A 70,591-nucleotide genomic window follows, 5' to 3' on the forward strand; every position below is an offset into this window, starting at 1 on the left:
GTCCTGTCCAGTTTGGCTGTGATGGTAAATAAGCCAAAGCAACGCTCCGTTTCCGAGTCGTCTCATCCAAGCAGTGGTGCTGTCTGTGCCGTAGGAAGATCAGTGGTGCACCCGCCTTAAAAACGCTTTTCAAAACTATTGTTAAACCTTTCCTGTCTGCGCGGCTTATAGACCAGTGCGACTTATGTATGAACAAGATCTATTTTCCTTATTAAATGTAGTGAGTGCAGCTAATATTCTGGTGCGCTCTGTAGTAAGGTAATCTTATCTAATTTAATCTCTATCTAATCTTGACCTTCTCTTCATTTTTTCAGTTCTTCTTAAAATAACCCAACCAATTGGTCTAGAAGGCTTCCTTTATATATAATATATATATATAAAAACTGAAATTAATGTTGACAAGAAGCGGTGTGCTGTTAACTGTCTGTGTTCGCTCCACACCTACAAACATAATTTATTTCCTTTATAAAAGTTGAGGGTATGTGTGTCACAATCTCACTGAATGAATTACCTTTGCATTAAAGCAAGCCAGGTAAGGTGCACACATTTTTCATGTGGGAAAGTTGTATATTTTGTAATAATTAAGCTGCATGAGTTTTCCAACTGTTGATACTTGATACTGCAAACCAAAACATTCTATTCTAAACTGCACCATCTCTGCATCACTGCAAAAATGCCAATTTCCTCTTGGTTAGCGTCAGCACATTGTCCTCAAGACAGCGAGTCAGCTCTTCTGCTTCATCCACTTTTCTGATCACTCGGCCACACTGCTGTTCCCCCATGTCAAATGTCTCCAAGTACAGACTCCTGATATGTGTATAAGGAGCGCTTTATTTACACTGATTAATGGTCCCGGGTTCTGGTGGAGTGTAAGCTGCTCACGCCCAGACAGCGGTGACAAATAAATCTATCAATCATCTGAGAGATTTTCTAATCCCCAAGCCATCAGTCAGAGTTGCAACCTAAACACTTTGTCACTGAGCAGGCAGCATGTGTTTGCTATAAAGACACATATAGTGTACAGTTACCACAGCACTTTGAGTCTGTAGGCAGCCACCATATGAGCCAATTGCACTAATACTACTGTGATTATGGAAACTACGTACATATGGCTACAGGACCCAGTCTCAGATGAGACATCCTAAACAAGTAGAAGGGTCTTTTTATATGGGAGGAGGAAAGTGACCAAGGAGTGGAGCAGTCAGCGGCATCGAGTGCCGTGAAGTGATCGTTCCTTGGCGTCCTACAGATGAATCACAAGGTAAGTTTGTATGTTAGTTCATTGGTGACAAATCTACATATTAAAAAGCATATACTTTTCTGTATAGCTTCAGAGGAAGTACAATAATGTAATCACGCTATGTTGTCATTAATGAGAGGAGGAGGATGGACCCACACATGATGTAAGTGATGAGGATGGACCTTCCTCCTGCCTCACCTGGTGGAGACTGTTGCATTTGTCATCAGCCTTTGTTGTTTGTGGGTTATTTATTTATTTATTAGTTGTTTCTGTTTTATTTTATTATGATTATTACTATTATTGTGTTTTTGACAGCATGTTTTCTAAAGCACTTTCCTGGTTGGTGGGATCCCCACCGACCATGCCACATAATGTAAAACCCCCCTCATGAATGACGTACAGCTTGGTAAAGGTTGTAAAATGAAAACCATTATTCCAAAGTGGATTTAAATTTAATGCAATAAGCAAGGATGTACTGAAAGATAGTCCCCATTTTGCTCATGCAGACTTTGTGTCAGGCTGGAACCAACAAGTGAGACAGGGAGAACACTTCCCTTGGCACCACCTTGATTTGGCTGGATCAGAGCTGCGGATGAGTTCACCTCTTGGCCAAAGGTGCAGCATTGATGATGTTGCGCCGCTAGAATGCTGGTCAAGATGCTTGTGGATTTCCATAGAGCACCACCAATCACCGTAAGTGGCTCATCAGCCTTTTGATGAAGAAAAACTAAAAAACATTCACTTGAACATCCACGGCTTGAACACTGAGATCATGGTTTCACAATCGTCTCCACCTGCTGAGAAAGACTGAGAAACGAATGACCCCTTGCTGGCGTCAGCCATTCTTTATGCCTTGGCCTGCTGAGGCAGTGAGTGTTCAGAGAGAGACTGGAAGAAACTGAGCAGACTTCCAAAACGGACTGGGTCAGTGTCGGACTGGATCTTCCATCAAGGAAACGTGTAAAGGGAAGAAGTCAAGCCATTCAGGGGCTTTAGTGGGGGATTTAAGTCCCCTTCAACAACAGCTCGTACAGCTGATCATCATGTGTAAAAATATTTTGAAAAATTAAATTAAATTAAATCAGTCATTAAATTATTAAAAAATGATGATGATTACTTGGCTGCGTTGTGTCATAAAAAAATATTAATTTTCATACGGTGGCATAAAATGTTTTATTAATTGTCATACATACTAAGCTATCCACTGTTGCCTTTCATGCTCTTCAATAACAGAATGGATCCATCAACTTTTCGCAGCACGCTGATACCTTCCCCGCCGTTGGTGGGTGCAACAGCAACTTATTGCGATATAGAGGCACAGATGGTGAGCTCACCGGTCCAAGACAACACAGGAACAAAAGAAACACTCCGTCGGCATTTAATTAAACATTTGGCTGGAAGAGTTAAATTGCACCTCATGTCATTTCCACTGCTATTTGATCTGTTACCGAAAATTTGACTTTGGATCCTGGATGATTGTCCAACAGTCATTTCCAAGACAGCGACTCGACTCGTCCCGCGGGTGGCACAGAGCAATATTTCCCCCTTCCAGGAATGCTAAGTCAGACAAATATCTAGTCGTTTTGCTGCCACCATTCCGTCGAGCAAAGGACAAAAAAAGCTAATAAGATTTTGCAGAAATTGAAAAAATGATGATTATCTATAATCACTAGCCTGCCTCTCGTGGCTCCACCACATTACACATCACCTTCACTCCTTATAAAAATATCTATCACACACGATAGAGGTCTGTCAGAAAGAAGCGGTGCGGATGATTTCAGCAGAATGCCAATGCCCTCATTACTTGTCATTGCACATTGTAACTGGAAATTGCTTCTTTCAGGTTTTGTTTGCTGAGGCAATTACAGTAAACTCACGGCGTGACACGTTGTTTGCACAGATGTAAGACATTAATAAACATGAGTTTTAATTTGAATTATTGAACTGCTTGCCGTAATTCTTACCTAGGATTTGGAATTCCTGATGGGTGGAAGTGAGACACAGAGGAGGAGTGCTACTCTCGGACATCTGAGAATCCTCTATTAGAGGTGCGTGAAGTGTTTTCAGACTTCATTTACCATGCCAGATTTGCTCTGAACAAAGATGTAAGGTATTTCTGGCATGTAAGATGAATGTGAAAATTCATGAAAAGAAACTGCTACTTTTATGCAAATCAATCAGTAAAAGACATGCCGGTCATAAGTGATGATGTGGTTCAGCTTTTATTACACAAGTCAGACACAAGTGTCCTGGGACATTGACAGCAGTGGTCACCTGCCTCAAAATCCATCGACACTACAGGGAGTAATCAGATTGAATTTCAGTTCCATAAAAACTAGTTTTTGTTTCATTATGGTTTGAGAAAATAATAATTCCCTCAAAATATAAAACTTGGCTGGCGTCTCTGTGGAGTGTGAGCTTCTTACATGTCCGCAGCACAAGTAGCAGAAGATTTCATGTTGATAATGACAATAACCTGAAGAGCTGTTGGCTAAACAACACTAATATGTAATGTGCCAGTATTGTTGTGAAGCACTGACTTTCAGGAAGTCATCGTTTATCCACAAAACCTGTTTCGACAGCAAAAACCCCTCATTTCTACGTATCTATACACAGACAAATCCACTTTCAAGTGTAAAAACTTCTTTGCAAACTTTTGGCCTTTTTTATTTGCAGCATTGCATTGCAGCAGATGGAATCCCCATTAGTGACAAGTACACCAGTGTCTTTAGTTTTCGAGCCACTGAAACCCATTCAGGTCTTTCCTAGAAGTAAACGTGAAAATCGTATAGATGAATGCAATCCTAGTCATTCTAGTTTATGTGTATCGCTTTTGGGGCAAGAATTTTCATTTTGCTGCATCCCTACTGTTGACAGGGGCTACGTTCACAAAGTGACAACCACATGAAATTCACATGAAATGGAGTGATTTCATCGACTTGCTCTTTTTGTAGTTGTAAAGGTCCTGTCCCAAGTCTCACCCTAAACACTTGGTTTTGACCCTCACACTCATTTTTGGTCCTAACACTGGGGTTTGCACGTTCACGCATAAGTGTAGCGTGTCCCAATACTCCTAAGACCAAGGCCACTCGCCGTCAATCACTTGAAATGATCCCTTTAAATTGGGGGGCTCCAGATCTGACTTGAATCTTGAACTCGAAAGTACGAAGATGAAGTACATATAGATCCCCAGGATCCCAGGATGGGGGACATGACCACAGGGACATTTTTAGTAACGAGGACTGCTCTTCCATTTGTTTACCTTCTGCTTGTCTCCTTGTAGCGAGTGTCGTCAGTGACCTAAAGGGTCGACCGTGTCCGACAAAATTAACAATACAATATTAATGAGTATGTTGTTATTTCTTCGTAACAGTCAGCCGGCTGGGATTCAGGCTAACATTAATGTCGACATATGCTACCTCTAACAGATTTACCATCGCAAAATAGCAGTGAAGCCGGGTTCGGCTCCGCCCATTTCTCATCCGTTGGTTCACCAAACGAAGTAAGATTATCAGCGCTGATGCAAGAGGTTTGCAAAACGCTGGAGGTGGCATTTCCAAAGCGTCTCCAACACTTGTAAACACACTGTTTACTTTCTCTCACATCACACGTTAGCGACCCAAATGGTCCACCGATGTGTCCGACAACCTGTATGTTCAACAGTATGTTGTTATTTCTTCTTAACAAACAACAGTGGGCTAGCATCTAGGCTAACGCTAACATAGTAATACCACAGATTCATCACCGCAACATTTGTTCCCCGCTGGTTCACCAAACCAAGTGAGATTATCAGTGCTGACGGAAGAGGTTGCAACGCTGGAGCTGACATTTCTCCATTTCTCCAACACTCGCAGGAAACAAAACTCAGCAAAGCAGCCAATGACACATTGTCCTTAAGTGTGACGTAAGGGAATACGTCAGTCTAATGTTTTGAAGTGTTGTCCCAATTGTTAGGAAAGTCAATTTACTTCACTTGGTCGTCAGAGGGCACTCAAAACCAAGTGCTAGGGTAGTGCTAGTGTTAAGGAAATGGGACACCGCCTTAGACTTTATTGCTCCCTTGTGGAAATGATTTTCCACAGCAACGTCTCCATTTGACATACAACACTAAAGGAATTGTTTTGGTAGATTTATCCTCCACATTGAGCTCAAGCAATCATTCTTAATGACAGTTGTTTTAGTACTTACTGTGTTTTCAAGCTGTTACAAAAGACAGATTTGGTTAGTTGCCATACAAAGTGTGCGTCCCACAGAAAGTTGGTATAGCGTTTCTGTCACCATGTAAACAGGGCCATTACAACACACTGTCACAGGAAACCACCACCTATAGTTTAGTCATATTTAATCATGTTTGTGCACTCAAAATATCGCAAGCATTTGGACACCAGGCGTTTGCTGGCACACAGAAACCTGCTTTTCCATCCTCACTTATAAAAAAAATAAAAATAAAAGAAGAAAGATGACATGGAAGTACAGGAATCTTTTTTTGGAGGGGTCTTTTATTCTAGCAGAATCTTAAGATGTTCAAAAGGCACTGCAGAGGGAGGGCCTGTCTACTGGACAGTATCAAAAAGACTATGTGAACTTTGATCACCTGCGTCTCATTCACTACTAAATTACTGCAGTGTGGTCCTGGGCTTCCCAACATGTGAGCTGGAAAGGACTATATTACACTGTACGTAGAGGACGATCTTTTGTTGCTTCTTTGATTGCAGTAAGCTATTGTGACTCTTAACACACACCACCAGCAATTATAGTGGTCTAAGTGGGTACAGTTAAGAGGGGAAGTACAGATCTGGACAAAGAGATGGCAGATGAAAAAAAAGACTATAGGATTGAAGAGACAAATATGAGAATATTGTGATCGTGTGTAATCAAATGTAAGTGATTATTCTGAGGCTTTCTGGAAGAAAATGTCAGCTTCAAAACCACAGCTGTTCTGCCTGTGTGGATAATAGGCGTGTGAAAGACACAGGTGAGATGTTGGCTGTGTAAATGTGTCTGTTTTGCAGCTTTTGATTCCACGATCAGTGTTTGTGAGAAACGAGAAGCCTGGAAATTCAAAGCATTTTCCAATCAATATTGACACACAGACTGAGCAGTCGGCCGTCACAGGTTGTTAAAAGTTTATTATTCCGTCTGTGAGTGTGTGCGCAGGCAAGTATTAGCATATGGCTGTTTACCCCGAAAGTTACTGTGAAGCAGCCGCCTCTCCTTGGGGACAGTGGTTTGGCAAACACCTCAGGATAAACAAGACAACTGGTGACAATATGCTAATGGCCGATTCATTATTCCCCGTCCAACGCGCGCGGCCTCGCCTCAGATCCCATCCACGTCTCCGATGTGCGCTCAAGCCGCAGCACTGCCCCGCCACCGCCTGATTAATATCTCATCAGGCGCTCCACTTTTCTAGAGAGTGGCCCATCCGTCACAGTGCTCCACAATGTTTCATTTTCTGACAGCGTCAGTCTTCCGAGGTGATGTTCTCAAAGTAGTGCAAGATAAAGTTGTTCACCTCTAAATGTTTCCAAGATGGATGCAGAACTTGTCATCCCCAGAGATGAATCATTCGAGGGACGTTGGAAGCGTGTGCTGATGAAGACACCACCTTCAGCGAGTAAGCAGCTGGAGGAGCCCCAGTGGGAGTGGTAGCTTAGCAACAAGGCTTCTTCTTAATTGAATCGGACAACAGATTGGATTTATTAACTCTGCAAATATTTACTTTGTTGCCAGTGGCCAAAACTCATTATTCTTCTATGGATTTCTTGTCCTGCTCATTAACTGTTATGAGTTAACAGTATTGCTTTGCTTTCTTGCAAAACCGTTTCCACAAGCAACTAAGCACATAGAGGGGCCTAATGATGCAACAGGAGGAGCAGAGCACTATATGGTGTTTGCATTGACTTGCCAGTCGGGATGCATTGATTCGGTGTTGTATGTGTAAACAAGTGCATGACGAGGTCATTGTTCAGCCGCCGGAGCACTATTTACCTCACTAAACTAATACCTAACTAAGCATCTGGTTTGAAGGAGTCTTCACTACGCTCCGTGGCACCAGAGGAATAACCAAGGAAATAAAAATAAATAAATAAAATAGATTTGAAGTTGTAGTTAATTCCAATAAATGAGTCTTATATCTTATGTCATCAATAAGACAATTCAGTTGTCTTTTGTCACTATATTAATATCATATTAATTCATATACTGTGCACCTTACTACCTTGTAGTGCTAATTTTGTCACCCATTGTTCAATTTGGTCTTAGTCTTGTGCCAAAGTTAATTCTTAGTCTCATCTTTTTTGTTGGTCGTGTTTTAGTCGAATGACAGTCACAACAATTTAGTCTAGTTTTAGTCAAACGAAAACCCAATGTATTTCCGTCTATTTTTAGTCAAAAGATTTTAGGAATCATTTTCATCCCAGAGATGCTCATCGTTTATTTATTCAAGTTGACTTATATTCCATGACTGTGATATTGACAATACGGATTTAGAAACAATACACTTCATGTTCTATATTTATTAGAAACACCAACAAAATTAAAAAATAATAAACTTTTCTTTTTTTTTTTAAATCATAAACAGGTTTAGATAAAATACAAACTGAAAATGCAGGGTTTCTGTCAGGATTAAAAAAACGAAAACCATCGTCATCATGTCCTTCTCCATGATGCCTTATGTGTTTTCCACTTGTTTCGATGTTCCCACTTTGTCTTTGTGTGTTTAGTCTCATGAGATGTTTCCAGGTCGCCGAAACCCTGAAATTGCAAAACTACTGTCTCCAGCATTCGTGGTAAACCTCCTGCATGCAAGACGACTGGAGGATACGTCTGCTGGCATAAACAAGTTGCACTTCATCTTGTGTGGTAAACAAAAGGGAGTACTACGAGGGAGTTTTTGTTGTATTTTTTATTTTTTTTGCAAATCATTTATTCATGTTTTTATTTGTCAACTGTAACACACATTCATGCAGTTTTCGTCAGTTTTATTATAACATTGGTGCTGTCTCATCCTCGTCATGGGAAACATGGGCGTTGACAAACGTATTTATTTCACATTACTTCTATGTGGAAAACCACTGCTCTTAAATGAATGCACTTTTAACGCCACCAGACAGAACTATTTGGTGGAAACAAGAGCAGTACCATCAAAATGTTAACCATGTTGCATTATCTGTGTTAGAACATAAAGGCATGTTTTGGTTGCGTGGGCCTAGTGACATCCTGAAACACTTTGATTTGATGTGGTGGGAGGAAACCTGAGTGCCCAATCTTGCTCCGACAAAGAAACATTCTGTATTTGCTGACATATTGTGCTGCTGTTGTTTTTATTTTAAATATGTTTAGCAGCCCACGGCTGGTTTAAGGTTTAACCCTAAATAGTCCCAATTGACAGGGGGGAGGCCATTATTGATAAGTACAGAAGCTTCATTTTATTAGTCTAAATGTGCTCAGAAGTAAATCATATCTTTTGAGTGTGAAATTACCACGAACTAATTTGCCGACAACAATCTATGATCACTTGCCAGTTTTCCACTCCAGGTCACACATTTTAACTGCATTATCTTGCCAGTCTGAATGTTTTAGGAATTAGTGTTAGCGCAATATAGCTCTTCTGAAATGTCAAATGATCACATGACCAAAAGGTGGAAAGATTTGCTCTTACGATGCTCATCCCACTTTGGCAAAGACATAGCTGAGTTGCATCATCTCATGGTTGTAACTCTTAATTCAGATGGGGCCCGGAGTTGCCGATGCAGATAGACAGATAGATCGATAGATAGATACTTTATTAATCTCCGAAGAGAAATTCCCTTTTCCAGCAGCATGACAGGTGGAAACATAAGGGCAAGTAAGAACAATAGAAAAAGAAATAGAAATAAATAATAAAAAATCTTTTCAAAAAGATGACTAGCACGCTCTAAACCAGCAATATGTGAACTGATGCTTGATTCAATTCTATGTTTTGACATTGCATTTATTCATGTTATATACAGTAATTACTTGAATAAATAAATAAAATCTGACACAAGTTACAGTATAATATAAATGAATTGCTATGAGCGATCCAGGGGGAAGAATCTGTGGGCACATTAAACATAATGCAAAGATTTCCCCACTCATATGAAGTTTTCCCAGGTTTCATGCGTCAGAGACACAATTCCTATTTCATCAGCCCATGACAATAATTTATTGCACTTTGTTAAATATATTACACACCAGCTGCTGTGTTTACAATGTAGAGTCCAGGCATGTAAGTAGCTGGGTCGCTCAGCGCTGCTCAACCAATACCTGTGGTGCCTTTCATGGTTCAGGGCTCTCTAATTTCAATGGGAAGTTGTAAATATTTCATGGAGACATCCTGAGGTTTCAGGGGGTGGATGCTTGAGATGGACTGAGCCTCGCATATGAATTTTGTTTCCAGTCATTTTAATCCCTTTTGCCACGGCTATACCCATGGTAGTCATGTCAATATCACAGCGCTCTGACGTTTTATATTATATAGCATTTGGCAGAAAAAGAGCAGGACCTGTCGCAAAATCCTGCATGCTTTGTGGATTCCTGAAGTCCTAATATGCACCACGTTGAATGACTCAAGACTCAAGAAGTTACATAAGATATATTGGTAATAGACGGAACGATGAAGATGTGCTTAAGGTGTCCACAAATACAAACGTGTAAAAAAGGAAGAGAAAAAAAAATCCCAAGCTTCAAAGATAAAGTCTTCAAAAACCGCATGTTTACACTTTGAGTTGTTGATGAATGCAGTCAGAGAAATTGGGACCTCTTGTGTGAATTGTAGATTTTATTTATTCACATAGTCATTGTTATTAATACAATTATGATTATTATTATTATGAGGAATGCCTTTTCAGCTGAATTATTACACTCCCCTCCAGTGAATAATGAAATGCATACTTGGATGATTTCGGTTGTGATAGCGGGTTTTTCCCGAACCATGTGCTGGAGGTGGGACTTGGCGATGAAGCCCAGGTGTTGGGGCTGCTCCTCCTCCAGGGCTACAATAATGTGCTGGGTTTGATCAATACTCAGCGCCCGCAGAAGAATAGATCACTAAGCTACCGCTGGACGCTGCGTCCCCCTGCTACTTCTGAATCACCATCCTCATCCTCTGGAGGACCCAAATTCTATATCAAAAAATGCGTACATACACATGCACACACAGACTTGAGGAAAGCCTGAACCTTGACCCTTGACTTTTGACTTCTGACCCGGCTGTCTGATGGCCTATCGATTACGTCTGGCCATGCTCTGGTAATTGTTGGCTGGTAATTATTTCAAGTGGGTTTGGACACATATAATTACGAGTTTGCCACTTCACAAAGAGAATCAACCAGCGCAGAACATAAATCTTCATGTATTGCAATCTTCATATATAAGCCACTCATCTTGCCAGTGAGTGGCTTGCATTTTCTGGTGTGGCCTCTTTACTTTTATTCATGATGTCTTCTGCAAACTGTAGACACTGATACCTTCACCTCTGGAGGTTTTTGTTGATGTCTGTAATGGTTTTTATCTTTGTAGCTCTCACAATGTTTCAATCGTCAACTGCTGTTATTCATCTTGGTCGACCTGTTCATGACTTAGTATACAAGTGGTTTCTTTCTTCTTCAAGACATTCCATATGGTTGTATTGTAATGGCCAATGTTTGTCCAATGGCGCTGATTGACTTTCAATCTTGTCTCAGCTTCACAATTTTTTCTTCCTCCCCCATAGACAGCTCTCTGGTATTCATGTTTGTTACACCTCTTACTATAAATGCAGTCTCTACAGGCAAAACCCAAATCTGGAACTGAGCACTACAAACATCAAGTGCTATTTATTGTTTGAAATAATTAGTGAAATAGGAAACACCTGGGCAACCTAACACACCTGTCAGTCACATGTTCCAATATTTTTTAATCACCCAAAAATTATGTATTCCTTTTCAAGTTGTGTATCAGATCCACACCTGGAAATCAAAGTGTGAAAAATATTGAATTTTTGTTTCGCATTCATGTTTCGGTGTCATACTCATACTCATACATAATGTGTAGAGGAAAAAATAAAGAAATTTGCTTCACAGTTCCTATACTTTTGGAGGAGACTGTATATACACACACACTCGGCCCGCAAAGTATTCTATTTTAGATTCTTCTTTTAGAGAAGCTATCGCACTGGTCATTCCAATGTACCTTAAAGGTAGGGATCTAGCATAAGCCAGACAAGCCTCCTGATGATTCGTCTTGAGGAGAGTGATGCTTTTGTCCCTGCCTGGTCAAGTGATTCAATAAGGGCCTGTGATTGGGGTTGTTATTGACCTCTCGGGGAGTCAAGTCTGAGGGACACATCACGCTTCCTGCCCCACCCACTGAGGTATGTTTGTTGAACTTGTTGTGCTTGTTGATGATGCTCTGGACTGTTGACACAGGGAGATCATACCGCTTTGATATGGCCTTGTAACCTTCTCCTTTACTATTGGCCTGCAAAAGACATTGACACAGTTCCTCACTGAGCTCCTTGTTCTTGGCCATCATGATCAGAAAATGGGAATAAGGAGCACATTTTCCCTCTCTTTATACTCTTCTAAAAAGATGCTATTTTGATCATTGCTTAACAATTGGTCGACAAAAAAGAGGTTATTCTATGGGAACATCTTGAGTTAATAGAAAACATGAAAGTTTTTCTGAGATTTTGCTGGGGGTATGAATAGTTCTGAACGGGGAGTTGTCTTGTGGTCTTTCATGGTTGAAGAATTATCTACCGTGTGGCCAAGATGAAATGCCACTTAAAAAAAAACTGTGAAGAGCTTTGAAACGACCATATTCATCTACTCGCAAATTATTTAGTTCTATAAATAAGCGTGCACAATACTTTATCCAGAATGTAATCTGTTCAGTTTTGTGACATCAAAAAGCTTGACATAGCATGCATGGCAGCGAAGGCAATCATGCGACAGTCGAACCAAGAAGCTTTTCAGCAGTGGCCGGAAGGCTTGGGTAACAAAGAGGAGGTAACACAGGAAGGATACGGAATTAAATCTAAACAAAGTGAGCCTTGAGAAATATCTTACAGACATTGGGAAGAAGGTCTGTAAAGTATTTTTAAAATTGTTTTACTTTAATTTAATTAAATCTTTAATTATAGTTACTGAAATGCTATTAAGCAACACTTGCTGATAGATGGAAACACATTTGTGGGTGTGACACTGAAGACTGATGTGTGACATTCATTGCATAAAATAAATGGGTTTTAAATAAATGTTTCAGCCATATGTCATTTGTGATGTCCTTCGGCCGTGCATCAAATCACAGTGTTTAAAAGAGAGGTTTAAAAGACCTGACACAGAGGTGTGAGTTCTGTTAAAAAACTGTGACTTTCTTATTGAAAAAAAAAGTATGTTCTGAAATCATTTTGTATTTACATTTTGTACAATTATTAATATTTTTGTACAAATAATAATATTAATATATTCTTCTTATTGTTGTTATGGTTATTAGTATTGTTGTTAATAATCTAAATGCATCTTTACTATGAGCCCATCACTTTACTTGTTGCTCAGCAATGAAAAACAAAAGAGAGGGTCTAGCCTGTCTGTCACTGACATATCCATAAAAGATGTCAGAATTACTTCAATAAATTGAGTTTGTTGTGAATACAAGCACCTGCCAGATTTAATATCCAATGGATGATCCAAAATAGATTTTTGATCCCGGGAAAATGAGGGGAGATGTCTGTAAGAACAAAAAAAAAAGCTGTGAATAAGAAGGAAAAAAAATCCATAACCGTCTCAAGTTGAAATCCCGCTCCTGGGTGCAGAATATATTACTGGATCCCCCTGCTCTGTCTGTTCCCCTTTTATGAGTTGTTTTCATGTAAAGAAAAACCTATAGGCTTGACCTCCGCGTCTGTTTGCCCTTGGCGATCTGCAGATTGCAAGTTTTCAATGCCTGTTCCACGGGGAGAGATCCAAGTCAAACCCTATAAATATTTCAAGAGTGTTTAGTGCGTGCTGGACCGCGCACCAACATACTCCATTCTGTCGGCGAGCGACTCCCTCCTGTTTACTCTCTTCGTCAGTAAAGCGCATCTCAGAAAAAGTCTTCTCATTCATTCCACAGGCTGATGACAGATATCAATTAGGTTTTCAGAAATAAAAATCCAAATGTTACAGAAAACAAACCCGAATTGAGGCTTTCAGAGAATCAGACGGCAATGTATTTCATATAATGTAATGCATGTCAGTGACGGTCCTCACTAAGATAGGAAGACAAACGTTTGTGTGTGTGTGTGTGTGTGTGTGTGTGTGTGTGTGTGTGTGTGTGTGTGTGTGCGTGTGCATATGTGTGTGTGGACTTGTATATCCCACTATGCGGGCACGACAACAACCCTTGTGAGGACCGTATGACTGGGGAAATTTGGCTGGACCACAAGGTTAAGCCTCAATGTGAAGATGAAGACTTCAAAATAACTGGGTCACTATAGTTGGGTTTCAGTTTGATTCAGAGTCCTGGTTAAGGTTAGCCATTTGTTTTGGATGGTTAGGTTCACAGGGAGAAGCTGGGTAAAGGGTTATGGCAATGAGTGGTTATTACAAAAAGAACAAGATATGACTGCGTGTGTGTGTATTGTATTTCCTACAATGTGTTATTCATGGCACCATTTGAATCCAAATGCATCCAAAATGAAAGCTCAAATTCAAGTTTCGACACCTCTGAGGATTTTTTTGGACCTTTACGATGAGAGCAACGGGCGGTCCCACCATTTCAGAAACTACGCTGTGATGGACTCACATTGTTAATTGGAGCCCAAGTATAGAGACACAATTTAGCCATTCGCATATTCCTATTACTTCACTGTGTTGTTTTCTGTGACACCTGCCAGCTTTGAAGATGACCGATCCTTAAAAAAAGACGTGTTGACATTTGTAGACTTTTTTTGGGAGATGGGTCAGTCCCATTAACAGCTCAACGCATGAAGGATGGAACTTGTAAACAATAGCAAAAGGCCATTCTGTGAGTGTAATTGTTATGGTGAATAAAAAAGTAAGCTATAAATAAATGAATAATCACAGCAGTTCTAACAGTAAAACAAAATGTGCTCCCTGCTACTCTGATACAACCTGACATTATTTGTTGATAGAAAAATAAGTGCTGTTGAAAATGCAGTATTTTTTTTACCAGGCCTCTCAAACTCTTTGAAGTGATAAAAAATTGCTCAGAGTGATAAAAAAAGAGACAACAGTCGCCAGCTTAACAGTTTTAATTGTTGCTTTAAACAAAGCGATTGAGGCGTTATAAGAGGATCAGTGTGACAAACAGTCCCAGCGGCCCCACGATTATACACAGCCCCCCAACAAAAGCCAGTGCAAAACCATTTTGGAAAACTGCAGTTTTCAACTGCAGCTCACGTGATGTCAATTACAGTAAAGATCTCCGCCAACATCTCAGTGAGGACAAAGAGGTTGCTTCTTCTTCTTTCTGTTATGAACATTCATTGTCAGCCTCAGTACTTCTACTGAATTCAGCTGATTTACTGAACCATAATTAAGTGAGGATTATACAAATCATATCAGTGTGTGGGTTGACGAAAGCACCTAAGAAAAAGCCACACAAAGCACCACAACAATAGAGGCCCAGTATGTTTAATACACTGAAGCTGTTGTCAAACATTGCCTAAAATGTTAAATGAACAAATTTCCAGACATGCACTTAATATTTGAAATACAACGAATTAATAAAATATTTTTTTGATCACAAATAATGGAACTTAAACCAAAAAGTAGTGCTGTCAGGTGATTAAAAACGTGTGTGATTAATTAATTCTGTAATTCATTTATCGAATTAATATTATTCTATCACACCTAAAAAAAATGCTGAGAAAACCCTTCAACTTGTGATATTATATAAATGTATTTTAGTTTTGCAGCAGCTAGGAAGACATACAGATATATATACAGTAGGAGCAGTTCAACAGTTCACCTTCCAGCACAGTTCCAGCCGACTTCCAGCACAGTTCCAGTTCCATCAACAATATTTTAATATTTTAAGTACAGACCTAGAGGTTACTAATGATCAATGAATAGTCTGGTGATCTTCAGTATCTTGGAAAAAATCAGCGTTGTTCCTCTTCGCTCTCCTCATGCAGACATCTGCCAGACCACAGCAGTGAAAACAGTTACTGTAGAGTGCAAGCATTATTCATTTAAGCAAATCTGTCTGTCAGATGATTGTTAACTTATTAAATGTGAAAACATGTGAGTTATCAATCACTCGCACACATCGAGAGTCTTTTACACGGCTGCTCTGCGCTCCCAGTTCCCAGCACCATTTTCCTGCAGCTGAGGCTGCACACCTCAATGTTTTAGGAGTTTGAGAAGTTATTTTTGAACTGTGTTGTGCGCCCAGATTGTGATCAGACCCTTTACCGCCAGGCATCTATCACGGAGTCGCACTGTACACATAAACAAGGTGCAGATCTCCAGTCGGGATCAAGTCCAAAACCTCGGGTTGAGGAGCTCTTTTGTTCTGGGCCTTTCGCTGCTGTCTGTCTCAACAAGCTCACTATTCTTATGGTGATTGTTGAATGATGTTGCTCAGATTCCAGGACTGTGAGGTGTCTCTGTGCAGGTGAATGACGAGGGAAGTCATTTGTAACTGTAACTAACTACTTTTTTATGCTAAGATGACCAACACTGGGCAGTCTAGGGACGGTTGAGCCAGGCAATCACCCATGTCGGCATGCTAAACTGGCAAATAGCCGTCTTCGTGCAGTGTAAATAAATCACAGCCCAGGTCAGTTAACTTGATGGACAGGTTGTTCAAGTACTAATTTGTCTGGATGGGTGCATGTATTGCGTGATATGAGGTCATTTACAATTCCAAAAATGTTTTGTGTTGCTCAGCCTGCCTCTGTCAAATATTAGCATAAGAATCATGAGGTCACACCAACTCGAGGACATTTTTGTTTTGGGTCACCTGAGGTCTCCTTGCTCATGAACAGATAAAAGCAGATGAGAACAGATAGGTGGTAGAGGTGGAGGTATGCATTAAAAAAGGAGAGGAATGAAGGTTAGTCTCAGTAAGACGGAATACATGTTTGTGTATAAGTGGGACCCCAGTGGACAGGTCAAGTTACAGAATGCCAATATAAAGAAGGTGGAGGATTTTAAGTACTTAGGCTCAACTGTCCAGGGCAATGGAGAGAGAAAAAGAGGTGAAGAAGCGGGTGCAGGCAGAATGGAATCATTGGAGAAAAGTTGTGAGTCAGGAGTGATGTGTGACAAAAGGGTGTCTGCAAGGATGAAAGGGAAAGGGTCCAAAAAGGTAGTCAGGTCAGCAATGTTGAATGGTTTGGAAACAGTGGCACTAAGGAAAAGACAGGAGGCAGAGCTGGAGGTAGCAAAGATGAAGATACTGAGGTTCTCTCTGGGAGTGAGCAGGATGGATAGGATCAGGAAGCAGTAGATCAGAGGGACAGCACATGTGGTCAGGAGAGATGGAGATGGAGATGGTTTGGACATGTACAGAGGAGAGATAGCCAGTATATTGGTAGGAAGATGTTGAGGTTGGAACTGCCAGGTAGAAGGTGGAGAGGAAGGCCAAAGAGGAGATTTATGGAGGTGGTGAAGGAGGACATGAGGTTTGTAGGTTTGAGAGAAGAGGACGCAGAGGGCAAGGTGAGATGACGATGGTGGCGACTACTGAAGGGAGAAGCGGAAAGAAAAAAGTTACTTTTAGATTTTGTCAAACAGATTTATGGCTAGTCTCAGTATATTGACTACACATCTGTCTCAATGAGTCTATCACATCCATCAGACCTTGTGAGTGCGTGTGACTTCATGCTGACAGTCAGACATCATGAAAACCCCAAATCTCCCTGGAAATATAATGAATTTTGTCTCAAACACAACATTGTGTCATGAATCAGTCAAATGTGTGCTGTTGAAACAAGACTCAGCAGCAAAACTTGTGGTTTTATATTATTTATTTTAAAAATGGGCAAGTAAAAAAGGCAAAGTGGACAAACAGATGGCAACTGTAAAATGTTGAGTGAAAGATGTGTTGGGTCTCAGGTATGAAAGGAGGAAGGAGTGAGGGGGAGCTCTTTGCTTGGGGCTCATTGTTGTTGTCAGTCACTACAAATCCAGTCCATTTATGCAACTGAAGGTCTATGATGTTAAAGAGGTCTGACCAGAAGAGAGACCGTGATGATCTGTGCGCAAGACACGGATAGTCGACATCTCATCAGAGCTTCATTCCTCAAACGCACTGTTGTCATTGTTAAAATGCCACGTTGACAGAAGGTGAGTGGCAGCACCAGAGCCAAGAGTTCAGAACAAACTGAACGGCTCCAGGACTCATGGGCAGTGGCAGATATTGTACGTTCCACTGGAATTAATGATTTCACCACAATCGCCAATGAACAATAAAAGCAATACATTGCCCAAGTTTCGCTAAGATTGTGATCATATTCTGAATTTTCAGCCAAACCATCCGCATCGTGACCGTGTCTTGGTACCCGCCACTGTCTCCCCTGTCAGCACGACCAGGTTCTGGACAGTGACTCCAGATCAATAGAAAAGCCTCGTTTGTGCTCGGATCATTTTGGGTGGTCGCCTCACCGCACTAAATGGTGATCGATGGAAGCAAAAATCAGAACACGGCACGCACAACACTGAGGTCAGTGCCAGGACCTTCAATGGTGAAAATGATGTATCCGCTTAAGTCCGCTTAGCTCGCACACTGTGCATTGAGAAGCCCGGTTTTGCTTCGCTACACGCGACTCTGGGATAGTTCATCCACACATGACATGACATGAAGATGTCTCACTGTTGCTCGATAACGTGGCTTAGCCCAGTATAAATATCAACCTCTTGTTTTGCACAACAGAGCATGCCGATGCATAGTGTTGTAATACTCAAGATGGGTCTTTGTCTCGAGACAGGTCTCAAGACCACTTTTTTAGGGTCTTGGTCTTAACTGCATTTTTACTTCATGTCTTTTCTCAGTCTCGGACTGGGCGGACTTGGTAGATATGAGAACTAAATCTGTCTGTAAGATGCAGTGTCATCACGGGTCCGGCTGGAATGCACTACTTGAGTTCCGCAAGCAATGGACATTAGTCATTGTGATGTTTCTTACGGGATTCTTCCGTTAAAAACATAATGAAACCCGTCATGTTCATCTCATCAGCTTTCATTTAAGCTGTGGCAGTGTGCCATAGCGCGGTAAAATAATAAAGATGAAGGAGCTCTAGCTTCATTACATCATGATTGTCATGTGTTTCATTTTGGAGCAGAAGAACAGCGATCAGAGCACCAAAACGTCGCACAGATGTCAGAGTTAGAAAAATGACTCGGCTGCAGCATCGGCAAATAGAACACAAGATATAACATGTTACACTTGACCAAACCAGATGGACCATAAACACTGCTAATGACAGTGTATTAGTTAAACTATTATTTCTGGCTGATAAATGTTTGCGGACGTTAGCCACATACGCTAGTGTAATGTCGGTTTAAACCATTTTGCTGGTTATGTCTCCACTATACTGTGATAGACACAATAAAATGAGTAACAGACACTTTTGTTAGTACCTACAAAATAAGTTCCTCACATTTGATAACACACCCAACAAAAAACGCCTTTCGAGTCCGGTACAAACAGTTTTTTGCTACAAAACATCGATTAACATGACTAGCGCGATTATTAGCATCGGCTCTAGTTGGTTTGGCCAGCTATATGTTGACTGCACGCTTCAACAGTGCAATACGACAAACAGCAGACATCAATAATTGTGTTAGAACATGAACAAAGTCATTTTAACTGGCAATCAATTCACTGAAAAATATATTATCATCATATACAAAGTATATCTATCCCTGTTTTAGCACCGCAGGTCATCCGTTTTGCAGCAAACATTTATACTACACTTATATACAAACAAGAAGCATTTACACATTTGTTTCCCTTAAAAATGATTTGGTAACACAACAGAGACAGCACTGGACACAAAATTGGCTTGCAAGTCGCCACTTCAGGATCAGACGAAAGGCCTTTTGTTGCTCTTAGTTACTGCCAGGTTGTAAATGCATCTGCTATATTGACATTTTGTCCGGGATCTCGCTCTGTCATTCCATTTGTCTGCCATGATGTAAACAAAGGAACTCGGCTCACTGCCAAGATCAATCTGCAGTCAAGTGTCGCGGTGGGGGCTGTGACGCCGCTCATAGAACACGCCTCTGCGCGGCTCGCCCAGAGAACTTTAAATTTAGAGCCTCTAACAGAGAGCTGGAGAGTCTCTGGGATTTTGACTGTTCATACATCTCAGGAAATCTGAAAATAATGTATTTATGTCTAAAAGGAATTGCTGCTTTAAGGAAACGCATTGAGGTGTGTCTAAACTTTTGCCATGTACTGTGCATACAGTATATGCCTTGGTCTTGTCTCGGTCTCGACACTCTGACACTCTCAGTAATGTCTTGGTCTAGGTTGCCATGGTCTTGACTACAACGCTAGCATGGCGTCTGCAAGAATTAACAAACAATTTCCTGTGTATGCAGACTTGGCTGTGGCTGCCTCTGCCCACTTTGTTAGAGGTTGCATCCCTGTACACCACTAGCCTTTGCCTGGTCAGATTCTGCAGTAATGGGCTGCTTAAATGCAGCAGTGACGACAGTTGCGCGCTCTTTGTCCTGGCCATCCACTTATTGCCACTGTTGTACAGCCTCAACGTGAACACACACCACACCTCCCTCCACGGGACACATTGCAGCCTGCTAGATTAACACGATTAAAAATAATAATGCACTAACTATGCATTTAATTCATTAATCACATTCAAAAGATAACTTAACAGCTCTAGAAATAACTTCATAATGCCACATGGTCAAGTACACTTTTTTTTAAAAAGACAGTTTATGAGCAGCAAAAAACATTTTATGGCGATTGTGTATCAATCACAACAACATGTGGCCTATTGGCTGGCTGTGTTGAGTCTATTGACATGTTTAGGACGGTCAATCCACTAAGTTGTGTTTTAGTGCAGCTGTAAACAGGATAAGCATTGGCATGTATCAGGGTACTAACAGGTCTGAGCTCCGTGGGGAATGTTTGGATGCAAATAGCAGCTAATGACCTAACCATTTGTTAGTTGCCGTGAAGACAGAAAACAACAAGTTGATGAAGGAATGGAAGAAAGATTGATTATCTTGGGGACAGTCCAGCAGGTCTTTTTTTAGCAGCCATATGGAAAGATTTGTGAACCTCATTCTAGTCTTTTGTCTTCTAAGCCAGGATGTTGTCTGAGGGTATCTCTACGTGGATCAGACGGTGCTGCATCAAGATGTCCGGTCAATAGATGGGACTTTATTGGGATGTCTAAATCTGTCCTGTATAAGAGAACAAACAATGAGGTGCAGAGAAAAATGTATGCCACCTGGCACTTTGAAAGAAGGACAACCATTTCCTGCTGTAATCCATTCTGCGTAATCACCTGGGACCTGCAAAAGAAGCATCCCACCACCTCCCCCTTTACGGAAAACCATTCAGCAGCAGCACAGTGATGAAGTGCAGGATGACGCGAATGCCAAGTGTCCCTTTAAGAAATGATCAACTAGCGTGTTTTCGCAGCTGTTGTTGTGCATTTCTCTCCTGCTAATTTCTGTGGGTGCTTTATAATCCTTCTAGTACCTTTTCTTGTCGTGAGAGAACATTTCTCGGCCCACATACAAACACATACTCAAGTATTTGGTCTCAACTATGGCGGTAAGACTGCTGTCAATTGTGGAGGTACAGATCGAAAGCAATTACCATTAGCTGGTAGCTATCTTGAGCTGAGTGTGCATTGTCCTCGCCGCCGACTCTCAATGCTCCCTCCATACTGGCCCTGTGCGTGCAATTTAACAGACAATCAATACCTAAAGGCAGTTAGCACAACTCCCTTCAACTGCCTCACAAGACACAGTAGTGCATGCACGAGCTGTGCGTATGTCAAAGTGCCCCAGCCTCTTGCCAAAGCAGCCAGAGAAATTGTTCCCATGAAATCTTATTGACACATTTTAACCCGTGTTTCCACCCTGAACCAAGGAGCAAAGTCAATTCTCATTAGAAAAGCAGCTGCGGCGGCTGGCGAAGGAGGTGATGGAAGGTCAGTCAGCCGAGGCCACTGGGGTCAGAGGACTACAGGTCAGGCATAGACCCAAGGTCAAGGTGACAGGAAGGTATCTGTTTGTGATGGTCTTGGTCTCAACCGTGGCTTTGGAATCGGATCAATACCATTAGAGTATCTATCTGACGCGTCACTCCTCCCTCTCCTCCTGTCTGGGCTCACTCTAGCCTCACTAGTTTTATCATCATGTATTTTAACTTCGTTTTTCTTAGCTCAGCCCTATTCATTCTTTTGTGGTTTCATTTAATCGCTTGTCGCTTCGTACCGCTCGGCTTCCACCGTCACTTATGAAGAAACCGGGTCTCATCTTGATACTGACCCGCACAGAACCCTCCGCACTCCCGCCGCTTGCCTGGAAACGGACAGGCGGAGATTACTCGGGGCCCCATATTGTTTGAACAGCATTTTATTAAGCTGAGCACTCCTTTTAATATTTACATTGGTGCATCAGAGGCTTCGGAAATGCTTTAGGCAATTACACACATGACCAAGTCGATAGCCACAGAAACAGCAGAAAAAGCCTTTATCACACCGCCAGGAGAGTTCTGCCGCACTGGCCATTGATGTCGTTTGCATTTCAATTAATATTAAAAAAAATCTGCAATTCCGGTCTCTTATTCAAAGTCAGTGTCGTAAGAAAGATTCAAAGAATGCATCCAGAAAAGACTATCGCTTGTGTGTGGTGTAATAATGGCGAGACATGCTGGTGTTTCCACAAAGCCGAGTATATAGTATCCTTGTGTAAGTCCACAGCTGAATGGCAAAAGTTCCACTTTATAAGTCCTATGAAGAGCTCAGACACACTCACAAAGCATGCAAAGACAGAAATGCGAAGAGAAGAGCTGTTGGTTTAATTCAAGGATGATAATGGATAAGAATGATCATGAAGCCATATGTTGTCACTGCGACTCAAATGTAATGTGCTTATGATAGGAAGAATCTTGTTACCACAGGGTTTTTTTAACCCACATTGTGACAAGCAACAACTGTCAGATATGAAATCTGCTCAGGTTGTGTGGTATTTACTCCAAAACAAAAATGATGCCATGCTGCCTTTGAACAAATCTGAGACTCAACGGCAGTGTACACTTAGAGTATGTGTCCCGCCTGATGACTTCTGAGTCATCTCAACATGGTGGGAGTGAATATGATGACGTATATGCTGATAGAAGGGTGGGCGGAGGGAGACTGAAGTGATTGGTGGAATTTGTGGAAAAGTCGCTGTGATTGGACAAGACTGCAGCAATTGGCAGAATTCCACTGCAAGACTAATGAAGGCGGTCTAGCTATCTATTCTCCGCGGGATTGATTGGAATTTATGTTCATTGGTGCAATCGCAACATCAGCATCTCCTGGAGGGACTGAATTGTGTATTGGCCAAATTATGGATAATACTAGTTTACCCTTCATGTCATCACAGATTTGTTACTTTCACCAGTTGCATCACTAAGAATGGTCACAGTGTTGACAGCAGTACAAAAGTGGGCTCCGCCACTATGCTGAGTTTGAATGCGGTGACATCATGTGATGATTTGACCAGTTATGTCGCTTGTCTTTCATCTTTCTTCACATCATGTCTATCACTATTTCTACTCAGGGGTTGGCACAGCAGGTTAGTTACCTCCAACTGAACCGATCATGTGCATCCTCCCTACTAACACCGATCCTGAAGCAGTCAGTAAAATAGAGAGAAAATAACATATTCTGGGTTAATTCTCTACGTTGTTTTCAAGATTACTATTGACATCCACTTACAAACATGCTTCTTCAATAACTTCTTTTTTTTTTATCTAGATGGAAACAATTGGCTTTGTTCCACTTGTTTCCTTGTGAAACCTAAAATGACCTGCTTTCCAAAGTGGCTGCCACCTCAGGAACAAAGAGGCAAACAAAGCGCCCCTGCCAATCAGGGGATTCTAATAAGTTATATGAGGTTCAAACAAGGAAACATGCTTTTCTTTGATGTGTGCCCAGAACTCTCTGTCTACCCCCTGGTGGTGTTGTCTGCACAAGCGCCCACAAGCGCAAGTGCAACAAAGCAGCCAGCATGCACGCTCCAAGGATCATAGGTTGCTTTGATAATCACTCCCATACTCTTAAAACAAATGCAATTACGAAGTTAATTGTGTTCAAAGTGGAGGCTGGCGGTGGAGGGACAAGTCAGCAATCATGACTGTGCTGACGTTGCAGCCTGTGTGGAGAATAATGGATGCACACAGGGCATATGCAGGGGGTAAGAGAGGAGCCGTGGGGGCTGATGATTGCAGAGGAGGGGGCCAAGAGGAGGAAGCGAAAGAGTGGGTCTGATGAGCAGTTGGTGGAACTGATGATGAGGTGCTGAGAGACGGACCAATGAGCAACACCCGGCTTGACCTGCCATTTATCAGAGGATAAACACAGTGTTACCTGGCCACAGAGAGCACAATGCAATTGGTCAGCAGGGGCATTGTTTATTCAGGGTCCGTAGCCTGTGTGTCCATGCTCACGCCACATCCGCTTCATCACAATTAATAATTGACCTTAAAAATGATCATTTTCAGTCCCAGGCCTCTTAGTTACCAAAAGGTTGCAAACACATGTGGTGTGAGGGTTTTTCAGATATTCATCTGTTTTCTGGCTACTTTGCTAGTGGGGATATGCCATGCTTCCGCGTGTTTTTAGTGCGGTCACACCCGACAGACATTCATAGTGGCAAAAATGATTCTGTCAGTTTCAGAATGAAGCAAATAGGACTCAGAAATGAATCTAGAATCATAGTTAATGTTAATAAAGATGCAACAAAAGAAAATTTTCTTTCAGCAACACCATTGCAGATTGCATCCACACGACAGACCCCAGGGAAGTTGCTCTCTAACTTGAGGTGAAGGCGCATTAAAACTTCGATTGGACCATCGGAAAGAAATACCATCTTTGAAAACTATTTTATTCACATCTGTGTATTCCCTCAATTGAATCTGTGACTATCTCTATCTTTTGACGCTTTGGCGATGGCAGACGGGAGCCGTTGGTTTGGTTGGAGAGGTGACAACAGATGTGTTCCCTTCCTAAGAGACCAGATTGTTTGACGCTGACAGTGGAGCATATCATGTAGCCTGAGGTGCTAACAGTAAATATTACAATACCACAAGATGCTCACTGCACATCGCTGCTGACCTGCCAGTCAATTATAGCCATTTTGCTCTGTCAATATTTATTGCTAGCACTTGAGTCAATCACACACAGAAGAAGATCCTTTGGAAGTTTCAGGAACGTTTTGGTGGCTGGTTTGTTCAATGATAAAGGTCTGAGTCAGACCTGGTTCTCTCTAGCCAGATTCATGGTACTGAACTGCATTAAGCTGTACAGTTCAGAAGCAGTGAAAGCTTCATCTAGAAATCTTCAATGCTCAAAGATATGTGCAAAAAGACACTAATATAATGCCATCTAGCCAGGAGCGCTGCGGTCAGTCATACCTGTGTCTGATCCAGCATTGACCTGCCTTGTTAACGCCATCTAAATGTAAGGATTGTATTGAAGCATTATACATTTGGGATGCAAACACAAATGGCTGTCCCTCTCCAGCGCGTTAAGGTAGACTTAAGACCTGAAGGGAGAGAAAGTACATCAAATCAACGCCATCAGTGGAAGAAAATGGCACTTTAAAAGGCCTTTCTGCAGAATAATAGGCAAACCCCGAATTCATGGGATTGCAGTCGGCGTCCTGCTGTGCTGGGTTGTCTCTGGCTCTCTCGTTCATCTCAGACGGAGCAGCAGTACCGTCCCACCCTGGGTGCCGTACAGATGGGCTCATGTGTGCAGAAATGAGCCGCGAGCAATCATTCTCCCCGTTTTCTCCCCCTCTGCATCTCTGTTTGTCGACTTGCTTTCTGTTTACCTCTGTCAGCCCCCCTCCTTCAACATGCTCCCCTCTTCCTCATCTGTGCCCCTTCATCTTTTCCACCACTCATTATCTCGCCCAACCCTTCATGCATCTCTTTCCTCCATCACTTTCTCCATCCACTCTATTCCTTCCCTCCCTCTGTTTCCACCCTCCATCCCTTTCCATATTCGCTCTACTCCCCTGCGGTGACTGAGTCCTGGGGCGGCAGAGCTTCGTCTCTGGTCTCTGCGCTGTGGCAGTAGGGGAACTCGGTGGGAGACCCGGCGAAGCTGGCTCACCAAGACGCAGGAGCCCATCTCAGGCTTGTGCTCCCGGAAAATCTACCATTCACGCTTCAGCACACAGCAAGGCGCACTGATGTAGTGAGTGGGATCGGGAGTTGTTGCAGAAGGAACCCCCCCGCCCCCAACTCTATTTTTCTTGTTGTTTTGGAGACAATTTTCAGCACAATAGCCACAACATATACGCTTTTATACGCAACCCGAAATTTGCCTCACGATTTGGATGAAAACTATAGTATGATTTGTTCATAGCCAAGATTAAAGCAAGAGTTTGCTGAGTCATGAAATAAATGTAAAAAAAATAAATAAAAATAATACAATTGAATACTGGATTTTTATTTATTTATTCATTCATTAGATTAAATGTTGTCAAAAACCATAATAATAATCATAATAATCATAATAATTGTATTATTTATGTTCCGTCACACTTTTTTTAAAGGGACAATAACATTTGGAGGACACCTGCAGTACAACCCAGTCTCACAAAAAAACGTGCAATAACAACGTTTGTCCACTTCATGAAAACGTAGTGCTTTGACGAATTTCCCTTAAAAAACGTATCCCAGGTACATTTAATTTCTCAATGGCTTAGTGAAGGGCGTTCCTCTGGTCACGTGACTGACAGCTTTTTCCCCTGTCTGAACATAAAACATGGCGGACATCCGTTCTATTTTTGCTCTAAATTGCGAGATTTTAAAACAATTAAATGCTTTTGTTGAGTTTTGATCACATTTCTAGCGACAAATGTACACTTTATTTTCATATTTTCTGATCGGTGTATGTTTATGGCGCTTCGTTTTATCGTTTTGACCCAGGTTCTTTAGTGGTGCTCACTGAAATCGTAGTATTGTGACGTTTGCCCTGCTGGCCATAAATACGCTCCAAAATGCGGGGTTTTAAATGACTTTATTGGCTTTTGATCGCACTTCTAGCAACAAATATATCCTACATTATAATAATATGTGGTCGTTTTATGTAAATAACGCTTATTTTCTTTCGTTTGGACCGAGATTCTTTTGTGATTCCCTATTAAAACGTAGTAGTGTGACGTTTGCCCTGCTGGCCATAAATACGCTCTAAAATGCGGGGTTTTAAATGACTTTATTGGAATTTGATCGCATTTCTAGCGACAAATACATCCTACATTATAATATTATGTGCTTCTTTTATGTAAATAACGCTTATTTTCTTTCGTTTGGACCGAGATTGTTTTGTGATTCCCTGTTAAATTGTAGTATTGTAACGTTTACCCTGCTGGCCATAAATACGCTCCAAATTGCGGAGTTTTTAAATAACTTTATTGGCTTTTGATCGCATTTCTAGCAACAAATATATCCTACATTGTAATATTATGTGCTCGTTTTATGTAAATGATGCTTAGTTTCTTTCATTTGGACTGAGATTGTTTTGTGATTCCCCATTAAAATGTATTATTACGGTGCTCGCGCTGAAAAACGTGGAATAACGACGTTTGTCCACTTGGCATACCGTAATGATTTTACGAATTTGCCTCAAAAATCGTTTCACTCTTACGTTTCATTTGTCAATGGCTTTATGAAGGGCGTGCCTCCGGTCACGTGACTGACAGCCTGCTCTCCTGTCTGAACACAAAACATGGTGGACATCCGTTCTATTTCGCTCTAAATTGTGAGATTTTAAAACAAAAGCTTTTGTTGACTTTTGATCGCATTTCTAGCGACAAATATATTCTATATTGGGGTTGTTATCTGCTCGCACTGAAAAACGTGCAATAACTACGTTTGTCCACTTGGCATACCGTTACAATTTGACGACTTTGCCTCAAAAATCGTTTCTCTCGTACGTGTCATTTCTCAATGGATTTGTGAATGGCGTGCCTCTGGTCACGTGACTGATAGAACACAAAGCATGGCGGACACCCGTTCTAGTTTTGCTTTAAATTCTGAGATTTTAAAACAATTAAAAGCTTTTGTTGCGTTTTGATCACATTTCTAGCGACAAATGTACGCCTTACTTTCATTTTTTTCGCTCGTTTCATGAATTTGACGCTTCGTTTTTTTCGTTTTGACCCAGATTCTCTCGTAGGTGTCAATTCAATGGTATTATTGTACATCTGGCCAGTAATTCCGCAGCCAATTGCGGGATTTTAAAATAATTAAAAGCTGTTGTAAGCAGAGTTGTAATCACATGCAATGTACTCTTTAATTTTTAAATATTATGTCATGAAATGATATAATATTTATTATCCGACTGGGGAAGGAAGTGGCGTCACGGACCGAATACGTTATTTATTTATCATTTGTATCGAATACATTTCTACGCATAATAGTATTATCGGATATTTAAAATCGTGTCAACTGCATATAAAGTCTTTTGGCAAGAAAGGAAGCTCCGTGATTTATTCGTTTTGCTGACTCATGCTTCGTTCTCCGTCACTGACGTCAGCTGAAACGCAGGCGGACCATTCCAAACCTCCCAAGCCGTAGTTTCTATTTTTCATTCTGTTTAAATATGTACACGTGTTGTGGACGCCAACGTTTCTTCGGAGACGTGAATTTATGCTTTGGATGAATAATTAAATTGTACAAACACGTCGGACTTTGACGTCATCATCAGTGGTCGACCAGAACGAAAACATAGCGGGATGTCCTGCCTGCCGCGGGATGATGGCGTCACATCCGGCATGTACATCTCTTTTTTAATATTTTAATGGGTCAGAGGAAATTGAAATAAAGGATTTCAGTTCTGTTATGACAATTTCATTCTACTTCAGGGTCAAATTATTTATTCATTATATTCATCTCCTTGTACGCATGTATGAATTGCATGACAACATCAAGATCACACTTTTGCAGATGTATTTATTATTATTAACAAATTGTTATTTTTTGGTTTCTTCCATCCGTACCCACTCAAGTTGGAATATCTTTCCACTGCAAGAGAAAGAAAAAAAAGATTTAATCACTGCAAGGTAAAGAACAATGATCCTTGGTGGTCTTCAGTTTGTAACACACAAGTGAGCAAGGTGTGGTGTTTGTGGTGAAAAATTACCATCAGATGTGCCCACTACGTCTTCAGGCAAAAATATATACTGCAATGAACATTCACTAAAATATTAAGAAAGTACAAATAAAATCATTTACAGCTGCATGTGATATTTCTGTATGTAATAGTTTTAAGGCACTGCACAATCTTGCATTGTATTGCCTTTATGAGATACATCATGTTTAGAGGCCAGGGCAGTCACTAGACTTATGTCAGCAACAGTGGACTGTGTGCATTGGATTTAAGAATGGCAACACTTTGATGTAGGGATATTAAAATAATTTTTAGTTTGTGTGGTCATAATTCTAATTTCTTTGTTTTGTGTCTAATTTCATATTTGTATTTCAAGTCTTATGGTTTTATAACATCACTTTTTACATCTTTGCAAGGCAATGTATGATGTATAATATGTAAGAACCTTTCAATCCATCTTCTGTCTTCCTTCTGGTGCTTTTTCTTGGAGGTAAGCCTGTTGAGGATAAATATAACTGTTTGTACAGAATAATTCCCACAATATTTTATTACATATAACATCCAATAGACTAACGATCAAAAACCAATGACGCATCTCGTGCAAATAAACCATGTCATAACATGCTAATCTCTGACATGTCAGACTTTGTCATAGCAACCTGAACTATAAAAAGTCTTTCACCTAAATATTATAATGTCTACAAATAATTTATGAACCAAAACAGATATTCTGGTAATTGGATTGCAGACATGTCTCAAAGATCTAATTACTACATACTCAGAGGGCCTGTGGAGGCTCTTTTGGAGGAGGTTGACGGCTGGCTGGCAGAGGTTGTGGACGGATGGATGGTGGAGGAGGTTGATGGCTGCATATCTGTCCAACCTTTGTGGAACAGATAGACAATATGATCAGAGTGAGATTTTTGTATATACACACACAGAAATTTCTAATCTTCCAGAGATACTCAGCCTTAAAAGACTGATTTACACCACATAAACTTTAAAATTATTTTCCAGAATTCAACATAAAAAAAGCTCTCAGATAAATTAAAATTGTGTATAATTCTAAAGCACAACTTTGGATCTTGTTGCTTTCAGCTGTTTTTGTCTACACTGAGGAACATTCTACAGCTACTGGCACTGTGGGAAAGATGTGTCAGAGCAGGGAAATAACAGTGAGACAACAAGGTAAAATGATCAGAAAGCTTTGCAGGGACCAACAATCCTCCACCACAGAACTGTGGTTAGACTCTGGAGCAGATGCTAATGTGGTGTATTGTTCCACTATATATAAAAACATTTATATGCAGTTATATGAGGGAAAGAGGTTGCTGGTGACTAATGAAGTCAAAAAAGGGCTAATAATGAATGATGGCCTGATCTGAATCCGGCCCATTATTACATGTGCCTGAAGATGCAAATACATTAACAAACTTACCTCTAACAACCGCCATATATAGGTCCTTCATCCGGTCCAGGCACTTGCTGGCATGGTCAGTCAGATGCCACTTGGAGTGGACCACCTGACTGGACCAAGTGCCAGGTTTCTTGCCTGGCCGAGCTAGAAACACCACAGCTCTGTGGCCCAAAGTGTGCAGTTTTTCCAGCTGAAAAAAAAAATGAAATCGCCATATGTTAAGCCATAAATTTGAAAACTACAATTACTGATGTCAAACATACCAGCATTTGTGCCTCGTCCATCACACGTGAGGCGGTGTTGTTTTTTTTTTTGGTTTTTCAACCACTCCTCTTTTTTATTTTCAAAAGTTTATTGCAGTGCTTATTAGTGGATCCCTGTGGCATCTCGAACTGGAAAAAAACAAAACGTTTGTACCATGTATGATCCACATATCATTTTTGCCACACACACGTACATATATTAGACCTAATCCCTTTCAGGTGAAAATGAAGTTTTTTAGCCATAATGTAATGTAAACAATCACTTGTAGAGTACTGCAATTACAACGGTTGTTCTTCTTTATGTTACCGCGGAGTATTGCGGTTACAGCATCCACTGTAAACCGCGAATTTGACAGTTACAAACATGGAAGCGATGGTTGCCCGAAATGATGGCAAACACTTCATATATTTCGCCATATATGACCCCTTGCGTGATAATTTCTTACCTTTCAATATTTAGAGCACGTTCGTCGCATGAAACTTCTTCCTCCCAGCATTCTACGCGCGCACACGATGGGCTTTTACCCACAATTCCTTAATTTCTGCTGTTCGTAATGTAAAATAAAAAAAATAAAAAATAAAACATCACCTTAAAACGTAACATAACTTTACATTTTCAAAACGTATAGTGTCAACACCTTAAACGAGGGAATCACACTCAAATAAATGTTTGCTTTAAATCTCGTTGTATAGGTTTTCTGTCATCAATAGCTCGTTCTCGTGCATTTTTTGCTCATGAGCAAATGAAGTATTATGTCTTTTCAAATATATTAAATATTATGAGCTTGAAACATGAATGTCTTATTCATTCATACAATAATCATCTAGTATCTCCAAATGAGTCACCTGATGGACTGATACAGCCAATGCCCTGACCCTTGGCACATCCTATGAAAGATGCAAATGTTGTCTTCTATATTGGTTGAAAACCTCAAGACTGGAAGATCAATAGATAAATTGTCAGACTTGAGTAAACTACATTTAGTGAGAAGGTGCCAGTGTGGACCATATTTCAAAGATAGGTGAGAAAGGAATTTGTGTGTCAATTGTGTATGTGCTATGCAAAGGAGATATTCCAGCTATCTTCTTTGGTGTGGCTTTCTCTTGTTTTAAAGCTTGACAAATATAACCAAATTAGAGAGACACAATATGCGATTACGTCTTCTTCTTCTCTCTCTTTGGGTTTCTCCCTTCAGTGGTGGCTCATCCTCCTCCATCTCCCCCTGTCCTCTGCTTCCTCTTCTCTCAAACCTACAAACCTCATGTCCTCCTTCACCACCTCCATCAATCTCCTCTTTGGCCTTCCTCTCCACCTTCTGTCTGGCAGTTCCAACCTCAACATCTTCCTACCAATGTACTGGCTCTCTCTCCTCTGTACATGTCCAAACCATCTCCATCTAGCCTCTCTGACTTTGTCTCCTAAACACCTGACCACATGTGCTGTCCCTCAGATCTACAGCTTCCTGATTCGATCCATCCTGCTCTCACTCCCAGAGAGAAGCTCAGCATCTTCATCTCTGCTACCTCCAGCTCTGCCTCCTGTTTTTTCCTCAGTGCCACTGTTTCCAGACCATACAACATTGGCAACACTGATAGACCATTGTTTCATGTCAGTTAGTACACATGGCTGAATCTTTCAAATTTGTCACCAAACTTGCTACTCTGTGTTTGTCTTTCATTGTTTAATGGTTTAATTGTTTTTTTGCCCCTTTCCACCATGCCCAGTTGCCTTCCCAAGTCGGGGAGAGTAGAAGAAAATTCCCATCTCAGCAATTGTCAGATCCTCCCATCAAAAGGGCGCCAACAAGCTCAACAAACATAGTGATGCCTAACAAATACATGACGCCTGTTGGCCCTTTTCATTCAGACATGAACTCAGAGATAAATGAGATGACTTCCCTTCCTATCCAGACGTAGTCAGAAAGATACGGTGGCACATCCAGATGTTAAATAATAAGATGTCTTCTCGGGTTAAAATTATTGAACTCTTCCTTTAACTCAAAAGTAGGATCTATGACTTGTGCACTCTTAGTGCCTTTGTCAGCAGTATTCAGGATGTAATCCAGGTTATGATATTTCTACCTGTTCTAAGCTAACTTCGATGAGAAGCATTTACTGATGACCTTACCCATTTAGGTGGCCAGAGGCCATGGAAACCCCGAGTTCTAACCCTAATAACATTCAGAAATAAGTAAGATAATGCATTGCAACACCTGCTCATACCATTTGACTCATTATTCCTGCAACAAAACAGCAGTCTCATTCATCGTACTGCTTTGGTTTTACTAAGTTCCTATATGTACTTGCACATGATTGAATAACATACATGAGCATTTTAGTGGCAAAAGAAAGTCAGTGAAGTGAGTGAACATAGCCTGTTAATTGACTTTATTGAGGCTGCATGAAAAGCCGTATTTCACTGCCCTACCAACAAATCTCAAATTAATAATTCATAATTTACATAAAAAGCATCAGCATCTACTTCAAAATAGTAATAGTACATAACTCAGAAAAAGAGTCAATTGCAGGACAGTTTATTTTAACATTTCACATTCATACTGCAGGCCAGGTAATTACAACAGTTTTCCTCATTTTATAATGAGGGAGGTCAAAGTTCAGAAGAGGAGCTACAATGCTAGTGTTCTTCATCTTCGGTGGAGGAGCTGCTATCATGGGGTTCTTCATCACCAGTGGACGAATCATCGAGAGACAAGGCTTGCGATCCAAAAACACGTTGGTACGTTGAGCGAGCTGCACCCTGCTGAGCTTGAATTGCTGACAGTCTTCTCTTCAGCAGACAGAGTAGCCCCTCACGTCCTCTCCCAGTCAATGCTTCTGTGCCGCCTGACAGTGATATTACAATAAATTAGACTACTAACCTAGTATATCAGCACATGTAGCAAATAGAACTGTACTTACTTTGCTGAGTGATCCCTTCTGAAAGCTGGGAGGAAATCTCTTCAATATTTCCAGCCATATTCCTCATGTACTCCCAGTGCTGCTTGACTTCACGGACAACAATGACCTCCTCTTCCTTCAGTCGTTTCAGCAGCATTACCTTGTCGAAGACCTTTTTTTTCTTTAACATATCACCATGACCTGCAAATCATCATATACATTTTTTATAAATAGTGGTGAACTACTTCCCGCAGTGTCTGTGTACTTTCAAAGGTGGGTTCTATTACACTGCATAATCTCCTCCTAATGACACCAGGCAATTTCTCCCATGGGACAGAATTATATAGAAGAGTGTCTCTTTCAGTTTTCAAAAGTAAAAAGGAAGTTGTCTCTGGAGCTTGTCTGATCCAATCACAGCAACCTCGGTCAAACCTGTAATTGTTTCATCTAAAGCCTTTACAATGTAATTAAAAATAGCCTATAGATATGAAGACAACTGAACACATCCTAGATGTACTTACATTCCCAAGGCCAGGAATAGTTTTCCTCAGCCAGGAGCTCGTTGGGAGAAGGGAGTTTGCCAGTTTCCGGCACAACAGCATTGTATTTTGTGATGGCATCTTCTAAGGATCTCTTTTCCACTGAAATCTTTTTTCTCAGCAGATGTCTTCTCTTGTTGCCATCTAGAATATTAAACAGAAAATACTGAATATGTGCTCAGCCACACATTATTATCAAAAACTTGTTTTCTTTCGTTCTGTTCTTACCAGCCTGACGATACAGCTGATATTTCCGCTGCTTAATGCTGAGATACAGTCCTTCAATGGTTTTTTCAAGTTCAGGTTCCCATCCACTGAGACAGCTAACATTGAGGGTGTGCAGGCTGGGCACCGAAACTGAGCGACTTCAGACAGCCTCTCAACTTCAAATTTTGCGTACGACCATTCCAGGAATGATTTTTGCATGGTGTCGCCACATATTTTACCACACTGTAAAAGGAAAATCAAGCATATAAATACATCTAAAACTCTTTCAATTCTGCAGGCAATTAGTCCAATGATGTACTAACCCGACCAAAGAGTTTTGTGCGCTGCTCAAGCATACCAACGAAAGCTTGACATACCGACATCCAAAGCTTTCCCACAGGAGCAGCTGACAGTTGGGAGGGACACATTGTATCGACCTAAAATATGTACATAACAAAATTTTAGAACAGAAAATAGAAAATATAATTAATACACAAGGAACTCACCATTCATTCAAATCAGTATTACTTGCTTTCCTGCAGAAAAGGTTGTATGCCCAGAGCAGCAGTCACAGCATGGATGCATTACTAGCAAAATGCACTCTGGGAAGAAAGGAGACAAACATAATTAAAAAGAGGTTTTAAAATACAGTACAGACCTCTTCCATGGAAGGAGAATTTTCCTCCCTTCTCTTCACTGATGTGAGTGGTTGGTGGCAGTGGCCTGTAGAATCCCTCTATCATGGATGATCTATTATGTAAAACCATGGAAGTGTGGATGGAAACGCTGAAAGATAGGGTCCAAGTCAAGACCCCATGTTGAAAGAAGGATTTCCCCTCTGGTCAAAGTGGCTTCTTTAACTATTTCAAGACGTCTCCCTTTAGCCAATATTTTGACATCATTGTTTTCAGTAGAGTTTTGTAACTCACACACATAATTATGTTTTGTGAGAACTTTGTGAGGACTCATTGACCCAATTGACAATTGACCATTGTCTCTCACCTTAAACAACAACAAACATCCAAAACAAATTACTAACATTAAGCAGGACTCTGAAATTAATTTAACCACTTAACCACATTACAGTAAACCACTTATACTGACTACTCAACCATGTAAACATTGTGATGTGACATTATGTCCTGTATTCAGCGAAATGTCCTCACTAGGACAGTGTCGTGTCAAATAGTTAGCCCCACAACCGTGACAAATCAATCAAATACTGAAGCAGTTGACTGACATTAGTTCTATAATAATACATAACCAATGTAATCAGCCAAAGACAGGCAATAGAGATCATAAAGATAGTGAACAAAAATCACCTGAGGACGAACTCTTTACCCGCTTCTTCCCTGTTCTCCTCCCCTTTGGGATAGGATTCCCTTCCTCGTCCTCCTCAACCCAAACAAATGTAAATTTCTCCGGTCCAGACACTTCTGAGGATTCTTTAGGTTGAGTATTCTTAAAATAAAGATAATGGAAAATGTTAGCGTCACCAAATACACAATATTACATATTGTTATAAAGTCTCAGGACAGATCATGAGAGCATTAAATGCCTACCTTGCATTCCTCCAACAGCAAATCAGCAAGAAATAAGGCATCATCGTCATCCATGATGCTCCTCAGTTGAGTGAGTTCAGCCTGAATACCAATTTATCAGTGGCCACTTGATTTTAAACAGTGGACGTGACTATGCAAATCAGCAAGAAGAAAAGAAAAGAAATGGAAACCGGATAAGTTACCCCCATATTAACAACCATCGACATGGAGAAAGGTTATCAAAAAACAAACAAAATAAATTCAAATATTAAGAAATAGAATAAATACATAACTCACGTTAAGGGTTATATTTGGTAAATCCGCCCGGACAGCAGTCAATAAGGTCCAAGTTCGTTGGTGCAGCAAGATAACAACATTATTCGTGCCTTCAGTCTCCGTTAGACACGACCCAAAAACCCGCGCAGTCCAACATAAACACCCCCCTGCCAACTAACTAACCCTGGCAACTCCCGGAGAACAAAATAAGCTTCTACAGTACCAACAGCGAACGCAGTATTGCAATTCTACAAAATCACTGACAGACTCTAAACAGACGAAAGGATGATAAACAAAAAAGAAGAGAAGTTTCTACCGAAGTCCAGCCGAATGACTTTCCGCCATGTTTTTGTTTTGGTCGACCACTGATGACGTCAAAGTCCGACGTGTTTGTATAATTTAATTATTCATCCAAAGCATAAATTCACGTCTCCAAAGAAACGTCGGCGTCCACAACACGTGTACATATTTAAACAGAATGAAAAATAGAAACTACGGCTTGGGAGGTTTGAAATGGTCCGCTTGCGTTTCAGCTGACGTCTGTGACGGAGAACGAAACGTGAGTCAGCAAAACGAATAAATGACGGAACTTCCTTTCTTGCCAAAAGACTTTATATGCAGTTGATACGATTTTAAATATCCGATAATACTATTTGGCGTAGAAATGTATTCGACACAAATGATAAATAAATAACGTATTCGGTCCGTGACGTCAGTTCCTGCCATCCACTTCCTTCCCCAGTCGGGGAATCATTTTCATGACATAATATTTAAAAATTGTTACATGTGATTACAACAATTGGCTGCGGAATTACTGGCCAGATGTACAATAATACCATTGAATTGACACCTACGAGAGAATCTGGGTCAAAACGAAAAAAAACGAAGCGTCATATACATGAAACGAGCGAAAAAAATGAAAGTAAGGCGTACATTTGTCGCTAGAAATGTGATCAAAAAGCAACAATAGCTTTTAATTGTTTTAAAATCTCACAATTTAAATCAAAACTAGAACGGGTGTCCGCCATGTTTTGGGCTCTATCAGTCACGTGACCAGAGGCACGCCATTCACAAATCCATTGAGAAATGACTCGTACGAGAGAAACGATTTTTGAGGCAAAGTATTCAAAGGATTACGGTATGCCAAGTGGACAAACGTAGTTATTGCACGTTTTTCAGTGCGAGCAGATAACCGACCCAAAATAGAATATATTTGTCGCTAGAAATGCGATCAAAAGTCAACAAAAGGTCTTGTTTTAAAATCTCACAATTTAGAGCGAAATAGAACGGATGTCGACCATGTTTCGGTCCAAACGAAAGAAAATAAGCGTTATTTGCATAAAACAAGCACATAAAATTACAACGTGGGATATATTTGTCGCTAGAAATGTGATCAAAAGCCAATAAAGTTATTTAAAAAAACCCACAATTTGGAGCGGATTTATGGCCAGCAGGGCAAACGTCACAATACTACGTTTTATTAGGAATCACAAATCAATCTCGGCCCAAACGAAAGAAAATAAGCTTTATTTACATAAAACAAGCACATAATATTATAATGTAGGATATATTTGTCGCTAGAAATGTGATCAAAAGCCAATAAAGTTATTTTAAAAAGCCGCAATTTGGAGTGGATTTATGGCCAGCAGGATAAACGTCACAATACTACGATTTAACAGGGAATCACAAAACTATCTCGGTCCAAACGAAAGAAAACAAGCGTTATTTACATAAAACAAGCACATAATATTACAATGTGGGATATATTTGTCGCTAGAAATGTGATCAAAAGCCAATAAAGTCATTTAAAAAAACCCACAATTTGGAGTGGATTTATGGGCGGCAGGGCAAACGTCACAATACTACGATTTCAGTGAGCACCACTAAAAAATCTGGGTCAAAACGATAAAACGAAGCGCCATAAACATACATCGAGCAGAAAATATGAAAATAAAGTGTACATTTGTCACTAGAAATGTGATCAAAACTCAACAAAAGCATTTAATTGTTTTAAAATTTCGCAATTTAGAGCAAAAATACAACGGATGTCCGCCATGTTTTATGTTCAGACAGGGGAGAAAGCTGTCAGTCACGTGTCCAAAGGAACGCCCTTCACTAAGCCATTGAGAAATTAAATGTACCTGGGATACGTTTTTTGAGGCAAATTCGTCAAACCATTACGTTTTCTCTAAGTGGACAAACGTCGTCATTGTACGTTTTTCTGTGAGACTGGGTTGTGCAGTATGCAGCTCCCATAAAAGATGAGGCAGTGGAAGGAATGTTGTTTCTCTGCTCTTTGGCTTTTGTTGGTGTGGAGGAGATTAAATAATCTATTGATTCAAAGATGGATAATTAGAATGGTCAGCAAACGTGTACGGAAGGCTGATTGTTTTAACATAATGATGGGATTCCTCGTTCACCTCCAGGTCATTATTGACTAGATGAAGGACTTTCTCTCTCTCAGGTGTGTTCAAGTGCTCAGCTTTGTTAAAGCAACATAGTAATTGAAAATGTCTGGTGTGAGTCACATGACCACAGATTGCATGTTTCATTTGAACAAGTTGTATGGGATGCAAAAGAGTAAACTCAGACCCGAGTCAAGAAGCCTGTTAACCAAACCCGGTGAGACAACCAGACATGCTGGTTCTGCAAATCTGAATCTTTGGTTTCTCAATGCGGATTAGCAATCAGTTTAATCAACCCAGAGTTAAAATTGACCCACAAAAAGCTCTTGTTGAGGACACCCTCATCAATGGAACGAAGCTTCAATGTTGGTGTCCATTTGGAAAAACAAGGACAAGTTTCATCTTCAAATGTTTGTGCGCACTGATTGACAGGCAGGACAGATCATCATGTCCATCCATGCTCAACCCCTTCCACCTATCCGTTGCCGGGTCACAAGGGCAGCAGCTTCAGATGGTCACGCAAAACGCCCTTCTCCCGTGTAACATCCACCAGTTCCGACTGAGAGATATAATCCCTCCACTTTGTCCTGGGTCAACCCTTAGTCTCTTCCCAGCTGGCCGTGCCTGTAACATCTGCAACACCTCAAACACCTCCAAAGGGAAGCATGCAGGGCGCATTCTCATGAGATTGCTCACCTCAATCGACTCCTCTCAATGTGGAGAAGCAGCAGCTCTGCTCCGAGAGACAGAACTCCTCATGTCTAAGACAGACGCGTGCCACCCATCGGAAAAAACTCATTTCAACTGTATCCAGGATCTTGTTCTTTCAGTCATGACCCACAGCTCATGAACATAGCTGGGGGTCAGGACGAAGATTTACCAGTAAATAGAGAGGTTTGCCTTTTGGCACACAACAGTGCGGTAGTACTGTGGTAGTACAATACTGCCTCTGCTGCGTCTATTCGCTGATCAACCTCCAACTCCCTTTTCCCCCCACTCAGGAACAAAATCACAAAATATTTGCTTCTCCACTTGAGGCGGGAACTCATTCCTCACCCAGACAGAGTATTCCATCCTTTTTCTGATAATCTTACTTCATAAATTCTTTTTAAGGTTATGGATAACGGTGTTCTTCAGTTATATACTGTAGCTGTGGTTTGTTTGTAAATAGCTGTCTGTACAGAAACCAGAATGACCCAGAAAAAAAAAATGTGTATCAGGGACAGACATGCTGTCAAGGTCCTGTGTTTACATTTTTATCTCTGGCCCATCTCCCATCATCTTTCCAATGCCCAACAGAGGTGTCTGACAATAGTCACGTTCTGAAAATCTGTTGATAAGTTAATAAGTTTGACTTGCATCATCATCATCCCTCAGTTATCTAACAGTTACTCCCTTCTTTCATTAATAAGATGGACTCATTTTTTCTTCCACACGTTCCACGCAGTTGACCACCAGAATTGTTTCATGCAACTGCACCTGCAACAGGAGAGGAAGGGGAGAAGAGAGGAGAAGGCCATTAGTTCCCCTTGGAACACACGCCACCTCACGATCCTCTGTCAGGGAAATTCAATAGACTAACCTTAAGAATTTAATTGATGCTGCCAATGGGATTAAAACAAGGTCCAGCCCATGGAGGCCGGGGACAGCTGATTAGCGGCGGGGGTAATTGTTAATTGATTGATGTATCTCCTTACAATCCTCTCACCTCATTGTTTTTTTGTTTTTTTTTTGTTCCCACAGTGGTGCGAATGAAAGCAAAACATTATCTAAGTCTTGTTTGTTTTTGTTCCGATCTGGCGGTTCCATAAAGCATTATTTATATTGTTTTCGATCAAAGCACAAGGACAAACTGTGTGCTTCAGATATGAAATTAAACTGAAGAATGAAGTAGTGGTCGCAGTACAGCAAAGTACTCAGGACATTACTGGCTGATCCTGACAAGCACAATTGCAGTCAATAGTACACACTGTTTGATCATTGTGTAAAAAGCCATTATTGAGGGCTAGATGAAGTCCCATGACACAGCGCTGAAGGGTAGATGAGGTTTCATGATGCACTGGCTTGATTTTCAGAGGCCACCAGATGGAGCTGTCTGCTGTATAACAATTCATTCAATGAAACCACACATCATTTCTAAACCACCAAAGCACCTTGTAGCGGCCTCTGAAAATTAGGACCCAGTTCTATCACTGTTTCATGATGCTTCATTTCCCCATCACGAGTAGCCTTCATTTTGGAAGAACATCTGAAGAATGTTGTAGCAATGAAGAGGATCATGAGCCTGATGCTTGGTGATGAATGCATATGGTGCTTACAATGCCGAGGAAGAGCTTAGTCAACTCACTCTGGATCAAGGTACCTAAGTGAATGAATCAGGGTTGGACAGAGAGAGGTAACAAAGACTGCGGCAGGGGTTTATAGTGACATTGATGAGAGACTGAAAAGCAATGAGGGAAGATGGACAGAGATTGTATTCTGATATCAAGCAAACAGCTGAGTGTAGGCAAGGTGGAACGGTGGATCCTACGATTACACCTGGAATGACGTGGTGAGAGGAGAAGCTGTGGAAGCATGATCTGGAAAGGAGAGGAATGAAGTCCGTAGATGCAGAACAATAAATGTGTGTACACAAGAGCGAGAGAGAGCGAGCCTTTGGTCTGCCGCTGAAGCCAGTCTGCCAGCTGATCTGGACCTGGACACCAGCATCACTGTCGTCCAAGCCACTGCCACTGCCACGTTACTTCTCCTCACAGCCCCTCCACTGGCTGTCAGGTCTGGGTGTGGAGTACAAGGTTGTCTTCTCCTTCAAGGACGTCCATAGCAACACTGCTCTCTCATCAACAAGGCATGCCCAACTGTATAAACCACGTGCGTCGTGTTTCACAGCAGCCCGCTCACAAAATAGGGTCTTTGTTGAGGAAAATGTGTTTGAAGGACTACAAACATGGCAGCCATGCTGCTGCTACATATGATCTGGGTCTGACTTGGGAGGTTTTACTTACCACCTCAAATTATCTTAATTCAATGGTAAACAAACATTAAGAATGTGCAACTGACTAACCATGGAACTTTGAGGACACAAGGGAAAGATTCATCAGAGGACATTTAAAGTATTGTGTCATTTGCTCAGGTATGATTTCATAATCATAAATGACAGAGCAGCCCTGTGTTGAAGCTGAACCCCACAGGACAGTGGACTCTCAGAGCATCCGAGAACACTTGGTCTCATGTCCAAGCACCCAAGTGCTGACCAACTGTGGACGTTCAAAGGTGGGCATTAATCGAGGTTCAAAGGTCACTCCTGTCGGGGATTCACATTTGACCTTCATACTTACAGAGGTCATTGAGCATGATGAAACCTTTAAAACAGCGCATTGATATTAGCTCTGTGATAAAGTTAGCATTTGTCAAATCAAGGTTTGTCTGTCCATGGGGTCCTTGAAGACATAGCATCTTAGTAGCCGAGAACAATGCCTGTTTAAAAATGAGTTGACCACACGTGCTCATGCATGCAGGGTGAATACGTTTCATTTAGGTCAGCTAAAATTGAGTGCTACACTGACGTAAAATTACTGTCAACCCCTTTGACTTGATCACTAAACTCCCCCTGCTCTTCAGCAGGGACACAGGAGCTGCACTACTTGGTGAACTGCGGCTGAACTCCCCCGATCATGCCAGCAGTCTCAGAGCCAAGCATCGTTCAGATGAAGGTATCCCTTAGAGATATTTAAACTCTCTATGTGCCGGCACAGCCTCAAGGAATGTGGATGGGATGGTTATGAATGCATTATTTAAACATACTTCCTGCTGTCACCTGTTGTGGTTTGGTTTGATTCAAAGGGATATTTCTTGAGAGGCCGCTTCTCCCACCAGTGTTTAGAAATGTAAAGTAACTTGTGAAGTCTTAAGTTGTGCCATTTAACTGAGAACAGCATTGGTTTGTACATCTTAAGATATGTTAGGATTGAACTCTGTTTTAAGTGTAAGGATGACAATGAAGCTGACAGACACCTATCTTGTACATTCTAGACAACCAGTCCTCTTACATGACAAAAGGTCCAAACACCCTCCCAAGTCCTTACAGCAGGAGAAAGGAACTTGCCTCATAAGACAGCCACTTAAACAAATGCAGAAAAAAATATTTCACATTCATCAATTATTGAAAACAAGAGGCATCATACTGTCAAACAGCCCATGATGTTTTATTTGACTGAACACTTAAAGACTATATTTGCTTCTGGAACATGTACGTCAATGTATCACCTCCCGCAGAGTTAATGTAAAAGCGGAAGTCGTGTTAATGTGACATTCAAAACATTTTTTTCAAAACAGAGGGAAAATGTCACATGAATTAAAACAACAGAAGGTTGATTATAATTGCTGAGTGCTCTTGTCGCGACTCCACCCACTGTAAGACGTGGTCATAATCCAGACTAAAGTATTGAGCATTTAGGCTGCTGAGGTGCAACACTCTGCTGGCTTTGACCTTCATGACAGTCAACTCTTGACTTAGTAACCAAAAAAACACATTTTCTATAGTCCAAAATTACTGTGCATCATTTAAGACATTACAGAATATAAAACATTTATTCAGCCAGATTAATTTTGTCCATCTGTTTGTCCAACAATCCCATCAGCAAAATATTATTATCGGTGTTTTGAATTTAGTTTGGATTTGTAAACTTTGTGAAATTTATTTTATAGAACAAAGTGAAGTCGAATCACTGGAACAATCAACTTCAACGTGACCATCGCCTTAGACTTAAGAGCAGAATAGCATGCAACTTCACAGAGGCACAGTAGTCAGAACACATCCTTGAAGAACGGCTCTTGCCTTAGTCCTTTATATTAACTGGGTCTCTTAACAAAGAATTTTTGAATTCTTGATTATTTTTACATTGAAATATATGATGCTTTTCTTTTTTTTTTTTTATTTTCTTGCTGAATTTTTGCAAATGCAAATGATTTTTTCATTGAATGGTATTATCCTATGGCACAGGCATTTAGACTGTGAGTGGCAAGTTGTACCTCCTGAACAGAGGAGGATTGAGTACCTTCTCAAGCTATTGTCACGTCATTGGCTATTTTCACACAGTGTCTCCCTTGTTTACACAGCAAATTTACTGCAGCAACTGTGGAAACTACATATGTATGGTGACGGGAAACATATAATAATTAATCATAATTATTGTTTCTGATTCAATCCAATGCAGAGGAGAAGTCCTGGTGGGAACTTAGAGGACCTAGCGAAGATGAGGATATCATCAATAAAAATGTCAAAAAGATTCAGAACATCTCTTAACAAGTAATCAAGGATTGGAGAGCAGCCTTGGGCGTTGGTGAGTCCAAATGCCATCACCGAATACTAAAAGTGACCAAGCGGGGTCTTAAAAGCTGTCTTCCTCTCATCATTATATGACAAAATTGTAAGTATTTCAGTCGTCTAGTTTGCACCAGCCTCTGTCAACACAAAGAAAAAACACGGGCAGGAAGAAGAGAGGAATTTCAAAGTAAATCAGGATATGGTAATTATGTCTGACTCCCGCTTTAGTGAGACTTTTACTTGAGCTACCTGCTTGAGCAGAAATAAACAATTAATATGTTTCTTTTAGATGGGTCAATGCACGTTTTGATCATGCCATTTTCCTACTTTTCTTTGTCTCTCTGTCTTGGTTGAAGCACTGAGTATCTAAATTTTCTCTACAGCTGAAAATAAACAAGGTCACGATGGTTTACAGCAAGGGCGCCTGACTTTTTCAGCTCGCAAGCTACTTTTAAATGACCAAGTCTGTATTATCTACTGACATTAAATATGAGGAAAAAATATATATTTATTGGAGTATTATTTGTCATTCTTTCTCTCTAGCAGGCCTGAGACACAATACACAAAGCATCATTAGGTTGCTGAAAAATACTGAACATATCAGACATATAAAATCTAATTATATTTTTGGATAATGATAAAACAAAATAGGGATATGACATTCACATTTCTTCACATAACAAAAAAAAAAACAGGAGGTCTCATGTTCGCAGTTACATAACTGCATGAATCCATATTGTATACAATGGAAATCTGTACATTTTTTTCAATCTCTATAAGCAGTAGTGCCGTCTATGTCATAAGAAGGTCAGTCATTTCCGGGCTTAAAAATGCGCAAGGATACATGATGTCACTTCTGTGAAAACGGGGTCCAGTATCAAGACTGCAGAGAATGTGCATCATGCAGCCAATAAATTTTGTCATTTCAGCATGAAATTACACGCTTGTTGTTGTTGAAGTCCTTAAATGCACTGCTAATGACAATAAAGCTTTATTTCCGAAGCACTTTTTAGAATTCCATTCACAAAGTGCTTGATGTCCTATTCTGCAGACTGTTGAATATCGGTTGTGTTACTTCAAAATCTACTGGTTTTATCAGATTATTTAGTGTCAACAACATGCCTCTTGGTGCAATGCTTAAATACACAGTATCAAATGATGAAATGAAAATGATCTTTTTCCATTCAGTGTTTTGGAGTCATCCATCTCTGATCCTTCACCTTCAGACACTTCATTCAACCTTTGTTTATATGAACCTACTCTTCTTACACAAAAACCCTTGACAAATCCCTCATTATTGGCCAATATTGGGCCGCTACTTCCAACTCTCCAGCGCACAGCACCCCACTGTTTGGTGCCTCATTGACGTTACAAAGATCGTGGCGGTAGTTGATCCTCATATGAGAACTTCATTTTTATGATAGCGCATGGAAATGACATTCTATTGATTCATTGTTTTTTTTTTTTTTTTTTAATATGTGGGATAAATAACCCAGTACTTCTTCTTTCTCATTAGGTGGTGGTTGAATGTATGTTTGTGTCCCTATAAGTCCTGCAGCTGCAGATATCACCCCACATAAATTAGATTTATTTTTCTTCTAGTCGATCATATTGCAAAAAAAATACAGATCTGACACACAGACACCAAAATTCCACCCACCGATAACCTCAGCAATTTCACTCCTGGTGCGTGACCCAGAGCCGACTCGACTCCCAGAGCACCTACAATTGAATTTGACGCTTTTTTTCTTGTTGTTGTCCGCAATTGTTTCTTTAATTATTTTTTCGTATTTTGCAATCACCTCGAGTCATTTGTTTAATTGAAACCTAGCAAGTTTTTTCCACACAGACAACTGAAAGGTCTCCGCGCCAGTCACAGATGACCATGTTCTAGTGGCCTTTTAATTGAAATACACGAATCCGACAGCTTGTTTCTGCACTTGGTCTCAATGAACCATATCTGATTTGTCATTAAGTAATTATGAATGCTAATGCAAATAGAGCACCTTTCAAACAGGGCGCTTGCGTGCTTGCTTGCGTGCTCCTCTATCTCTCCCCACAAGGAAATTAATTACTTGCTTCACGGTAAAGGAAGGCAGTCGGCGGCGGGACGGTCACTTTCCTCCTGCTCTCAATTGAGATATAAAAGAGGAGACGTTAATGATGTCTCAGAGATTCCACCGGGGACGGTGAAGGGACTACATTTTTTTTCCTGGTTGCTTTATTAAAGCGAGTACGAAGCAAAAGAGAGGAAAAAGAGAGTAGCTTAGAAGCCCCCCATAAAGCACGAGGCAGAGCATTTTGCAGCAATTACAGACAGATTGGGATTTGGATATTAGTACCCAGTGGTCCATTAGCTGGTAATTTGCTGGTCTTTTTTTCCACTCTCAGTTGAGGAGTACTCCTGCTCAGATCTCTTGCACTGTAATCCTGTAAATAATAGTGACGCCAAGGAGAATGGAAGGAGTTGCTCTCTCAGCAATGAGTGACACCCAAAGTAGTAGGGTAGCTGAATGTCGGGATCACGATAAAGGGCTTCATGCACTTGGGTCAACGTCGAGAAACTTTCTAAGGCAGTTTTCTGAGTTGCCATCAAATCTTGTCCCACTTTCAACTGGATCCTGATAAAGGGTAGTCAATGTGACCTCTACCAAGTTTAAACCACCTGTTCATTGTAAGTGGCATCTGAAATTATATGGGTCCACTGTGGTGAGCTTCTGTTGTAGAGATCAGTTTAAATTATGGACAGAAGAGAATGTCATCTGGACTCCGACTCTGCCCATCTTCTGCCTACACCTACTCTGTTGTGATTGGTAAGTCATGTTGCTGTGTGCTAATGCTCACCCTGTGCCACAGTGAAAAAACGGAATAATTCCTTCGTCCAGATACACAGCCGTTTAGATGGCTGCACTTCTACTGCGCTATAAGAGATCTATGCTGCAGAAATTGGAGATTTGTTTGACTAAAGTGATTTCGAGGTGCAATGTATTATATGCACAAAGTGGTATGAATATTTCCAGTCTGCAAGACCGGCAAGTAAATGGCTGAAGCCTTCCACTTCTCTAATTGTCTTTTGTATTTGTCAAAACGTATAGTTAATGACGTGTTAAATGTGAATAAAAGAAGTAGAAAATTGTTCAAGTTGCTGAGAGCTTTCTCATGTTCTCAGGCCTCGGCCTGGGTGGAATCATCATGTGGCCACTCCTTTCTTTCCTGTCTCCTGCCAGTAAGATGGGTAGGAAAAAGTTGCTCCATCACAGCAGCAGTGGAGCAGCTTTGTTCACATAGGCTGACGGACTTTGAAGATCACTCGGGTCCACTCGGGTGATCACAAAGTGTCTGCTACTGACTTGAGCGTCACCAAAGTGTCTCCAATCAAACTTTGACCACCCATGTTCTCCTTGTTTAGGGGTCTCATTAGGTGTCAGAAATGATAAGAACTCTTCTTCTTTCTCCTCCTCGATCCCTCAGATCAAGTTGATGATGGTTGCAAAGGTCACCCCCTGCACAAAGAAGGTGACAAGCAAAATTTGAGCAATTGCAGATCAATATCACTATTACCTAAATTCGCCCAAATTCTAGAAAAAGTACAAAGAGTAGATGCATAGATTAGATTGGACTACTCTAGAGAAGAGACGACAAAGATCTAAATTAACTGAACATTATCAACACACAAAGGTCTAAAACAAAGAAGAGTAAGAAGACTTCTTCACTCTGCATGTGTCATGTAAATGGTATCCAGTGTATCAATAAAGAAGCTAAGTGGTATAATAGTCATAAAATAGCCATGTAACAGGTAAAGTAACATGTTTATAATGTGTGTAATCAATCAGAGCATTGAAATAAACATTCATTCATGATCTTTTGGTGGGTGTGAGGAAACTTAAGCAGCTGAACCTTGCTAGCGCTGTGCATTATAGCGCACAGCGGGAGAATGCTGCCTCTTGGTAAAGTCAATTCCCCTGTTTTGTAGCCATCTGAACTCATTACAACAACTGAATATACATTTTTTTTTAAAAAGAAAGGAGATCAAACAAATGTGACTCAAGATTTTACATGCCGGCAAATGTAAACCATTGGAGCTACACTCAGGAGAAATATAAAGACTATATTATGCTTAAAAGAAAGGATGACATCTGACTCCAAGTTCATTTATTTTACAGAGAGAATTCAAAAATACTCAGACTTTCAGAATTAAAGGAAATTACAAAATTAATTTACCATTATGGACTTATCAGTACCGTAAATTCACTAATAACCCATCATTTTCACACCAAGTTGACGTTTCCATGAGAGTGGAGGTGTTAGTTATTTCATGATTCTTTAGTGTGTATTTTTTTTCTAAAATGTGATTCACCTCACCATGTAGCTGAATTGGAAACACTTATTTGTTTTCATATAAAGACAGAATACACAAAGATATTGTGGGAATGGGTTGCTCACCGTGAAGAATGGGGCAGTAGTTTGCGTCTCCATAAACACTGTTGTGAGCCTCAGCTAGTCTATAGAGAGGGGACACTGGGATATGCAAGCCCTGGGTAACATTAATCACGATCCTCCGCCATCGATCGCCATGATAATGGTTCCGCTTATCACTTCACTGGTCTTTTAACCAGGCAAAAGACAGATACACTCTGGGATACAGCTTCATCTTCCATGTGTTCCAAACATTGACTGTATGCACGTCAGACGCATGCCGTGATTTATATGTGACAGAGGGAATATCAGAAATGATGTGATCAAAAGCATTTCATGTTTGCAGGTAATGGATATGCTATATTTAAAGCAGACTATCAGCATTGGTGTGAAAAGCATCCATCCATCTTCCCTTGTCTTCTCTCCTCTTGTGTCTAATCTCTGCGTTTTCATCTCTCTCCACGCAAGGAAGAAGGTTAGCCGAAATCTCCACTGATCAATTAGAACTGGGACATGCCCTTCAGAAGGCAGCGTGGGGAGGAGTTGGGGAGGTGATGAGATGAGAGGGCCAAACACAGGAGTTGTGATGAGCAGAGGAGCGGATGGAGAAAGTTGCATTTGCATATCGGCACACAACCCCACAGCGGTATACAGAGTAGCCAATCTCGCTAATAAGTCGGCGGCTACTGGTTTCCTAGCCCCTAATAGGCCGTCTCCACGGGACCAGAGGCATCCACACTATTAGTATCTGTCAATCTGGCTAGAGCAGTGAAACTCTGGGGACCTGCGGGATCAGTGGTCCTCTGTGGTGACTTGGCTGCCGTCCGGGAGCACTAGTGGGATGACGCTCTGATAGGTGGGACCCTGATTCACGAGGATTTGTGGTCCAGTACACAGTTGCCCGGGAGAGAAGTGATGCTGGCAGCGATGTGAAATACAAGCAGAGAAATCCTTAATTAACCAGGGATTTGCGATAACAGCAAACTCTGAGCAAATCTGCTGCAGATCATGCAGGATTCTGATCACATACACTTGAATGACGTAACAGCAGAGGCTGTGATTGTGGTGGACAACAAGAACGTTTAGAGCTTTACTGTATAGGGCAGTGATAAGTGGACCTCTGACAGTTTTGAGTTGATATGAATTCCACATAGAGTGTATTTTTGAGCTCTCATTTTCACAATACTTGACTTCTGCTGGTATTTTACCTTTGGTTTTCATTTTTGTGTTCAAATCAAAACTAGGAAAAAAATCAAGATAATAAATAGTATCTAACAAAATATCCCTAATGAATGAGGACATTGTTTGTGTCACATGAATGATGTCATATTAAAAGGTGGATGACAATCAGAGGGATGTTACTGAATGTAAACATGTAAAACTAATAAACATAAAATGCAACAAACAAAAGCTCTCCTTTGTAAATGGTGCTCGATCTGGATTAGGAACCGCTGCTCCCACCCGCCCCCAGTGCACCTGTAATGAGGTGTGGGCTAACTATTGACTGAGGTAGGAGAAATGATTCTTTCTCCTCCCCTCGCTCCCTGACACTCCCCACGGCCAGGCCATTCATCAGAGGCATGATAAGGCATGTTGGTTGCATGTATATTGATTTGTCCTGATTGTACGAGAGCAGCAAGGCAAAGATGATCCAGAGATGAGGAGAGGCCATCGGGAGCCTCCTGGGGCTCCTCCTGCAGAGCGGCCTCTCTACTTCATGCATTGTCAGGGCTCTAGAACATTCCTCAAGAGTTGCTAGAGAGAAATTGAAGGATGGTCACTTTGTGTATTTAAACTGTTGAGCTCTGTAGATCAGATTCGGTGTTTAAGGTATTTACAGTGAACCTCTCCACCATCCCACTTCCTAAATTGCAGAGTCCCAAATAGCAAAATCCAATTGATGAGTCATAATTTCGCTGACATATCCATCCAGAGAGACAAGTCAAGTCATTTTTCCAGTGCCAAGCCCTCTCTATTGCCTTCACCATATTAAACGTATTGATCGAAGCGAATGTACATTCAGTTAGCTATTTCTCTACATCCAGCCAACCCATCCTCACTCCCATAGTGTCATGTTGGGAAAGTTGCCTTTAGTGTCCATTCCTGATGAAAATGGCAGCCGTCAGTGTCGTATGTTGACACATTGGCAGTGCGACTTTTTGGCTGTGAGAGGAAACCAGAGAACCCGGAGAAGCCCACATTACCCAGACACGGGGAAAACAACATCGCATATCTTTAAAATTCATTATTTGCCGCTCATTCACAGATGCAAGGAAATATCCTGCAGACATGCCGTCTGGCTGTGATTTTGATTGCATTATCACAACATCAATTTTTGGCCGTTTCAGTGCGAAAAGTCTGGTCAAAAGATTTTGTCAGTCGAATTTTCGGTGGATCCCCAGTGTTTGCACATAGTTTAGTGTTTTCCTGTGGAAGAAAACGTCAAATCATTTACCACAGGAAATCTCAGGTACAAAAGTGTGCATTTCTGCTTTGTTGTGTAAGTACCGTTCATTGAAAGAAGAGACGAGACTGAGTGGATGAGTGATTGACTACCATCAATCACTCACGGTGTCTCAAGGTGACCAAGTTCAGGCCAGTCCTTGAACCAAATGATCCTTCGATAATGACATTGTGCTGTCAGGTTGTACAGTATAACCTGATGGGACTGACTGTCCATAGTTGATTATCAATCATTTATTTATTCATTATCAATCTATTTTTACAATTTATTATTGATATCATTTGTCATTATCCATATATTATCTATTTACTTATCTTTCCTTACATTTAATTTATTTCGTCATGATATTTATTTATATATTATGGGTATTTATTTGTTTGTCTTGTGTTGAATGAAAGCTAGGGACTGTTTTTTTTTGTTTTTGTTTTTTTTTGCTGATGCTTTGAGGACGTTTTTTCATGTTTGTTGTGTATCTTTAAGCGTCTTTGTTGTCATTGGCTGCTGTGACATGTTGAGTTTCCCGTCTCTAGGCCTAATATGCTGTGCGGATTAGAATTGTTTCTGTACATTTGTGTCTCTGCAAACCCAGCATGCAGCAAACTCTGTGCAAATCCTCCACTCTTTCTTTTTTGCAAATCAATTCCTAAGTGGCCGGTGTTTGACTTCCATTCATTCCGTTCGACTCATTGTTGCTCTCTTGAGGCTGCGCTCGCCCCTGATGAAACCTACTATAGCTCTTTCAACAGAAGAATCTGACCTGGGAATTTTTAAAACAAACTGAACCACAGCACTTAAAAGGTATGACAGCTTCCCTCTTGTCCTTTAAATGTGCATTTGTAGTTGCTGTGGCAACTATACCAAGAGTTGGGTCACTTCCACTCTGCCTAATGAGTTTGCTGGCAGTGTCACTCTGTGTCTAATGACATCATTGACACTGATGCTACATATTGTGTTACGAACGTCTGGCAATCGCTCAGCAGCTGATATCCTGTCTTTGCCATTGGGGGCATATCGTTTGGCACTGCTGACTGACGTCTTTTGGCATAACACTTGGACGCCCGCTGCTAGTGTGGCACAGTGTGCAGGACACATCAATTTGTTCCCTGATATTGTGAGAGGCGATTTCTCTGGCACTGGTCCAGAACTCGCTGTTATCGGGTTTCTGAAAGGGAAAAGCAGGAAGGTAAACGGTTGAAAGATCAGTCTCACCATCTGGACTTGTTCTCTGAATTAAAACCCAACCTGTGCAGAGGCAAGAGGAAAAAAAGCTGAAGCTGCAACAATGCTTCTAATCTCATCTCCCAGTGTGTTTTTTCTTTTTTTTTTTTTTTAAGAAGGGGGTGAGGAGCAAGGCGCTTTAATAATTACAGGGGTAGAAAGCTCAAACAGATGAAACAATACCCCCTCCTTTTTTCCCCTCTCTATCATCTGTAATGACTTGAGCGCTGATGGAGAGAGCTCTTTGAGGATGACATTCAAATGCTGACATTTGAATTATGTCTGTTTATCAGAGGGAGAGTGGCCCGCCTGCTTTTGTTGTGCCTCCTTCTGCGAGCAGCCATCTCAGGTACTCAAGCTGCCGGCTTCATTTTAATCACACACACACATAGCTACACACATATAAATGCATAATGGCTCATCGCAATCCTAAAGAGGTAATTTCAGAAGGTTTTATAAAAGTACAGCAGAGTGTAGAGACGGTGTTAAAAAAAAAAAAAACTTTAATGGGTTTTATTTCAAGCATTTACTGCTGAAGAGCCATCAAATTGTAACAACCAACATAAAATCACTCATTGTTACTAATCCTCCTGACTGTGCTGCCAGTTTATCTTCATGGCTTATTTCGTGGCGAGGATAAGCACGGACACCGCTTGGTGGCAAAATTCCATCACGATCCATGTTAACCTTCAAGAGGCATCTTGCACTTAAAGGGAGATAACACAAAATTTGCATGCAGAAGATTTATTGTCTATCAGTAAATGACTTGCAATGTAAAACAAAGGCCGGTGCGTAGTGGTGTGGTGGCCTGTCAGAAGTTGGAGTATGAAAAATCGAGACGATCCATCACAATGGTTTATGAAAAATGATTGAATTCACCCCAATGAATTGTATTCGCAAGACAGGTGTGGACGCAACAAAGACATTCAGGAGTCAGCAGAGAGAAAAATGTGACACACATACTACACATAGGTGGATCAGGTGCCTTTATGTCGGCGGTGTCAGGGCCTCGGTAGGAGCAGGTTTTTGTTCCAATCTATCAGACTACACTGCTGATTTTCAGTCAGGTTGATTCAGCTGACACCTGATTGGTTATTAATGTGTGCATGTTTGGTTGGAACAAAAACAAACACCAACTGCAGCCCTTTTGTGGAGCAGTTTCAGACCCCTGCTTTTTGTCTATCCCTTAATTTCATACATTTCGAAAATGGGTGGAGACACTAAGTATGTGACATTGTACACCCATGATTTGTATAGGAAGGAGAAAAAACATCAACATTCTTTTGTGAACATGAAAGTGAGGCACACCGGCAGACATCGTAGCCGCAGGGAAATCTGTGATGCACATGGAGCTTTTACTGTGGTTTAACTGACTTGACTTGTTTTTACAATTAAGCAACAATGAATGTTGTTGGTCAGGGAAACAAAGTCATGAGAAAACAAGAGGACACATATCAGTTGGATCCATGGATGTAGTTTTAAAGATACCCAGGTCTTGTGTGTGTTGTGGAAGACGATCATCACTGTGATAATATTTCTTGAAAACATATCTGAAGTCAGTTAACAATACATTTATGTACCCCTAAAACACACTGGTGAAAACCTACCCGTCCTGTGCACCAAATAATGGATAACAAATCATGTTCTTGTGCGTTTGCATACAAATGATGTGTGAGCTTTTTTGCAGACACCGATAGCGTGGCCTCATCATTCACTACGGGCCCCCCACCCCCATCTGGTGGACGAGCAGGATGATCACCATATTGGCAGTGAAAATAATACAGATTGCAAATGTGAAATGGGAGACCAAGTGGAAAATGAGATGATTGCTAAAGTATGTTCCACAAGATAAAGTGAAACGGCATTTGTCTCACTGAGCACAGGAGCCACTTCATAGAAAGGCTCCACTGTATTCACCCGGATGTTGCTAAGGATCAAATTTTGTCAGGAGTCATTTGGCAGCTGTTTTAATCTGAATCTTTGTTGGATATTTTCACATTATGTATTGTCCATTAAGTAGTCGACTGTACACTACAGAAAGGTAAAACTAATCACCCTGCTGAAATGTTCCTGACCCACGCTCAAGTCATAGCTAGAGAAATGTTGTTCTTTGCTGGTCAGGATGTTAGGCTCTTCTAAAAAAAGGTCGGAGGTAAAATCACATTCCTACCTCAAAGTTGAAGAGTAAATAAGAGTGATCGAATACTGAGCATTTCTCGATTGGGTGAGCACCTTCCCAACAAACCCTCTTCAACTCCTTTCCTATATCAGCACTCAAAAAGGCAGAGATGGTCCAAACTGCTTGTACAGGAGCAAGATTCTATTGAAAGCCAAATGTGTCAACATGCAACACTGATGCTTGACTAGGAACTTAAAAGTTCGTACAAAATTGTATCCTTCCATCTGAAACAATTTCTTTGTAGTCCCACACGTAAGATCATGAGTGTGCTTCACAAACAAATCATCACTAATACATTAGGGTCAAGCTAGGCTCCGGCCAATGTCCGGGTGCACACCAAGGCTGTTGAAAACCCACAACAGCTTCATTGTACGGAGGAATTCCGGCTTGAGTGTGCACACTTCGGGCAGAAGCTGTTGTTTTCATTGATGGCACCTCCCAAGACAGCCCGTGTGCTGTCTGTGCTCTTCGCCCTGGAATTCTCAGAGAGCTTGGACAATGATTTTGTGAATGAAACTATGCATGTCCCCGCTGTCTTTGTGATGTTAATGACTAGCAGCAGGAACAATGGGGGGAGGATGGTGGGCGACGCTTGTGGGAAATGGAGAAGATGTTTGTCTGTTGATGTCTGGCAGAGGGTTAGGGTTAGTTGGAAGCTCAGATACCAACCGTCTACCAAATATGAGAGAAGAAATAAGTCTACAGAGATGAATATGATGATATAGACGTTGTAAAAAAAACAGCATATTATTATTATTTTTTATTTTTTCTGTGACATAGAAGCAGTGCCATTGCTACAACACAGGTAAAATGGTTAGTAACAGACTCTGGGCTTTATCCTTCACCACATCCTGTGTGTGTATTATGTTGGCACGTTTGAATGTTAAGACATAAGAAGTGATTTTAATCAAATTAAAAATACAAATTTTGCAGAACTTGTATATGTGCTGTATGTGTGCACACAGATTTAGCAGAATTAGTTATTGAACATTTTGTTTCACTATGACGTAGAACCGTGAATAAACCACCTGCAGTTATTGTTAAAATAAATGTATTAGATTCACTATTTAAACTCATGAGATACAGCAGTTGATGCATCGACACTCATTCATTCAGTATGAAAATGTTGCTAGTTACAATGACCTGGAAATTATATAAATAGTGTAGCCCTGAAGCGGCACAGCGTATGGTGTAACGTTTATTTAAAAATGTTACATTTAACCTTTTGACTATTTTCTAAATGTTAAATTATTGAATGCATTGGACATCTGCATGAATTGTTCTGATCTTGTGTCTCTAGAGTGAGTGAATAGAATTGTATCAATCAAGAGAATCCAGCCAAAATTTAATTTTACATCTGTTTTATTGAGTATTGAAAATGCCCATGTATTACTATTTTGTATGTATTACTATTTGTTATACTTCATTTTCTGTCATAAAATAGTTTTTCATTTAATTGAATTTTTTGTTCTCCTATCTGCTTTCCTGAAGAATCTACAGCAGTTGGAAAGATGCTTCTCAATAGCCATTGAAATTGGCTGAGGTGGTTTGGTTTGGTGGGTTTCCAGCCTCCTTGGTCAGGTGCTTGGGACAATCCCACGGATGGGAAACCCCAGGCTGGAGACGGAATGCGCTGAAAAGAATGATATGTAACTTGTAGCCTGGAGACATCTGTGTTTTATCAGAACAAAGATGTCTGGGGAAAGTTGTTCGTGAGAAACTTGACAAACACTGCTGAGAGCCGAAACGGTGCAGGGAGCCTCTGCCATGAAACATTTACTGCAAGTTACACTTTTATAAGATAGGACCAAGCTCCACTAAATACATTTTGAAAAACGCTTTTGAATGAAACATGTATTCTAATGCTACAATTCTATGCCACCCATGCAACACACAACATTAAAATATAATTACACCTCATACACCTGCTTGACAGTCATTTTTGTTGCCAATTGTTACAAGATGATTGATCTTTTTCCCTTTACTATCCTGTATTTTACTATGTATATGCATGCAGTAATGAGAAAAACTGACAGAATAGATCTCATATATTTTTCTAAACATTTTATTTCTAATTTGATATTGGCCCTTTTGGGTATAGACTAGGACAGTCAAGTCTCAAACGTGGCCCAGAGGTGAGTTTCATCACACGTTTAGCTAGGATTTATATCACTTTCAAATCCTCACTGTGTTTATGTGAGTTGGTGTGTGCACGTGTGTGCTCATGTCCTGAGAGCAGGTAGCAGTGGAGGCTAATCCCTCACAGTGGGTCAACCACTCAAGGAAGTCAGCCATTATCGGCTTTAGCTCCATTCTCCGATGTCCCCGTCGTGTGTTAATGGGCTAATTTGTAGCGATGCAGAGCAAAGGATACAATCAATGATATGGTTTTATTAGCCACAGGAATCAGATAACAACTTTCTCCTGGCTGCTAATTAGAAACAGGAGTCAGGCGGTGGGAGGAGAACTTTGTAAGGTGGTGCCCGAGTCCACCGTGGGAAAAGAGGTCTTAGGTCAATTTCAAAATTAGTTAAGCTTGACAGGCCGCCACTGACCTGCACAGGTGCTCCCACTTTCCCTTCTGCTCTTTACTTCCTCCGTCACTGACCTCCTCACCTTATAGGTCACAGATACTAAACCCCAGGTCCAGCTCAGCCCCCCTTCTTCTTTATCTTCTTCATCCCGCTCCACAGGACGAGTCTGGCTCCATTAGCAGAAGCAAATACAAACTCCAGGCCAGCGGAGAGGACAAAAGACCAGGCCAAGTGATCACTCTCACCCTATTCATGGTGAAATTAACTTCAGTTTTGACACTGTAGATACATATTTTACTTGATTTCTATGTGGAGCTTATTTGGGGGACAAAGGTGCTAATGGTTGTTGACATGTCTGACTGAGAAATGCAGCGGCATAGCTGCTTGTGAGCCCTTCTGCAGTGTGGCCTCCCACTGCTCAGCCTGCCATGTGCAATTAAACATTTGGCCGTCGAAGTACTCAGCAGTGTGCTCATGCCAAAATCAGGCCTCTCAAAATAGCCATTCCATTAGAAGTGCTGACAGCAGCAAGGAAAGGTGAGCTGAGAGTTTGGGGCCAGAGGAACCATATGCGGGGCATCATGGGCCCCTGAATCTGGTGGTAGTAATGCTGCTATGACAGATGATCATTAATCAAGTAATAATAATAATAATAATAATAATAATAATAATAATAATAACAGGCTCTGAACATTGCGACACTGCTTCATAGAACTTGACTTCACACATTAAAATAATCCTTTGCAGGGTGTGGAGTCACGTTTGGGGACCAGATTGAATGGTGTTTGATTCAAGCTTATTTGCTGCCACACTTGTTACATATTATATTACATTATGAAGCCCTCAGGTCCAACAAAAATCATCACAATCGTTGTGGCCAAACTAGGAAATAGTTTAATACAGACTGACTGTAATGAATCTTGCCTCACGAAGCAAGAGTCATGCAAACACCGTTATCATTTCAAATTTGGTGTCAAACCTGACAAAAAAAGCAGCTGAACATGCAATACTGTGGTTGTAAACTGAGCACCAATTTACAACAAACATTATTGTGATTTTAAAATGAATTTAAATTGAGAACATTACTAAAATCCGATGACATAAGCCATTCTTTTTTTTTTTCTTCAGATTGCTGACAATGAAATTGTACTCGTGACTTGACCCTATACACCACTAGACATAGTTGCATTACATTTAGATAATAAGGACTGGATTATCACATTCCATGAATAGCAGCTTCATTATGAAATGAACCCTTTAATGTACTCTCAAAATGAGTTTTCAGTTTTTGCATTGCGTGCATGTCTCCTGATTTCAGTGAAAGACTGTATTCAGTTGTGAGTTGCCCATCTGAATCAAAACTGGAAAAAAAGGTTACCACATCTCTGAACAGATTCCGATGCCGCTTTATGGACACTGTCACTTTGGTGTGGAGGTTGTCCCACAGAGGTCTAGCGAGTGAGACCCAGTACAGAATAGTACTCACCAACTTGCAGTTTTGTTTCAAATTAACAAAGTCCTCACCTAGTCCCATCATAGTCAAACTAAACAGTTTCATGTAGGCTATCTACCACAGTAAACTGCCAGTGTAGTCTGACTGACAGAAATTCAAATTCCTCCTCCATAGTCAGACCAAAGGCCCATTTATGCTGCCTTTGCGTACGGAATTGTATCCATCCTTTTCAAACTATGTTACTGTCATTGATCACATGCTTCAATGTGTTTTTTTTTAACATTGGTATTGCTGTTCCCCAATATATCCACCAGGAGGAGCAGCTCAGAGTCAAAAACAGAGTCACTCCAAAACCACTGTGGGAGAAGCATTGATTATGTAGCACAAATGGAGGCATTGTTGTGAGGAGGCCATTAAATATATCGCCACTAGAGAAATTCGACCATTGTCATGTCTTCTTCGTGTCACATTGGAGCTACATATCGGGTAGTAACAGCAACGCTGCCTCTCACGGTTTCAGGTGGTACTGTGCCGTTTGGTCTGCATCCGTAAACGTTGTGGAAACATGCAGAAATACAAAGGAAATGAAGGCAGAGAATGGACAGAAGGGTCTGTCCAGATCCGGATCAGTATGTAACCTTGAGCACAAATGGGCCTTAAGCTGTTCACATCCATTTTAAAAACCCAGTCTTTGCCACATTAGTGGATAAATTCTGGGTTGTCATGTGGCCGTGGTAACTAATACAAACTGGTCATTTCCTTCTGAGAAGACCATTTCTTGATACATTAAACAGCTGTTGGAATATTTTCAAATGTTGTACCTAAAATCATAGTTCCATTAGAGGGTGCAGCATCTTTGTTTACGCTATGCTTGAGCTCACGAAAATGGAAGATAATTACAAGACATTGGCAAAGAAGGTTCGTACCGTGCTTGACTTACCTAAATAATGTCCCAATCTTGGAATCATAGTTGACTTGGTGTCAAGTAACATAATGACTTGGGACTGCTTTGGTCAACAAAAGATTGGCATGCTATGTGAAAATGACAAAATAAATATATGCATTAAATGTGAAATAAATGTTCCCTTCAGCTGCTTGTTTTACTGCTGTTAATGCAACACATCTTCAAAACTTGGGAAAGCACTGCCTGCCTTTGAAACCCTCGCTCTCATAGGAACCAGTTGTGATTGTCTCAACATAACTAAAACACGAGATATGTTTCACATGAAAGTCAGAGTGAACAGCAGAGGCTTTGTGAGGTTGACAGTTTTCAGAAAAAATAACCTTGCCATCTCATCTGAGATACAACAACACCAAACAGTTGTCTTACGAGTCCTTGATGAACAATATTGAATTAACAAAAAGGAACCCATTTGACAAGCTCTTGTCAGAGCTTAAGCGGAGCAGAGATGTTGGCAGCACCAGCTGTCTGTGAGGCCCTGGTGGCACCCTCCTCAACCTCTCGCCTGTGTCCATGTCTCTCTATTGTGGCCTGCACTATTGTGAGTCAACGGCACTGCCATCTCTGTGCCAGCTGGCCACTTAAGAAGGGAGACGGTGAACAATGGAAAAAAAGGGCGGTGTTGGACGAGCAGAATTTCTCTGCTCTGAGGCCATTTAGCTTGTGGCTCGATGTATATTCAACCCAAATGTGTGTACATTTTTGAAGAGTCGTAAATAGTCACCAGAACTGGTTCCTATTTTGTGTATCTAGTTAACATGAAGACATCCAAAAGCCTGACACACAAGTCCCTCTATTGGACTGAAAAACTGGGAGCAGTTAGGAGGCAGGTCTGGAATCCATCTGAGATTGACAAATCCCACTATTGAAAGATGCAGGCTGGAGTAATACACTCCGACATGGCCTCTCTCCCCCTGACACCCCAGCCATGTGGTGCGGGACCCTGCCAGGAAAGCATGTCACAGCTCATCACAGTTGTGAATGAATATTCATGCTACCAAAAGAGGGACTGTGTCATTTTTTTTTTTACTTTACACAACCAGGACATGGAGTGCGAAGTTCACTTCGGGTTCATGCACACGACAACAAGGCATTTCCACCACGCTGTGTGGATCCCACTGGCTTGCTGTCCAAATTCAGGTGTAGCAACAGTCGGTGTTGGTCTCACAAACGTACTCCAATTTGTGCACACATTGCCAATGCTTTTCAGATGCCTTGGCTGTTACCATGTGTGAGTCAGCGTTGGGGGTGCAGGGTTTGACGGCAGGTGAAGCACCAGCTTCCCCTTCATGAACTTCTCAAATAGAAAATGGATGTCACTACACATTCTTCCCAAGCCATAGAGCCAATGTCCAAAACACTTTACTGGGCACCACAATCATCCTTTTAGGGAAAATGAGAACTTTGTTCCCACAGTGACTAAATTAGCATCGAGGGAGCATCATAACTAGGATGTGACATTTCTAACAAGATGATTGTATGACTAATGGCACACAAGTTCACACCCAACTGAGTGAAGCCTGTGATTCAAATGGTGAATTTATTCAGAAAACTCTTTGGCTGCAATTGTGAACTTTTAAGTCTGGAAAGTACAACTTCCATTTTCTTATTTTCTTCATCAATTGGATGTTTTTTTCATTTTCACATTTTCATATTGGAGAAATATGTCACCTCATCTACCTATATATATATATATATATATATATATATATATATATATATATATATATATATATATATATATATATATATATATATATATATATATATATATATATATATATATATATATACACAAGCTGTATTAACTACATCTGTGTGAGGGGATGGCAGGGAATGCACATATTCTGGAGTTTGTTGCTTCAAGAAAAACAGTAAAAGCTAAATAAATTAATCAAAAAAGTATAACAAATCTTTGCGTAATTTTCCATTTTGCCCTCACTTGTCACAGCAGAGAATGTAGACTCAGGCGTGATTAAGCAGATCAGGTAGAACAATTAGTAGCCTGCAAACCAGGTCATCCAAACTAGTATGGGAGGATTTACTTAGTGATTTATTTTCCTCGTCTCACCACCCTGGGACAGCAAAGGGAACTTGGCAAATGGCTCCCAAGTCTGTCCCAATGGTCCAAATGATACTGAATGTGTTGTAGCATGTGCCAGCTCATAGTTTTTCAACGTACTAAAGGACTGGCATGAGTTAAACTGCTGTCATGCTGGACCATTTGTGTGTTTGTGTTTCATCTGTCAAGCATATATAGTGCTGAAATAAGTCAGATTTGAAGTGCCTAAGTCCTTAACCAAACCAAAACAAATCCCCGGCCGAGGCCACACATGCATCAGGAAGTGTGCATCAGTTCCAATCAGGTGCATCCATTCATTTTCATTTCCACCCCCGTCTTTCATTAAAAGAAAACAAGATCCCAATAATAATTTTTGACAGCAGGGTGATGGATGATAGAAAAACAACCAGCAGCCTGCAGCTTTCACAGGGCGTGTATGTCTCTGAACATCTGCAGCGAGGGCCTGGACCTGCAGACATTAAGGGTCACTGAAAATGGCCTTGACTCTTATCCATCCTCTAGCAGAATATTTAAATTTGCACTTCCTCCGCTGATGAGCCTCGCTTCGATCGCACCTGCCAGTGCTTTGGGCCTCTGAAAAAACAAGTTCAACATGTGATTCTGCTCAGCTAGCACAAACAGGCGTAGTGTGGGATTTTTTTCTCCTTTTTTCTCTTTTTTTTTTTTTTAAAGAATGAAAACTATGCATTTTCTTGATCAATTAGACTCATGGACTGCACACTACACTGTCCACACAGTCCTATTTTGAAAAACCTGAAAAACCAACGCGTGACTTGCCACAGCATCAAAATTGTGTTTGAAACTTGATACAACAAGTTTTGAGAACAGTTGGGCCATCTAAGACTGTGTGGAGGTTCATGTGGCTCACCTTCGGATCCAGCCAGAGGAGAGCCTTAAAACAAACAAATGTGCGACAGATGTTTTGACAGCAGAACCCCCTGCTTTGGTTTTATAATTAAAAATGTCCAACCTGAAGGTCCAGCTCTGTCACACCCTCAGTACAAAGCAGCAGTGCAATTTGGAATGAACTGCTTGGTACTCATGCTCCACCCACGACATCTCTTTTCATTCAAGTTTTGTCCTGCATTTGGAAGTGTCCCTCCTCAGCCGGGTGTGATCTCGCTGGACATGAAACCTCTCGGCCACCCAGGCGAAGCCTCTCCAGCGGGTTCGCAGGTAAAGATTAGTTGAGAGTCCTCAGCAAGAAAGCATTCAATCCCATTCAAGTAGGCCCCTGTATCAAACACTGCCTCTGTGAGAGTGGAGGTCTTTCTTCTCGTCTCCCATCCTACTCTCTGATTCATTCCTACTGAATCGCCTTTGAAACCGGCGTCCCGCACCCCAACACACCTCGCCCTCTTCGGCCTTCATCTCTTGTCAATCACATAGGTCCAGGAAATGAGCGCTCTTTGTGGGATTAATTAATGGCAGGAGCTGGTCAGAGAGCTATCGGAGCTGTAATTGCTACTCAGCATACGCGCTGCAGGAAAAAGTTTGGGGTTGCAGTTTTCGTCTACGGCGGGGGTGTTCCTGAGTGCTTTGAACTGAAGGGCTGCTCTGCAGTGGATTAAAGTGAGAAGAGAGAGATAGAAGATGGAGAGGAGGAGGAATGGGGGGCTTTTGAAGTCTGCTAGAAGAAGAAGTGAACTTGTGTCTGGCAACATCAAACAGTGTTATCACCCACTCTCACCTGTTGACACCTGCACGTTTCCTCCCGCTTGCCCTCCTCGTCCCACAGATGGCGGTTCACGCAGTTCATGGCAACTTGCGCTTCTCAGAACCGCATTCTCTTTTTTCCTCCATTTGCCATGCACCTGCACTCCGAGGTCAGAACTGGTGCATCTTTGTATCGTTACCATATTATTCCGCCAAACTCCCACACATCAGCCCGTGTGAAGCTCCGTTCATGAGGTGTAGACGAACGAGAGGTCACCGACATGAATTATTTTGCTCTCATTTGCAACACAAAGGTCTATACAACTTTCTTTTTAAAACAAATATTAATGATAATGTATTCTTGGCTGCTGTTCCAGCAACAATCACTCTTGATTCGGGAAGTTCTAAGCAAACAAAACAAAAATACATTTATTAAATAAATACAATTGGAATTAAGTGGAATATTGAATATAAATATAGATGTTGACACGTGCTCAGCATCAGACGATCGGGGGTGCGCCACTACACCAGACATGGGGCGTGGATGGAAGTGGGCAGAAGAAAACGAGGGTGGAAGCCAGGATAATCGTGGAGTAAAGGGGGGCTGATTCAGCCATCACACCCTGCTAACAATTTCTGTCAGATCCCTGGAGGTTCCTTAATGAGCCCCACCGACACGGCCGATGGCGAGATCCCAACACTGGCTCACTGAAGTGAGAAGCCAGAAGATCGGCACCTAGCAGCGTCGCAGTTTTATTTTCCTCTTTTCTCTCCTGCCTCCTCACTCTGTCAGAGCAGAACTCAGATGCAGAACACTGCACTGACACAAGTTTAGCAAGACATGACTATTCATTTTAATACCTTCCAAACAATATACTTGGTCATCCTCCCATGCCTCACCCCAAAATAAAACACATTGCCTTTGTAAATGCATTTGTCGTTTTTTTTGTGATCCTCAAAAACATAATTCTGCCACTAGATACCAAAGTAAATCTAATCTAATCTACTTTCACTAATTAATAAATTAAAATCAAAAATGTTTTTGAACATGTGTTTGCAAACAAATCATTACAAATGTCATTTCCAATGAAGAATATTTACATGCAATTGATGAAGTAAAATGAAAAGATGAAGGTAAATATCAACAGATTTCGATATTTCACCTCTTAGGTTCAGGCTTATTGTAAGTTTTGTTTTGTTTTTTTTTTTTGAAGAAGAAGTAATAACTCAACTACCTACTATAAAGGAGGCTGTTTTTGATTACCTTGTTTGTGGACAATTATCAGTCAGACTGCAGTCACCAATAATAATTATTTTAAGAGTAATATACATCAAATGAAGCTGTAAACCCTATTCTACATATTGTTTGTACACTAGATCCATTCTCAGAATGTTCTCATTCAAGAGATGTTGCAGGAGACTTGTGTCCTCTATGTGTGCTCCTTCCTTCTTTTTTCTCACTGAAATCGAATGTTTCGTGTCACTACAAAATGACACACTGTCGCTAAATGTGTCTAGTATTTCAGCATTCTTAAAAACAAAGTACCATGGCAGTGAGAGACAATAATGTCATCTGCACGTATGTGGACCGGGGACCCAAGAGGTTAACGATAGATTTATTTATTTATTTTGTTTCTATTTGAAATGGATCCAAGTGCATTGTGGGCACTTCAGTGGAGTATTAACAATAACATGGGATTGATTCCAGCTAAACCTGCATCCTGTCTATCTGGTGTTTGAGTGCCCTGTCTTGCTTGTGTGGCTCTCACTGATGACCATCCAGGATGACCTCTGCTTTTCGCCCCATGTAACTCATATAGGCTCATTTCTAACTCAATGAATGCAGCCCTACTGGCTGCACTGCCTCCACTTTAATGGTTTTATTTCATTTTTTTTTTTTTTTTATTGGAAAGATTACTTTGCAGCTGGACAGATAAGCCTGACCTGCTAGGAAACAATCCCAGATGCTCTGATCAGGCCAAGTGGGTTTGTTCCAAACCAGTAGTTTTTTCAATGCAAGCTTGCATATCAGCAACGTCATTTATTTTTTTTCGGACAGAGGTCGATTTTTTCCAAAGTTTGGTTTGCGACAAGAGCCTATCAGACCAAGCGAAGAGTTTGTTGACACATTACATACCAAACAATTCAACATGGCGGAGCGCTTCATTGTGTCCTTTATAACAAACCGCATATAACCTAAATTATAAAAACAACATTTGGAGGAGGATTGCAGCAGAGATTGGCTATGATGACGGTGTGTGTATATGGCACAACATGAAAAAAATAAAAGCCTTGTGATTGTGCATCATCCTCTGATCTACATTGTCAGAGGTCAGAAGTGGACGCCGATAGAGCGACAAGAGGGGCAAGATGCTTTGATTATCATTTTATTCACCAAAAAACAGCTTTATTTTAGTGAGTAGCTGCACTTTATCAGGTCACTTTAAGCTAAGCATGGGTAAATAGACAGCAGCTTTATCAAGTTTCATTGGACTTAATGTGATGGCCTATATAAACAGCAGGCCAAGGAACAGGGATGAACCCACTTTTGGCTTGGACGCATGAATTATCCCGCCCACAGACGCTCCACACATGCACTCACAGGCAAGTACAACACACACACACTACATAAGTCTGTGGAGACAGTAAAGGGAAAGTTGCTTCTCTAAGTCTGGCTTGACTTGGCCTGAGGCGAAACGTGACCTTTGCACCACAAAGGTGAAACACTCTGTTCTTGCCGGTTTGAGAAAAATGCCTCCAGACGGAACATTTTTCCCTCCTCACATCTCATCTTTTCATCGGTTATTGTGCACTGTTTTTCTTTTCAACCATTCTTCAATGCCCCCTTTACAGCCCTCCACCTCACCCATCTGCTTTTGACAGGTCCCTGATGTGCTTTTTATCACCATATGGCTGCTCACCTAGGAGGACCGGACACGTGTTAGGAGCTGTGGCACAAAGTCTGGGGGGATAAGAAGTACAAACGCAGCTTGAGCCTGGCTCACAACAGGGTTGCCATTTTGGTCAAACCTTTTTTTAAATATGAAATTTACACTTGACCTTGATGGAATTTTGGTTTTCACATAGATGACACCAAAATAATGACTGAAGCAACAACAAAAAAAGAGTGGTTTATCAGTATATTAAAAGATTATATTAGGAGTCTAAATATTTTCCAGCTATGACTTGATTTATCAAACCCGGAGGGCTGACCATTGCGAGACACAGAGACGCCCTAAATCTACATGAACACAGTCATGCATATAAACAATATTTTATTGAATGAAGGTCGAGTTACTGATATTTTTTTTAAGCCTGCTTAATTAGTTAAACATTTGACAGCATTTATGCATAGAGATGGAACACACAGTCTTGGTCATTACTCATTCACACTCATTCATACTCATACTAAAAAATGATATCATTAATTATAGACAAAAGTATTTCTTAATGTTCACAAAATAAATGCAGAAGATCATTTAGTATATGAGAACAGTTGTGATGATGCTATCTTTTATTTTATTTGACTTTTGTATTCGCCATCATTCAACCAACCATGATCATTATGTAAAGTTTGTGTTAAACTCATGAGAAAACCTTTTACTTCATCGCTGAACGGAATGAATCCAACAGATTTCATATTTCACTTTTATACATAGTTTCAGTTAGTTTCGTGGTATGTAAATACGTTACTCTGTCCGTACATCTTTTTATTAAATCAGAACTTAATGTGTATTCGTTCAGAACAGAAACAAAAAAATAAGAAGAAACATTTTCATCACTTCATTCCATCACGCTTGATCAATTAATATGGAAAACCTCTGGACAACATTAGCAAGTTCTTCTATCAACACAGCACTCGAATATGTGATGTTCAAAGCTTCGAGTTTCCTTAACTGTCACTTTCACTACTCTAACATTCTAATTTTAGATGATCACTGGGGTTGCTGTTTGGTCAATGATATCGTTTTCACGCACTCCAAGCTTTACACAGCCAACACGATTATGTCAGATTGTATCTCTTTTTTTTTTTTTTTTGGTCAATAGTAAGTAAACGCTTCAACCCTGTAATGTGTGTTTTGGTTTTTTTTAAGGAAAAACATGGGTCAAAGAATGAAAAAAAAAAAGAAATCATTTGAACTTTATTAAAGAGGTGTGTCATTGGTATCAGAAAACACGGATGGTGTTGCGTGGGCTTTGTTGTGAGTGGTGAGGAATGAGGACAAGTGTTCCAGGTGGTGCTAACCAGAGTGCTCATGGACACACTATCACTATTCACCGCTTAATCTGGATCTGCTGAGCTGGAGCCAACTCACCATGGCCTCAATTTGCTTCCACGCCATGTGGAGAAATGTAAATACTGCCACATTCTATACAAGAGAGATGCATCGTGGCCGACATGAGGCGCTGCTGAGTTTGACTGAGACATTATTGTGTGCAAGTTCTCTCTAGCAACTCAAAAGGCTCACCAACAGCGCTGCCATTTTTCCTGAGAAACGGCTGGTTGTTGGGTGAAGTGCTAGTGACCACTATGAGCAAAGCCATGCCCTTTGCAGGGATATTGATGTTCAGAAATGCAGGAAAAAAATCTTAAGTTGATGGTTTCCAAGGATATGTTTGGGAACAAACACTTGTATTATCCAAAATACTTTCCACTTTTAGTGTCTTGTGATATGAAGAACTTCAAGTAAGCAACCATTTGGATGTTTATTGTATATTGTTGGTTTACTTATGTCACCTTTGTGGGAGGAAAATCAGCACCATTGTTTTAGCAGAAAAAAAGAACAAAAATTGAGGGGACTACTCACCATTTGACCTGGGATTCAGCATGCTTTTTTGCTTGTGTTTTCATGCTTTACAGAACGAAGGATTAGAGAGGCACGAATACAAAATGAAAGTGGCCTTCTGGAATTAGAGGTCTGCAAAGTGGATGAAACTTCCCACAGGGCGCAACACAGCATCAAGGACCTCGGACAGCAACTCGGAAAATCTTGTTGAACTGTGCCGGGGTCATCGTAAGGAGAAAGTTGAATAACAGAGAAATGAAACTTCGAAGATAGTGATGTAATCACACTGCTCACTATCCCAACCTCCTGACCCTCAATGCTGTCTTAAATAATGCATGATGGGTTTTCATCCAGACTCAGCGACAGCAGAATTCAGGACAATGGCCTTGATTTCAAGATGGTGTGAGATTTTGGGAGCTGGGTGGTGATCTCAATTACATGAAAAGAACAGATGACAGGCCATCATTCATCCTGACTGGAAAACTTCAAAAAATGTTAACAACAATCAAATGAGACATTTAGGAATTTTTAAGCGCTTAATGTTGTTAAATCATGAAATCATCATATAACTTAGGACTAATGAACTAGTCCTAAATCAAGATGACACCGACGAAGGCTGGCCTGGAATTATCATGCATGTTATTTTGCTTGTTTTTATGTTGTTGGGTTTTTTTTAATGTTTTGTGCATCCATACACACGGGATGAGTTGATAAATATCAGGGCAATCACTCCATCTGACTTATTACCTGTATTTTTGGTATCATTTATGGAGGTAGTCCACCTTCTGGCTGGACAGAGGAGACTGAGGAGGAGAGGGAAATTGTCATGATGACTCAGAAGAACAGATCCAAATGCTAAGATCGGAGCTGGCTTACAGGACCACTCAAAACCATAAGGTTTAATACGCAATTCACAAAGAAAGAACAGGGCACAAACAGGAAACGAGGAACTAAAGATGTCGCCACCAAAACACGGAGCGACGGAAACGCTTAAGGACGGGTGAAAAACCTCAATCAGAACATGCAAGAAAACCAGATGTAGCTCAATAAAAGCACACAGAAAACAAACATACAAAACAAACAATAGAAATGTGCCGGTGAGCTTGTGCGCCTTCGCAGCTTACCGGGATATTCCTCTCTACTGTCCGGTCACTCAGCAATAAGATGGATGAACTGGTGCTGATGTTGAGAAGGAACAGGGACTTTTCCTCCTCGACTGTTTCACAGAGACGTGGTTGAGCAAACTCATCCCAGACACTGTGCTTCATCTGGAGGGATTCCAGCTTCACTGTGCGGACTTGGTTCCGGAGGCCACGGGCAAAACCAGAGGTGGAGGAGTTTGTGTCTACATCAACGATTGCTGGTGTACGGACATGACTCTTCGTCTCCGGAATGAATGAATAGTGAACTGTAAAACCATTTTACTCCCCATGTGAGTTCGTTTCATTTAATCTGGTTGCCGGGTATGTCCCGCCAAGCGCGGATGTTCATGAGGCTCAGTGTGTGCTCGTGGACCAGGAACTGGATGTGGAGCGAACTTTTCCTGACTCAGAGCAGAGCATGCTGGCTCACTGTTACACATCGCTGTACAACACTTTAACGGCCTCCCTCGACCAGCACTGGAAGTCTCAGATCAGTTGATGGTACATCTTGTTCCCACATACAAGCAGATATTGAAACTTGCAAAGCCCGTTGTGAGGAGCATGAAGATCTGGAGAAGTGACGCTGTAGAGGAGCCTCAAGAAGAACTAGGTTCTTCAGAGCAGTTTCAGAGGGAGCTGAAGACACTCTGTGGTGATACTGTGCTGCAGTGTTTTGCCCTAACATTTCTGTGGTCTCTCCAGCCCCCCGTTCCACTTTACAGCAAAGGACTGTGGTGTCTCTTACAACTAAGATGAACACAACTAAGTCACTGACCAGCCACCTCCTCCCCGCACCCTCCTTCTCTTGACATCCTAGAACAGGCCGTGCTCACTCAGTTCAGGAAGCTGAATCTTCGTGAAGCTGCCGGTACGGACAGAGTTTCCCCTGCCATCCCGAGGAATGAGCCGCTGAGCTGGCTCCAGTTTTCTTGAATTCCTATCATGTCCTAGGCTGCTTTAAATCCTCCACTATTCCTGTTCCTAAGAAAGCTAGGATCACAGGACTGAGTGACTGCAGACCGGTGGCACTGACATCTGTGGTCATGAAGTCCTTTGAGTGCCTGGTTTTATCCCACCTTGAAGTCCATCACTGCACCCCTCCTGGACTCAATGCAGTTTTCCTGCGGAGCCAATGTTGTGCGGAGTTGCAAAATGCCGAACAACATTGTTTTTATTTTTCGATTTTGGGACCATTTAAATCTAATCTGAGTTGTAGCAAATGGAAATATGTATTATATGAATTAATTTATTGGCAGAACCAACGTTGTGAGTGCTGATGCATTTATATGCAAACTTCTTTTTCTTTCGGCTTCTCCTTTCAGGGGTCGCCACAGCAGATCATCTTCCTCCATCTCACCCTGTCCTCTGCGTCCTCTTCTCTCAAACCTACAAACCTCATGTCCTCTTTCACCACCTCCATAAATCTCCTCTTTGGCCTTCCTCTCCACCTTCTACCTGGCAGTTCCAACCTCAACATCTTCCTACCAATGTACTGGCTCTCTCTCTCCTCTGTACATAGCCTGTGACATCATTCATTGTTGATGAAGTGAGCAGTTGCTGTCATATACAGTAGTGCACGACTGTGTTTAAAGACACATGTCACAGGTTGTGGTGACTTTCTCAACTGGCTGCATTTTCATGAAAAAAAAAATTCACACATTTATACATCCTGGGAATCGGCTGGTAAAGTCAGTGATAGCATCATTCCCAGACGGCTTCCAGTCAGAGGCTAACGCTAACATTAGCTGCGCAGTGTGCTTATATGCAGACCAGACATAACACTGCCTGATGAGGTGCAAACTGATCTCATTCTCTCTGAAACAATGTTGAAAAATTTTAAGGAATTTTTACCCTAATCATCAGGTCATTAGTAGTTAGTAATTTCTGACTCAGATTCAGCACAAATTTGCATACTTGACTGAAACGAGTTGTATGGAACTGCAACCTTATCGTGGTGGGGGAGTTTGTGTACCTTGAATGATCCTAGGAGCTATGTTGTTGGGGGCGTTATGCTCCTGGTAGGGTCTCCCATGGCAAACAGGTCCTAGGTGACGGGTCAGACTAAGAGCAGTTCAGAAGCCCCGATGACAAAAACAAAAACACCAAGGACCGTGACGTCGCCCGGCATGGCGCAGCCGGGGCCCCACCCTGGAGCCAGGCCTGGGGTTGGGGCTCGAATGCGAGCGCCTGGTGGCCGGGCCTCTGCCCATGGGGCCCTGCCAAGCCCGAACGAATGACATGGGCCATCCCTCCTG

General features: G+C 41.1%; 1 long non-coding RNA gene across 1 annotated transcript; it reads right to left on the reverse strand.

Moving 5' to 3' along the window:
* Nucleotides 1–32,689: 32,689 nt before the first annotated feature.
* Nucleotides 32,690–36,191, reverse strand: LOC128759504 (uncharacterized). Its single transcript, XR_008414588.1, has 9 exons — nucleotides 35,734–36,191; nucleotides 35,458–35,587; nucleotides 35,218–35,356; nucleotides 34,402–34,681; nucleotides 34,219–34,332; nucleotides 33,917–34,138; nucleotides 33,671–33,832; nucleotides 33,171–33,350; nucleotides 32,690–33,095 (listed from the first exon to the last, which is right to left on the reverse strand). It is a non-coding gene; the product is annotated as an uncharacterized LOC128759504 (long non-coding RNA).
* Nucleotides 36,192–70,591: the final 34,400 nt, after the last annotated feature.

This window comes from Synchiropus splendidus, chromosome 1 (genome assembly GCF_027744825.2).
Source record: "Synchiropus splendidus isolate RoL2022-P1 chromosome 1, RoL_Sspl_1.0, whole genome shotgun sequence".
In the NCBI taxonomy this organism is placed as follows: domain Eukaryota; kingdom Metazoa; phylum Chordata; class Actinopteri; order Syngnathiformes; family Callionymidae; genus Synchiropus; species Synchiropus splendidus.